The 64,730-nt window shown below is 37.7% G+C and overlaps 1 protein-coding gene across 1 annotated transcript; it reads left to right on the forward strand.

Moving 5' to 3' along the window:
• Positions 1-34,721: 34,721 nt before the first annotated feature.
• Positions 34,722-48,357, forward strand: AMBN (ameloblastin). The gene is given in 12 exon segments (XM_037831440.1): positions 34,722-34,763; positions 37,814-37,883; positions 40,180-40,229; positions 41,556-41,603; positions 42,086-42,196; positions 43,575-43,811; positions 44,765-44,794; positions 45,117-45,176; positions 45,275-45,319; positions 45,715-45,759; positions 47,801-47,981; positions 47,984-48,357. Coding segments are annotated over 12 exon segments (1,293 nt in total).
• The last annotated feature ends 16,373 nt before the right edge of the window (positions 48,358-64,730 follow it).

Genomic DNA, 64,730 nt, shown 5'->3' on the forward strand with positions numbered 1-64,730 from the left:
TATTCTTATTCTTTCTGATGTAGGGAAAATGTTCAAAAATAGATTGGGGTGATGAATACATAACTATATATGGTGGTACTGTGAACAGTTGATTGTACACCATGGATGACTGTATGGTATGTGAATATATTTCAATAAAACTGAATTTAATTTTAAACAAATTCCCATGCTCAATTTCCCACAAGGTTAACCTGATGATCAAAGTAGTTAATAAGTTAAAGTGCTTTGCAACTATAGAATTGCATTTTGTTCACTATCAATAGCCTTCAAACCAACTGAGGTTATATGTCCTCTCAGCCCCCATACCTCCTGGGATTATACATACATATCTCCATGACAGTCTTAGCACACTGCACTTTAATTATTGGTTTAGATGTCTGATTACCAGCTAGACCAGCTAGATAAGGTGTCGTCCAACTAAGGTATGCTATTCCTGGGGGTTGTTGGGGGTGAAGACTTTCCAAGAGGTGCAGGCAGATAGTTATAAAGGCTCAATTCTCAGATCTTAACTCCCTAATATGTACTCTCCAATGTCAGATCTGCCTGAAAACATTTCTCCTTTTCCCACCTTGCCTTTCCAGTCACTCTTTTCCCACATTTCTAAAGAAAGACCTGTGTCTCATCCATCCTGATCTTACTGTGGAAAATTACTTTGTCATAGAAAACTACCAGGATACAAAACAGAGAATTTGAAGTATTGCTGTTGGTGTTGAGAATGCAAATGGTCCTTTGCAATTCAGGTAATTTCTAGCTCTCAACTTTCAACAAAATTAAATGAGGACCCAATGGAATTTTCATTTAGTTAATCATTAAAAATAATTTTATGGTAGATTACTGTTCTGGTTTGAACCTGTTACGCACCCCAGAAAAGGCCATGTTCTTTTAATCCATTCCTGTGGGTGTAAACCTATTGTGGGTGGGACCTTTTGATTAGGTGGTTTCAATTGAGATATGACCCACCCAATTCAAGGTGGGTCTTAATCCTTAACTGGAGTCCTTTGTGTGGGTAAAGGACACAAAAAGAGAATTTAGACAGAGAGAAACACCAAGAGAGTTGAGAGAGAAAGCCACTGAAGCCAGAAGCTAAACCTGGGAGAGAGAAACCAGCAGATGCCAGCCATGTGCCTTCCCATGTGACAGAAGTGTCCCAGATGCCATCAGCCTTTCCTCTGAGAAGGTATCTTCCTCTTGAAGCCTTAATTTGGACATTTTTCATGACCTTAGAACTGTAAATTTGTAAACTGATAAATCCCCATTGTAAAAGCCAACCCATTTCTGGTATATTGCATTCTGGCAGCCTTAACAAACCAAAACAGTTAACAATGAAATTTTCAATATATGATCAGGAAGGAGATTTTTTAAATATATATATATATATATACACATGACATTGTTCAAAGTTGTTCTCAGAGTTTGGTCTGATCCTTGGTTCCTGAGATCCTTTTGAGGGATCAGCAAGATTTGATTTTCCTTTTTTATTCTCATTCCCTGAAGAGCATACAGTGAAGTTACAAGCAGCTCTGTATGTGATATTGCAATAGATACAGATTGCTGCAGAAGCAGATATGAGAATTTTACTGTCTTCAATTAAATCAGACATTAAAGAAATTTCAGGAATAAAACCATTCTTCTCACCCTCTGCTTCCGATTTTACACATCTGATTATTGGTAAGATTTTCCACAGACTTAATTAAACTAAGCATTCTTGTCAGCAAAATTTTTAAATAGTTCTTTTTATGCAAAAATATGTTAAGTTAGCATGCAATGGGTTTATTGTTATTATTTTAATGAATTATTAACTAAATATTTTTAATTTCCCAGTTTTTGTTTCTAGTTAATATAGATATTAGCACCTAAATAAAACAAAATTACTATCAACACAATAGAATGCTGTGAAATGCCCATGAGACAGAATTTCTGCATGTATTATTTCAAATCCATTTTTATGGTTTGAGAGTAATTTTATTGCACAATTATTACCATAAAACAACAAGCCCCAATGGCAGAATAAGATAAGCTTGTATGCAAAGGGTTCTAAAGGACCCAAGAGAAATCTTGAGCTTTATCTTCAAATTTCATGCAAATTTAACACTCTACTGTAATACATCTGTATTTTTCAATATATAAATTATGTTTTAAATTACTTACCATCAAGACTATAGTTAATGGTACAATTATAAAAATGTTCTTTTGTTAATTATAACAAATGTGCCACACTAATACAAAGTGTTAATAATAGGGTGGTATATGGGAACAATGTATTTTATGCATGTTTTTCTGTAAATCCACAACTACTCTAATTAAAAAAAAATTACTTGCCATCAAGAATATTTGATGTTGTAAGAAAACATGCCATTTCTTCCTCAGTGATATATTAGAATGCATAAAAAAGTGACTTCACAACAGATATTCTCATTGGTTATTGTACTGCTACAGATTTCTACCCTACAAACACAGTAATACTGATAAAATCTATTTCACTTGATTCCCATTAGTGAATTTTTAATTATTGTTTATGAATTAAAAGCTTTGTTTTATAGCAGTTTTAGGTTTACAGAAAAATTGCACAGAAAGTACAGAGAATTCCCATATTCCCCTATTAACATCTTATATTAGTGTGCCACATATATTGTCATGCTATGAATGAGCTGAGATTGACAGATTATTAGCAACTAAAATTCACAGTTTACATTTGAATTCATTATTTGTGTACACAATTCCATGAGTTTTGACAAATGGGTAATTCCGCGTATCTGCTTTTACTGAATTTATAATTGTGTATGCTGCAATATCAAATACATGCCTCAGAGAAGAGAACTTCTCTTTGAACAAGGCATCACTGGCAACTGAACCCTCTGCTTCCGATTTTACACATCTGATTATTGGTAAGATTTTCCACAGACTTAGCTTCTGGTTCCAAACATCATATACCTTTTTTCTCTTCTATTAACCACACATCTGTATCATTAGGCACCACAAGATATATACGGATTGTGTGTGCCAATTGCTAATCTTTTGCTTTGGTGTCCCAACACTTGACAAGATGGAACACTGGGGAGTACCAGTATTCCTGCAAGCCATTTCTAAAATGGAAGACCCAGAAACACCTTAACTATTCACAAACCACATAAATATATCCCACTACACCCAAGTTGAATGAATCCCCAATTTAACCTTTCTTGCCAAAAATGCCTGCAATCACACCAATACCATTTGATGCAAGGGAAAGGGAAGTCATGTGGAAAGAGGGATCTTAACTACTTGTGGTTAAAATATCTTACTTTTTCAAATGCTACAAAAACATGTAAACACACTGCTAGGTTCCTCCCAGGCCTCTGGCAGGATCCATGTAAATGAAGGTCCTTCCAGCTTAAACTTCATTAACTTCACAACAAAGCCATCTATTTCTCCCCACCTTTGCCCAGTTCAATACGTTGCCCTTCCTTTCCCTGTATTTTGTGCTATTTTTGCCATATTCCTATTCATGGCATCATTCGCACCAACAACGTCGTAATAGCACCAGCCTTGTTCTAGATGACAGACTGCTTGGAGTAGAAAGCAGGGGAAATAATATACACTGAGGGCGTTCTATGTGTTAAGTGTTCACATTAGTCTTCAGAGGCAGATATTATCATCCCTGTCTAACCAAAGGGGAATCCAAAAGTTGGTATAAGTAACATGTCAAAGGTCACACAGGAGCTAGCATTTGGTGGCAAGGAACTTTGAAATTAGGTTTGCATAACAAATTGTGAAGTTGACAGTAACTTTTCTAAATTATCAAAAATAAAAATCAAATGTAAGCCATAATGCTAGAGGAAAGACTAAACTACCTTTCTATTCTGTAAATAGATAATGATACTATAAAATTGTTGTCATAGAAAGAGACAATCAAAAGCTGAGAAATGTAAGAAGTAAGTATTATATAGATGTCTCAGGCAAGTAAATCATAAATAGCATTGTCTAGATTTTGGGATATAGATGCTGGTTGTCAGCATTTTAAAATTTATAATTTGTTGTGACTTCCTGACTCATTCTGAATAAACGTTCACTCTTACCTAACTTTGTGTTCTTAGTTTTGTACTCTTTTCTCGTTGTGGCCACGGGTCCATCCCGGAATCACGGGCACCTGAAAGCCCTACCTGGACACTATCTTCTGCTTCCTGCTTCCTGTGCCCTCTCGGGAGACTGTGAGGCACCTCAGGCCTGTCTGACTAAACCCCCACCCAGGACTATCTTACACTTTTCTGCTTCCATCACACGCTAATATTTCTGCTCCCTTCCCTGTAATTCCAAGGAAAAGATTATATAGACTAGGAAGAGAGGAGGGCAGCGGAGAAGAAAGATCTCAGAAGTTTTTGTCCCTGAGAAGTGTCCTGTGCTGAACGAATGAGTCAGGGTGGGGAACAACAGAATTCCAGGAGGTTAGGGGGAGCTAGAAGGGAGTCAAAGTGCGGAGACAACAGTTCAAAACCCAAAACCACTTGTTTCAAGTTTATTTTGAAACTCAAAGGCCAACCAGGTATTAGTTTCTGTCTTTCTTATTTCAGCTAGTGGATAACAAGGTCCAAAGCGGTGCCATCCAACAGAAATATAAAGTGAGCCACATATGCAATTTTAAATTCCTAGTAACCACATCAAAAAAGGTAAAAAGTAGATTAAATTAACTTTAACAATATATTTAATCCACTATATCCAAAATATTATGATTTTGACATGCAGTCAATTTAAAAATTGTTAATAATCTGTTTTACTTTTTTTGTTGTTACTCTCTGAAAGTATATGTATTTACATTTGCATCTCAATTCTGACTAGCCACACTTAAGTGCTCAACACTCCCATGTGGCTAGTAGCTATTGTACTGGAGAGCACAAGTCTAGATTTAGGGGAGGAAGAGACACCAGTTTAAAAGTAGTAACTTGGACCAAAAACACACTGGTTCTTAGTTTTAAATATTAATCCACCATGCTTGCAAATTGGTATGGTTTCATGGAAATGATGGGGCTAAAAGATAGAAAATATCGCCCTCTAGTGGTCCTGAGACAGAAAAAAAGTGTAGTGAACCAGCTAGAGCCAGGAAAAGGACAGTACCTTTAGGCAGTCAAGTTTTCCACTAAAAACAAATTGTCAAATCCAATAGCCGTAATTGATTGTACTCTGTGGATGACTGTAGGGTGTGTGAATGTAACTCAATTAAACTGTATTTTTTAAAAAAGTAAATGAACAATGGGGGAAGGAGGGGAATGGGATGTTTTGGATATTCTTTTTTATTTTAATTTTTATTTTAATTTTGTTTTTTGGAATAATGAAAATGTTCAAAGTTTGTGGTGATGAAAGCACAATTATATAAAGATACTGTGAACAACTGATTGTACACTTTGAATGATTGTATGTTACGTGATTTTATATCTCAATAAAATTGCATAAAAAAATCCAATAGCCATCAAATAGGCTATTCCCTAACCCCAATTAAGAACTCAAGGAGTCAGGAAGGACAACATTTAAGCAAAGGAAATGAGTAAGTGATGCCTGTTAATACTGTGGAAGTGACTGGGACAAAAGGAAACCAAATCTTATAACCCCTTCAACTGTTTCATTATCCCTGGGATGGGAAGGACCCAATAGGCCAGGAAAATAAGACACACTAAAAGGGCCATAAAAATGCAGGCTTGTTGTCTCAGTGAAATATTTTCAGCTATGACCAGTAGACATTTAATCTAAAATGTAATAAGCCACATTCAAGAAACTCAGTGGGACTAAGCAAACACAAGCTGAACTTTTAATTAATTTTGATTAAACGTTAAACTCGTAAAACTAAAACAGCTAACTAGTATGAAGTGGGTATACAACAGATTTTAGACCAGTACATAGGATAAACAATGGCTACAATTTTTCAATGAGGTTAACTAAGGAGAGTGAAATTAAAAGCAACAGCTAGTTTGAATTAAACTTCCTTTGGATTTACAACAGCAAGAAAACATTACCATAAGAACACATCAACAAGTTGTATACTAGGTCTCTTCTAGATATACAGGCATTTTTAGGGCCTGAAGAGTCTTCTAAATTACTTCCAGTTACCTACACAACTGAGAACAGAACAATTTAAGAACTTGTCAAAGGAAGTAAACACATACAAGATCACTTTCTGTGCACATATTCCTACTCCTCCCTCCCTGCCATTCCAGATGGATAGTCACCACTGGTTTTAGCAAACACGTTCATGTTACAAATTGCATCCTCAGTACTCTGGGTGCAACCTCTGAATGTTGATGCATATGTAAGAATTTTTACTAGAATTTTTACTGTCGCTCTTTATTCTAATACTCTGGCCTATCTCATTTATTCTCACTTCAACTGTGTCTAATCTTCTGTTAAACACATCTGTTGATCTCTTAACTTTGTTTATTGTCATTTTCAGTCCTAGAATTTCTATTTGGCTCTTTTTCAAATCTGCTATGCTGTTTTTACAGTCCCTAGTTCTCAGTCAAATTGTTCAAGCTTTGTCTTTATCTCCTTCAATATAGCCATAGTTGTTTTAAAGCATCTATAATTCTAATATATTGAGTCTGTTTCTGTTGTCTGTTTCTTCTCAGTCTTCCTCATGGAATCGCGTCACCTCTTCAACCTGATTATCTTTGATAGTATGTTCAATGTTGTTTCTAAAAAAAGTTTTGTAAGCTAATTAGGGCCAGTGAGGATTTTTATTTATTCCTGCCAAGAGCCCAGGGACACAGCAATCTGGATCATCTTAATCCAGTTTTAGTGTTTGATCTTTTTCTCAGCCACCCAGATAACAGAAACACAGGCTGCAGTCCTTGTTAGGGCTGATTTCCTTCTAGTCGACCCCTGTAAGGCCCTAATTTAAAGCAGAAGGTAGTTTTTCGGGGCTCCCACCTTTGGTGGACCCTAGCCTGACTTCTGTTCCCCTAGCTCAGCCAGCCTTTTGTAGGTGCAGTTTGTCCCCTTCCAGATCAGCAAACAGCTCTAGGGTAAAAACTGCCCCAAATGCTGGGCTCTCCTCTCTAGATTTCCTTCCTCTCCTGGATCTTAGCATAGTAATCCCTCACTATCTTATCAGTCTTTGATGGTTTTAAGTTTATTTATAAATTATCCAGGTGTCAGTTGTCTTGAACAGAGAGAGTTGTCCACATTACTTAACCTACCATTACTGGAACCAGAAGTCTGTGCTGATCTTTGCCCCTAACCCATTCACAGCATCTTTGACAGGAGGATGATCTATTGACAAGAAAAAGATTTATAGCACTCCAAAAGGTAGCTGGTCCCAATACCTGATGTCCCCTGAAATTAAGAACATGGATACCCAGCCCCTGTTGCTCCCAACTGCAGCTTAGTTGCTAATTCTGATAAAGTTGAACAGCCCCCCACATGGCACCACACACCACCACGTAACAAAAAGTGATCACTCATTAAAAATACAATATATCTGGAGTTCTCAAAAATTAATCATCAATGGTCCCCTCCTGTGATAATGAAGAAAAATTAAGAGGACTTCATTATGGAGGGTTTGTGAGTGTTGGTGTATGTGCATGTATATTGGACTCCAAAATATTACACTAGTTATTCTGCTTACTTTGAATATTTATATAAGTTCTCATTGACAAAGTAAAACAAATTCTTCACCAGAACTGCAAAAATACCCTTATTTTTGGAGCTACAGCAGCATATTAAATTATGAAACTTTTAGTTTTTCCAACAAATTTCTATGACTTTTTTTAAGCAGAAACAGAAAATTTTTTAAGTACAAAAAAAGTATAAGAAAAGTTTATCACCAATAATCCCATTATTCATATATTATACCATTAACACTTTAACAAATACTTTTCTAGTTGTGTTTTTCTGTGCTTATTATATGCATATGTTACTGCTATGTAAGACACCTTTTCCACTTAACTAAATATCATAAATATTTTCTCATGTCACTATATTTCTAGAACATAATTTTAATTGCTAAATTTTGTTCCACTTCATTGATTAATCATAATTTAGGTAACCAATTCCCTAACATACTTAAAGGAATATTGTAGAGTAAGAAAATCTTTAATGACTCTGTTACAATCAAGCTATACAAAAGGTAAAGTTGGGCTTTCCAGTCACTCTCTGCTTTTTTCCCTCCTTTTTCCCACCTGAAAACTGGAATGGATGAGATGATTTAGTGTTTTTTCCTTCATCCTTCCCCATTGCTGTGACATGATATGTTCCAAGAGTAACAGGATAATATGATTCAAAGTAAGGGAAGAGATATTAGGAATAACCTCAAATGGAAGAACAGCCAAAAGGTGGTCAGTCTTAGGCAATGTGAAAGGTCTGACTGAATGAGATCCCTCAAGGAGCCCCATCCAGTGAGGAATCAGGTGGAAGTGAAACTTGACCTGGAATTCCAGGAAAAGAAAGTATAAGACCTCCAAGAGAGGAGAGGAAAGAGTTTAAAGGAATATAGAGGCCATGGATAAGATTTAAGATTCAAGGGAAAGTTTCCTCTTTTCTGCTACAAACCCTGAGACGTGGAAGGACTATTTGTTGATTGTGAGGATCCAGTGGGAATGAGTGACTGTACTCACCTCCCAGAGGAGTCTGGGTGGGTTGAAAGACACGATTCTAACCTGAAGGACTGTTTTGGGCGTTCTTGTGAGCACCCTGTGTGTGCGCTTGATCATCTAGTGCAAGGTTGCTTAATAAGGTACTTTTTCTTCAATATCCTCTTCAACTGTAAAGGATGTAGTTTTGCGGATTGGGATAGGGAAAATCCATATTCTATAATAAGTATAGACACGTTTCTTTATCACTGCTCAAATCAAACTTTGGGCCCATAAACTTCTCCCAGTTAACTACCAATCACTTACCCCCTCCACACCCTGTCTACTCCACACACTGTAATTGTAGTTTGATTTGGTTTTCAAAGCCTCATGAGGCTAAGTGAAGCTAGCTACAGCAATGCAATCTTCAGAAACATGCATAGCGAAGCTTCCAAACAAGCAGCTACTAGATGCCTCTGCTGAAAGTTGAGTAAGTGCTTTAATGAAGTCAAATAGTGGGTATATTGTAGAGTTGGTAGCATACACATGACATATTCAAAAATGGTCATCTTCTCTCATGTTTCTCTTTTGGCACCCTCTATTTTTGTTATTGGTTCCACTATATTCTACACCAGCCAAACTCATAACCAGTATGACCCTGTACACTTTCCTCTTCTGCCCATTACATCCAATCAGATGTCAATCGTCTCCATTTCTGCTTTGCTCCCTCATGAAATTGTAGACAAGATGAAGGAAATATTCTCTTTAATAAGCACTCAGCAAACTGCCTCGCACACTGTTAAAATGCAATGAAGGCTGGGTATTATGATGATGATGATGATGATTATTATTATTACATTGTATGTCCTCTTTTCTGACATGTCAGTCCAAGAGAATTTAACTTTCCACTTTCACTTCCAGAAAGTGTAGGGAAGTTTAAGTGAGGTAGAAAAGAGAACCCGCCAATAACTAGCTCTTAAACAAATGATCTTAGACAAGTTAATCAACATCTCATAGGCTATGTTTCATAAATCTGTAAAACAGAAATGCTAATAATAATTACCTATCTCATAGGGCTGGTGAGGATAAAATGAGATAGAAATTTAAAACTGCTTTGGAAAGTGTAAAGTAATATATAAATATAAACTATTGGTTCCATCCTCTTTTTTAACTACAATGTGAAAATAAGCAGGTTGGACAAGATGATATCTGTTGATTGTCAAAAGAATGCCTATGCCAAGAAAAATTCTGTATATAGTCACTTTCATCTCATATGGAACAATGTTTTGTAGAACTTCTGACAGTGCAGCTGTGACTGTATCCAGCCAATGCTGCTTCTGTATTCTGTAATGAAATGATTATCTTTATAAAAGAAGACCTAATTACATATATATCTATATACATGCATATATATATACATACACACACACACATGTGTGTGTACTTTCTGTTAATTTCTTCTTTATCATGAGGAGGGTTAAGGCTGTGGTCATACTTTCAGGACTGACCCAATATGAAGAGGTGCAGTTAAACTTTTTATTTTGTAGCATAAGCAGTTTTTATGTTTTAACTTTTGATATGGAAATAATCTTAAACATACAGAAGAGTTGCAAAGATAGCTCAGAGAGTTTACATATGCTATAACATCTTACATAACCATAATACAATTATAAAAACTAAGAAATTAATATTAGCTCAATAATATTAATAAAACCACAGTTTTTATTCATATTTCACCAGTTTTGCTGCTATGTCCTTTTCTTGTTCCAGGACCTAATTCATAATCCCATATTTCATTACACTGCCATCGTTCTTTAGCCTCCTCTAATCCATGACAGTTCCTCCATCTCTCCTTATCTTTCATACCTTGACACTTTTGACAAGTATTGGTCAGATATTTTATAAAATATCTATGCCCAGACCCCATCTCTGAACAATTAAATAAAAAGAAATTAAATATTTTAATCAAAGAATAAAATGGATTTTATTAAATAGATTAAATTATGATTATAGGGAAACCAATGAAATTATAATATAGCTGTCAAAAGACAATGTAGGGAATGCTTAAAATATCATGTTAAATGAAAAAAAATTACACAAACTATATGTATAGCATAATCTTAATTATTGATGCATTTTTTCAACAATTTATTCAGTGCCAATATTTGCCAGGCACTATTCTAAGTACTTGGGATAAATCAGTAAACAAAACAAAAATCCCTGTTCTTGACAAACTTATGTTCTAGTTATTATGTATCTAAAAATAAGAGTAGATACACACCCAAATATGAGTCACAGAGCTGAATGTGAAATTACAGGCAATTTTTATTTTCTCCATTAAAATTTTTGGTATTTTTCATGTTTCAAAATCAGATAAAAATAAACATTTTCCCTTAATATATTATCCAGTGATGTCAAAATAGCACACTAAAAGTACTATTTTGATGAAAGACTTAAAAGGTCACTTGGCAATTTCAAATTCATGCTTCCTTTTGTTTTGACACACATAATTCTAAGATTAGAAATTTCCTCCTTCCCATTTTGTTTTCTGAACCTAATGTGAATCTTGGACTCCCTCTGCTGGGCAGACAATATCAGCAGGAAAAGACATAAAAAACGACAGAGCTCAGCAACCACCCTACACATTTGTCCCTCATACATTCAACCAGCAGACACTGACTGAATACCTAGACATGATGCTAGATGCTGGGAATACAGAATAAGACTCAATCTCTGTCCTTGCAATCACTCCAGACTTTTCTCTGGGAAATCACCAACTCCCAGGTGTTGGACCGGGGACTTGAGTAAATGGATTGGCTACCAAGAAGGGAAAATTGGCATGTATACAAGCTGGATTATGAAAATAATCTATCTAACTCTCTGTGAAAAATAAGCAACACTTTTATACAATTCCCCCTAGAAGTTACTGAAATACTCGTCCTTCAATTTTCCCCTAACTACTACAGTCAGCATAAGGCAAAGATCTAGAAACCAAGGAAGAAAAGTGACCCAAAATTATTAGAAGTCTGAGGTAAAAATTGTGGTCAATTGTCCCAAGGAAATTAAGGTATATTCTAGATTCTTTAATACCTTAGACATGGTTTAAGGAGTCATGTCTTTTAAGACTACAGAATTTCACGAAACAAAAATTCTAGCAGACACTTTATTCTTACCCATTTATTAAATGACCATCTATTTGATGTGGTGAGCTGAAATGATATTCCAAGTCTGATATCCTTAAATGAACAGACACCCCCGTGATGTTTCAAACCACAAATTCCCGTGGCAAAGAGCTATGAGTCACTTTTCCGATGGGTCAGTACAACTTGCAAACTCTGTTTTTATCCAAAGACTTTGATCCTTTTGGGCTATGAAAGTATAAAAATTACAGAAGCAGGAGGACCTACATTTTAGACCAAGTTAAGATATTAGAACTTTCCAATAGCTTCTCAAGAATTTTTTGAAAAAATTCTACAGCCCTGTATAGTGTTTTAAAGTCCCTACCAGTAGGCTCTACACAGCTGAAGACTTCTTCATACTCTTCCAAATGCACCATAATGTGTTAATTTTACAGTGCAATTTCACTTAGACTAAGCTTTCTCCATTGAGATATAGTAACAGGACTTCATAATGGAAAGGGGACATCAAGGGATATCCCTATGGAGGCATTTTTGGAATTTTTGCAGACAATTTTAGCTGCCACAATTATTGAGAGTTTTATTAACATGTACTGGGCAGGGGCCAGTGCTGGTAAATGTCCTGCAATGCATAGGGAAATGCCAAACAAGGAAGATTTGGCTCACATCTTGCCTGACTCTCAAATGTCCCACCAGATATCATGCAGGTAAATAAAACAATTTGTTTATCTAAGCCCAGAATCTAACGTTTTTGATACCTAACTTGATGTGTTTTTTGAACAATGCCAATATACACAGGATATTTTAAGCCTGTAACTTCCTTTTTTTTTTTTTATTCAGTTTTACTGAGATTTATTCACATACCCTACAATCATCCACAGTGCACAATCAGTTGTTCACATCAGTTGTTCACAGTACCATGATCGTTGTTCATTCATAACCAAAATCAAATTTTGAACATTTTCATTACTTCAAAAAAAAAGCTAAATAAATAAATAAACAAATAAATAAAAGAATAAAAATGCAAGTGGAGAACACCCAAACCATCCCATCCCTCATCCCCTCTATTATTCATTTACTTTTTGTTCCCATTTTTCTACTCATCTGTCCATACACTGGATAAAGGCAATATGAGCCACAAGGTTTTCACAATTGCACAGTCACACTCTGTAAGCTACATGGTTATACAATAATTGTCTTCAAAAATCAAGGCTACTGGGTTGCGGAGCTAAGATGGTGGCATAGAGAGGTGTGGAATTTACTTAGTCCCCCAGAACAATTAATAAACAACCAGGAACAACTAATAAATAATCTGGAACAACTGCTGGGGGACAATCATGATGGCCCACACATTGTACACCAACCTAGATTGGGTAGAAAGGCTGATATTGCAGCATAAAATCTGTGAGTAAAAACTACAGATCCGAACCAAGAGCCCCCTCTCCCCACAGCAGGCTAAGCTGCAGAACCTTGCTGAAGGAGAAAACAACAGTCCCGGAGCAGCAAATATAGCTCAGTCCAGCTCCAACTGGGATTTTAATTAACATATGTGGGCTGCTGAATACAAGCTACAAACATACACAAGCAGCAAAGTACCCTGAGGTCACTACCAGTGAAGCAGAGGTGAGGCTGACGGAGAGAAAAAAAATAATTAAAAAAAAGAAAAAAAAATACAGGGACCTTTAGAGACTGAACTTAGAGAGCTGGAAAACACCTGTGCCCTGGGAGGGGTAGCCCAGAAAACCAAGTGCTCTATCTGACAGATGGGCAAAACTGGGGAGCTGTTGACTGGCTCTGAAGGGGGCTTTCTTTCCCTTTTTCTCTCTCTGAACCTGAGTGGCTCAGTGGAGCCTCAGCCATTTTCAGCTCTCAGCACTCTGACCCAAACAGGGGTGGAGTTGACAGAGTCAGAGAGACAAAGAACAATACAAACGCAAAAGATAACTCCCTAGGGGGGTGTATCTTTCCTAAGAGGAAGGAGGTGGGGCCCAGCTCAAGGGCCTGCCCTCCCCTCAGAACTCAGACCCCAGGGGAAGACAGTCTAAACAGAAACAACCTAAGTTAATAATTCAAGGGGCCACACCTCTCTATACCAGTCAGGAGTGAAGGCTGAGGGGCACCACCTGCTGGGCAGGTTACAAAGAGCACAGCAGCTAGAGACCTCAAAGGAAAGTCTGTCAAACTCTAAGACATAACGTGAGGGAGACTTGAAATTGAATATAACCAGATTCTGAGATCTGAGCCTTTTCTGGTCTGGGAAAATCTAATTGGGGTAACCAGGGAAGCCAGAGGCCTAGACAACAGAGGACTACAAACTATACTGGGAAGGGTAGAGATATGGCCCAGTCAAAGGAACAAACTTACACCTCAATCAAGATACAGTTGAGATATTGTTTCACTTTAATGAAACAGTCAATTAAAGACTTTCAAAGAAATCTACTAAATCAACTCAAAAACCAAATCAATGAGTTCAGGGAAGATATGGCAAAAGAGATGAAGGATATAAAGAAAACACTGGGTGAATATAAGGTAGAAATTGAAAGTTTGAAAAATCTACTGGCAGAATCTATGGAAATGACAGACACAACACAAGAGATGGAGACATACAATAGCAGAGTTCAAGAGGCAGAAGAAAACACTCAGGAACTGGAAAACAAGACACCTGAAATCCTACATACAAAAGAACAGATAGGAAAAAGAATGGAAAAATATGAGAAATGGCTCAGGGAATAGAATGACAACATGAAACACATGAATATATGTGTCATGGGTGTCCAAGAAGGAGAAGAGAAGGGAAAAGGGGCAGAAGCAATAATAGAGGAAATAATCAATGAAAATTTCCCATCTCTTATGAAAGACATAAAATTACAGATCCAAGAAGCGCAGCATACCCCAAACTGAACAGATCTGAATAGGCCTATGCCAAGACACTTAATAATCAGATTATTAAATGTCAAACATAAAGAGAGAATCCTGAAAGCAGCAAGAGAAAAGCAATCCATCACATACAAAGGAAGCTTGATAAGAGTATGTGTGGATTTCTCAGCAGAAACCATGGAGGCAAGAAAGAAGTGGTATGATATATTTAAGATATTGAAAGAGAAAAACCATCAACCAAGAATCCAGTATCCAACAAAACTGTCCTTCAAATATGAGGGAGAGTTTAAAATATTCTCTGACAAACAATGAGAGAGTTTGTGAACAAAATGCCTGCTGTACAAGAAATACTAAAGGGAGCACTACAGACAGATAGGAAAAGACAGGTGTGAGAGGCTTGGAACACAATTTTGGGTGACGGTAGCACAGAAATGTAAGTACACTGAACAAAGATAACTGTGAATATGGTTGAAAGACTGGGACTGTATAACTCAGTGAAACCTAGAGTGCTCAACAATTGTGATAAAATGTACAAACATGTTTTTACATGAGGTAGAACAAATGAATGTCAAACTTGCAGTGTTAAAAATGGGGTGGTATCGGGGAAAAAATATAATCAATGCAAACTAGAGACTATAGCTAACAGAAACACTGTATTATGCTTCCTTTAATGTAACAAAGGCAATATACCAAAGCTAAATGCCTACAAGAAGCGGATAAAAGGGAAAGGTATGGGACTCTTGGCAATGGTGATGTTGTCTGACTCTTTTTTGCTGTTGTTGTTGTTGTTTTCTTTTTCTTTATTTATTTTTTTAAATTCTGTCTGACTTTTATTGTACTTTAGTTTAATTCTATCTTTCCTTTTATTGCTTTTTAGCTGTCATTTTTTTTCTTTCTCTTTTGTCTCTCTACCTTCTTTGACTCTTCCTCCTCCTTTGTGGAACAAATGGAGATGTCCTTAAATAGACAGTGGTGATGGTAGTGAATGCATAAATATGTGATTATACAGGGAACCGTAGATTGTTTACTAAGGATAGAATGTATGGTGGGTAAACAAAACCATCTTAAAAAAAAAAAAAAACAAGCAAGGGATGATGAAGAAAACTTGAGGGCACTATATTGAATGAAATAAGTCAGACACAAAAGGACAAATTTTATATGGTCTCACTGATATGACCTAATTATAATATGTAAACCCCTCGACCTGAAATATAAGTTACCAGGATATAGAACAAGGCTAAAGAATGGGGAGCGGTTGCTTATTATGAGCATAATGTTTAACTAGGTTGAACTTAAGTGTTTGGAAATGGACAGAGGTGATGGTAGCATGTTATTGTGAGAATAACTAACAGTGCTGAATGGTGTGTGAATGTGGTAGAAAGGGGAAGCTTAGAGTCATGTATGTCACCAAAAGGAAAGTTGGAGGTTAAAATATGGGAATGGATAAAACATTGAATCTTGTGGTAGACAATGTCTGTGGAAAGCCGCCTCCCGAATCGGGCCTAGCGTATGCGCTGCAGCCTGCTCTAGAGTTACCCCCGCCCATCGAGTGAGCCAAGATGGCGCCTGCATCCTGTTTCCGCATAGTGACACATGTATCCGCCACCCGCTCCTACCAATCAAAATCCTGTATACGCGATACTAGCCTAGAAGCTTATTGGTTGTTAATTGTGTATAAAAGGTCTTACCCGGACGGGGTAGGGTGAGACAGCCCACAAGGAGCCGTGCCTGACGGCCACATCGAGGCTGCTCTCCCACGAGGCGCCGTGCCCCGTGTGGGAACCAGTAACACAGAATGTTCATCTAGCTGTAGTAAAGGGCTTGCTTTCACAACTGCCGTGTGGTTCGAGTCGTGATTCATGACCAGGTTAGTTCGCGCAGTCTGCATCTCTCTCTCTCCTTCCCTGTTTCCCCTCGCCGGCCGGGAACCGGGGACCGAGCGGGGCAGCGCCGGACAAGTGGTGGCCCGTACGGGGAAGCTCCTCCTCCTGCCTCGCTCTCGACGGTCCCTCTGTGAGGAGAGCAGCGCTGCGCGTCGAGCTTACGGCGGACTTCCCGCGCCTGATCAACGCGAGAAGGTGAGTGCGTCTTATTACATGATAGTTAGGGCCCGTGGGTTTTCAGGTGACCCCGGGGGACTCGGAAGAGCTCTCCGAGTGACTGAAGTATAGTGCCGACTGCAATCATGGGGCAGTCCGGAAGTTCACCTCTCTTAGCTCCCTTAAAGAACCTTTTGAAACAACGGGGTATCTCGGTCAGGAAAAGCTCCCTTCAGCGTTTTCTTGATGATGTTGATACTTTTGCCCCTTGGTTTGCCTGCACCGGCAGCCTTAGCCTACCCTCTTGGATGAAGCTCGGTCGCGACATAGACCGAGTGCGCCAGACGGGCGTGTGTATGGACCCGATTCTAGTACCCATATGGGAGACCGTCCGTGCGGTCCTTGAACTAGAATCGGCTACCGGCCTAAGCCCGTCCTCTGTCTTGCAAGAAGCACGGTGCGCGCTCCAAGAAACCCAGTCAGTTTCGTCAGCGGACGGCTCCTGTAAGGGCAAACCGCCGGAGTCCAGTGACTCTGACTCAGAGTCAGATAGCGATACTGACGAGAAGGCGGAAGCATCCCCGCTAATTGAGTGGGAGGAGCCTCCCGCCACACCCGTGCGGCCTTCCGCCCCGCCAATGTCTACCGCTGCACCCCCAGGGACACCCCAGCTCCCAACTGACGCCTTGGGCGGTCCCACCAAAGGACCTCGCCGAGAGCTCCCTCTAGTGGCCATGCCCAGTAAATGTAATTATCCTTTGCTGCCAGACCCGGAAACCCCGATGGGTCGGTCAGGGGAGGGGCAACCTTTGCCGTACCCCCCGCCCGAGTATAAAGGCCCTGACCCGGTGCTCAGCTGGGCCAGAGGCTCTGTTTGTGTTTTTCCCCAGGAACCAGGACGTCAACCAGTGTGGGTTCCGGAAAGACTGGTGAGAACCGTGACATCACCTGAAGAAGCCAAGGAACAGCTGTCAGAAACGCCAACGAATATACAACCTGAACCATTAGACCAAGCCTCCGACCCTGCTGATGATGGCGACGACCGACAAGACGATAATAGTAGGACTGACCACCCCGCGGTTGCCCAAAAAGAGGATCGGTAACTCTGTTCTTTGCTCTCCTATAGCAATCCTTCTAATCTGCCTTTTTCTTTTTAGTGGAACTATATTTCCTCCACAAGCTTCAACGAGTCCTTCCCCCTCACCAATGACACACTGATCCTCTCTTTTGCTAACCTCTCTGTCAAGGTTGTCAACACCACAGTTGCGGCGAATGCTACTTGTGAAACTGGGCTTGCTCCTACAGTCTGCAACCGTTCCAAAGACCCGGATGCCTCGCCGCCCCGCTATCCTAGTGTATCGCCCAAGTTATGTCTGGCTCCCCGTCAAGGCAACCGACTGGGTTGGCCCTGTTTCTCAAGTTGTTTCACTTAACAATATCCCCTTCTCTAAGTCTAGGCATCCAAGAGGCATAAAAGAATGGCTATCGAATGCTGCCAGTGTAGCTTCCTCTTTGTTTGTCCCAACGATCGGGCAGGCTGTGCTACAAGCATGGACAGATCGGCAGCTCGCCATAACGATGGAAACGGTAAATGGCTTGGTCAACCTTACCCGAGACGTGCTACGCCGCCACAATCAGATGCTGAACTTAAATTTCCAGGCCATTCAGAAACTCCAAGCGGAGATAGATGAACTTGGACTGGAAATAGATGGACTCTGGAGAGTGCTTCAGCAAACATGTGACACCCGGTGGCTTACGGTTAAACTCTGTGTCACTCCTGTCAGGGCCAACGTGACCGGAAGCATTTCCAGAGTCTCTGATTGGCTGAAAAGGTCATATTTTCCTGAATTTGTTAATCTCTCCCAACAGGTGGAATCTAGTTTAGACACAATTGGGGGGATCAAGTTAAAACCCGTTAAAGTCGATCTCTCCGGGTTAGGCGAGGTTCTACAGAAACTATTGCACAGTGTTTCTTCCTGGTTCTCTTGGCCCAATTTAACTAATTGGATCCTCATTGCAGTGGGATTATTGGTGGGATTAGTCGTTGTTAAATGTTTGCTAGAACGCCTGTTTCAAGCGCAGCAGCAATTGCGTGTTACCACTATGATGGCTATGACTCCCACCTCTGTTACCCCCGATAGTGACCGATTTATTAACCATACCCCTTCCTGGTCGCCTCAGGTGGGGCGCTTTGGAGCAAAATTTGTAGCGAATCGCATGGCTGTTTCTCGGGTGTAAAAGGCGACACCAGTAGTCATAATTTTGTCTCAGGTGGGTCTCTAGGGCAGAGTCCTAGTTGTGGCCAGACTGGACCCTAGCCATTGCACAGAGACACCTAGTGACACCCCCGACTCTGGTTACTGCTGTTCCTGCCCCCGTCGTTGTTCCCCAGTTGCCAGGCAAAGCACTGCAGGGAGAGTCACGTTGTTTCCAGCTTACGGACTCTCCGGTCTCCATATGACGTGAGCATTCTGGTTGGTGCTAGAGGCTCCGCCGCTGGATGGCTGAGGCCTAGTCCAGACTCCCCAAAGCACCAAAGAGGTTGTGAACCATTTGGGTTCACGGGAGCACGCTCATCACTGGAGACACTGGGTCAAAAATAAATAAGAAAGGGGGAGATGTGGAAAGCCGCCTCCCGAATCGGGCCTAGCGTATGCGCTGCAGCCTGCTCTAGAGTTACCCCCGCCCATCGAGTGAGCCAAGATGGCGCCTGCATCCTGTTTCCGCATAGTGACGCATGTATCCGCCACCCGCTCCTACCAATCGAAATCCTGTATACGCGATACTAGCCTAGAAGCTTATTGGTTGTTAATTGTGTATAAAAGGTCTTACCCGGACGGGGTAGGGTGAGACAGCCCACAAGGAGCCGTGCCTGACGGCCACATCGAGGCTGCTCTCCCACGAGGCGCCGTGCCCCGTGTGGGAACCAGTAACACAGAATGTTCATCTAGCTGTAGTAAAGGGCTTGCTTTCACAACTGCCGTGTGGTTCGAGTCGTGATTCATGACCAGGTTAGTTCGCGCAGTCTGCATCTCTCTCTCTCCTTCCCTGTTTCCCCTCGCCGGCCGGGAACCGGGGACCGAGCGGGGCAGCGCCGGACAAATGTCTGTGATGAACTGTACAAATATTAAAAAAACTCTTTCATGAACTAGAACAAATGTATGACACTATAATTAGAAGTCAATAATAGAGGGGTCTATAGGAAAAAAAATATACCTTTTGCAAACTATGTAGTAGTATTTTAACATTCTTTCATCAGTAGTAACAAATTACTATACCAATACCATGAGTTAATAATGGAGGGGGGAGTGGCTAGGGGTACGGGAGGATTTGAGTTTTCTTTTCTGTTTTTATTTCTTTTCTGGAATAATGGGTGCACAGCTGTATGATGGTATTGTGGGCAATTGATTGCGCACATTGGATGATTGTATGGTATGTGAACAATCTCAATAAAATTGAATTTAAAAAATCAAGGTTACTGGGTTGCAGTTCAACAGTTTCAGGTATTTCCTTCTAGCTATTCCAATAAACTAAAAATTTAAAAGGGATATCTATATAATGCATAAGAATAATCTCCAGAATGACCTCTTGACTCCATTTGAAATCTCTCAACCACTGAAACTTTATCTTGTTTCATTTCTCTTCCCCCTTTTGGTCAAAAAATCTTTCTCAATCCCATGATTCTGGGATCAGGTTTATCCCCAGGAGTCATGTCCCCATTGCCAGGGCGATACACACCCCTGAGAGTCATGTCCCACATAGTGGGGAGGTCTGCAACTTCCTTTTAATCATAGGAAGATTTTACTTTGTTTTTGTTCAAACTTTTCCAAGAGTTACTCACCATCATGGAACATCATGTCCCTAAAAGAAGCCCACTTACAGCATTTGAGCCAATAACACACATTTGTGTCATCTGCATTTGTAGCTGATGCTTATAAATATCTTGCAGTGAAGATTTGAGACACCATTAACGTTAATTGAGATACAAGAAATGCAAAAATCTCACCACATTCTACTTATTAAATTTTGTGGCACAATGATAAATCTATGTTATGAAAATTGCAACTTGAAATTACTTGAAATTTACAGTTGTTCTCCAATCTAGTTTTTTCTATCTTTTTAATCTTATTTCCAGTGATCTTCCACACAACTTCTCTATTTGTCTCTTTTATTGCTATTTCTTTTTACAAAATATCTCTAATTTCTTGTGGCCAGTGTAGATACTAGAGATGGAATGTGTTTTCAAGATAATATCTGTTTTCTGAAATAATCTCATTTCCCCTCCTATACAACATAGGGAATTATTTTAACTTGCACTGACAAGTAAGACTGGCTCATTTGCAAAAATATCATACTTCCTCATTTTCTCACATAAATCTGTAATTTGTCTTGACATGTTATCCCCACTGCAATTAAGGTTATTTCCCTCTGGCTTATCAGAAATAGATAGGCCTAGTCTGTCATTACTTATCCTAACACTAGTTTTTATCCTAGTACCACTGTACCTCTCTGCTCTTTCATTTCCCTCTACTTCTTGTTCATCAGGCTTTTAGTCTTACTACTCCTAAACTCTATCTTGGTCATTGCAAGTAGTAAAGATACTTGACTACTTCATTTTGGCTATTTGTATAATAGAGCTGAAGCATTATATATTAAAATGATGCTGTTTATTATACTTTTATTTGTTCTTTAAATTACAATAAGGATATTATATTTTTATTTAATATAATTTACTTGTTAAAATTATGTATTCATTTAGGTTATGATATGAATGTAATTTCAGAAGAGGAAATACGTATTATAAAAAGTGGGCTTTGGGTCTGGTAAGAACAAAAGCTGTACACTATTTTGCCACTCCATCCACAGACACCTTGTGATGGTTAAGTTCATGTGTCAATTTGGCCAGGTGATGGTGTCCAGGTGTCTGGTCAAGCAAGCATTGGCCTAATCATTACTGCAAGGACATTTGTAGCTGGTTAATAAACCAGAAAGCTGGTTTATTAAATCATCAGTCAATTGGCTGCAGCTGTGACTGATTACATCAACAAAGAGCTTGTCTTCCACAATGAGAGAATGCAATCAGCTGGCTTTAATCCAATTTGTTGAAAACTTTTAAGTGAGACAGATAGAGGACCTTCACTTCTTCAGCTAACCAGCAAAGCGTTTCCTGAGGAGTTCATCAAACATATTCATCAAAGTTGCCAGTTCTCTGCCTGAGAAATTCATTGAACATCTTCATTGGAGTTGCCAGTTTGCTGCCTGCCCTACAGAATTTGGACTCATGTACCCACAGTTGCATGAGACACTTTAATAAAATCTTATATATATAGATATCTCTTGTTGATTCTGTTTCCCTAGAGAACCCTAACTAATACACACTTCCTCTCTCCTCTCCATCCTGCAGCCTTGTCTGCTCCTCAAGGTTCAGTCAAGGTGCTTTGCAATTGGGCTTTTACAATTGATCCCGCCTCTGAGGTCTCTTCTCTGAAATCCTTTGGCTCTATTTACTATAAATATTTAGCACTTAATTTCACACTGCCTTGAAATACCACTGCTGATCCTGAGTGTGTGTACGTATGCACACAATTGTCTCTCCAAACAGACTGTGCTTCTAGAAGGGAAAATTATATGCCATGCCTTATATCCCCTAGCACTCTACTCTTCACAATATTAAAGCTCAGTAAATTCTGGTCAAGTAAATAAACCAACTGCTAAACTTTATATGGTGACATCATTCTTGACACATCCTTCTACTATTATACTTATCACACTTTTTAATTAGTTCTTTACATCTGACTCTTTCACAGACTGTTAGATCCTTTAGAAAAGGAAACATGATTAGTAACCTTTGTGTTCTCAGCTCAGAGCAAACTGACTACAGAAATCATAGAGTAGCTGTTTACAAATGACCAGGATGATGAGGATTCTGAATTAACTGTATATTACTGCAGATTATAGATTCTAGCAATTTATGTAAATTATAACTGCAGATTATAATTGATTACAGCAATTTAATAGGAACAAATGCAATTAAAGTCACTGAGATATTGGAAATTCCAGAATAGAGGTTTCCAAATTTTACCTTCAGATTCACACTGTCACTTCTGTTCTGACTTCATGCCTAAATTTCATTTCTCTGCAGAACTTTTCTCCACAGAGAATTCTTTGAAAGAGTTCTGAAAGACAATAGAAATAAAGAAAACGATTAAGCCTTTCCTGGAGTAAGAAAGCTTGTTATCCTCTTTTGAAAATGGGAGGAATTATATTCAAGGACTAAATTTCTGTAGAGTTGGAAATAACCCTTAATGTCTAAAGGAGTTTATTCTAATTCATTTTACTATATATGTATTACCACAGATTCATAATGTGCTTTATTTTAAATACCTAATGCATTATTTTAATAATAAAATAATTCACAATCATTATAGAAATTTTGGAAATAAAGATATAAATATTCAAAATCTAAATTATTCATAATCTTAAGAAAGATTGTTGTTTTTTAGCATATTTCTTCCCAGTCTTTTTTCTATATATCAACATGTCTGTGATTTCACAAAATTAGGATCATTTAACATAAACAAGTTTTTAGTTTTTTAATTGTACCAATAGTTTTTAAAAATGCTCTACTGTAGAGTTTCCCACACTTTTTGCTCTCAGAGCATCTTTATACTCTTAAGAAACCCAAAAGGGCTTTATGGATTAAAATTAAGAAAAATTTTTAAAATATTTTATTAGCTACTTTAAACTAGAAATAAATAACTCTTCTCAGGCTAAAAAAATATTTTTATGTAAAAAATATAGATTTCTAAACAAAACAAAAATTTAATAAGAAAAGTGGCATTATTTTTACATATTTGTAAATCTCTTTAATGCCTGGCTTAGTAGAACCTAGCTGGATTCTATTGTTTTCTCGCACATCATGCAGCCTCTGGAAAACTCGGCTGTGCACTGAAGAGAGAATGAGAGTGCAAAGGGCAAATAACAACTTGGTATATTGTAAAAATAGTTTTGACCTCAGGACCCCTGAAAAGGGTCTTGGGACCCCAGGTATCCCCAGGCCATTCTTTGAGAACCCCAATCCTATAATACTGGATGTGAGTGAGAAGATGCCAGTGGGCCTCTCCCTCCAGTGCACTCTCCTCCATGCACTCCAGGAGCTCCACATTGGTCTCACCATCCGAGGCAACCCTAGAATTCCAACTTTGGCTGTGGTCACAACACAATCCTAGGGAGAGAATAATTTGCATGTGGACCACTGTACCTCAAGTCCCACGACAACAGTGGCACAGTAAACAACCAGAGATTGGGCTGGGCTGGGCAAGGACTTGGGACTGGAAGTACCAAGAAGGACCATCTAACAATTTTATAGTAAAAAATAATAAAATACTTTCATTTTGAAAAATGTTAGCAATTCTTTAGTTTAAAACAACAAAAAAATACCATCCTTAGAAGAAGGAGACTTACAGAAACAAATACTTGTGTTTCTAGCCAAACACCTCCTACTGAAGAATCCTTGTCCAATGAACCTTCAAAATTCAGACCCCATTTATAAGGCTATCACTAGTATAAGAAAGATGCAGGAGGCTGTAGCTGAGGATCTCCATGTATTCTAGGCCCAGGGGCAAGTCCATTCAATCATGAGCTACATGTGTCAAGCTAACTGAGACTTTTGCTACTTACTATCTGTATTCATAAAGAATTGTGTGATTATGATTTAGCTTTCAGTGTAGGTCTTTCTATGGGAAGATAATAATGATCATGGGTAGTTGGACAAGAGAGTGCTCTGCTGCTTGTTATAAATTAATAAAATAGTTGTCTGATTTTGACTTTTTTTTTTAATACTACCATTGTATCAAGAAATGTATACTGGACAAACCAAGAAATGTATCTGGCAGTCGTAACCCCATTCTAGAAGTTTCAAAATGCTTCCCAGGCCAAGATCCCTCCCAGAAGTTTCCTTAACCATGCCTCATACCATTTCACTCTACCTCCCTGGCCACATCTGACTGGATTAGGAATGGGTACTTTTCCAGGTCAACAGCCTATGAGGTGGACTGGCACAAAAGCTCTGTCCAAATCCAGGCTTCCTATATGGATCGGTGACTAGTTAAATCAGTTAGGTCCTCTCTCTCAGGACATTTAACTGGAAAGTTAGGAAGAGTGAGTTAGTAGCTGCTGAATCATTTAAAGCAGGAACAGAATAACTGTGTCTCTCTAAGACTGACTTCCGCTAGAGGAAAAGGCTACCGTTCCTGCTCAGTCATGGAGCTGCTGGCAGATTACCGGAGCAATTACAAGGTCTTGAATGACATCAGCTCCCATGAGGCCTGGAAATGCGTCTGTTCCTGTTTTGCTTTCATTAATTAAGAAGCATATTTCTGTGCTTAAAAGTTATAACAGTGTAAGCCACAGAATGGTCTGTGAGAGAATGGGAAGAAAATTTAGCCATACTTATTCTGCACACTATAGTGAAGGACACTTAAACTTTAAAGCAGGCAACACAACTAAAATGCTTATCCAGAAAAGGCAAGTAATATAAATGAATGAAGCCAGCCAGGTATGGGGAAAAATAAGGAGGATGCTCTCACTGCTCAAAGGAGTGGTCACTCTCCAGCTTCACCCATAATTAGCATGCAGAAGGACAGGCCCTGTTTGCCAGAACTTCAAAGTCTTAAATAATGCATGATAATGCAAGCCAAGTGCTTAATATACACTCAGCACATAATAAGAGCTCATTAATATTAGTTATTCACTGTTTTATACCATTTAAAGTCATTATTAGCCATCACATTTCTATATGACTCATGTAGAGAAATGAAAGTACTTGGCAAATTTACATTTTCTAATTCCTTAACTATTTATTACACAAATATTTTTTGGTTATGCCCTTTAAAATGCTTCTCTGGTTTGAACTGATCTCATAATTGATTCATGAAAACTCTAAAATTTAGTGTGTGCTGATTTTACTGTTGTCTTTCTGCTAATGATTCATTTCTTTGGTTTTTAGAGGAAAGACAGTCTACTCATTTGTTGGTTTTCCTGGTCTATATTTTCACTGGATAATTACCCCTATGGGCGCCTTCAGACATTGCCTATCAGACAGAAATGTAGGTTAAGCATCAACTGATTTTCTACAAGTTGGTTCAGGTCTTTAATCAGAGACTGTCAGTTCTGACCAGCTCTTCCAAAATAAATCAGTAAGTTTTTTGCCTTTGACAGACTGGTACAAACAATCAAATTCAGCTAAGAAATGAGCAAGGAGATGGTATCTTTAAAAAGCAACATGGTAACACAACATATACACATGCAGGGCACTCGTGCTTTAACTAGCAAATCCAGACTTAAGAATGGTAGAAATTTATTTATTTGGTTTAAAGAAGGAAAAGAAAAAAAAGGATATAGAGGAGTCTACTACCAAAATGAAAGTAATTGAGTCAAGTCATAGGGCTTCCTTCCATTTTAATAGCAATTATGAATTAATATCTATATGATATTAATTCATTCAAATCCAGTGTCCTACCTAGGAGGCAATATGATGTAGGGCATAGAGCATGTAAGAGTTTTGAAGTCAGACTGACTCCTGATGCACTTATCAGTATATATCTTTGGCCTTAACCTCTCTGAACTCTTTTGTAATCTCTAAAGACGGGGACACTAATATTCACTTTAGAAGGCTGAGTTGATAAAGGCTTTGTCTTTAGAAAAAGTGTCTATCCGTTGTCTATTATTTAGCAGACACTTAATGAAAGTTACTTTCTCTTTCCCATCCCATCTTCCTCCAATACAGTGTGAGGAATAGTCAAGTCTCATATATGAAGCAGTGGCTTAAATGTCCTTACACAAGATACTGAAGGGTGAAGGATCTTCCCTCTTAGGCCTTGAGTAAGCAGAAGTCTGAGAGAGATCACCCCGGCTCTGTCTGGAGCGGTTAGAGTGAGCACTAGCCTTTATTCATGTATTGATTAAGCCATTTATTTCACACATATTGAGCCCTACTATGGCTGGGCTCTGGAGATTCAGAAGGTAAGTGACAGTCCCTGACCACAGAGATTGGAGAAAACTGGGGATGAGTTTTTAGGTTTCTTTACCATGGGGTTTTCCAGAGCCGGTAATATGCTCGGGGACATAGAATGCGAAGTTTGCCAGGTACTTAACCAAAGAATCTTTTTTGCAAGGAGCATCTCAAGTAGCTAGTAGTGCTTCTCAGAGCATACTTTGGGAAGAACAGACTGATAATATAAGTGTGGGAGTTCACCACTCCAGCTGCTTCTCTGCAAGGCTTCTTCAGGGAGGCAAGGAGGGAGACGGGGTTTCTTCCCTGATGCTGCTCTGCAGCCTCTTTTTCAGCCTTACATCTGGAGAACGGTGGACTTTGGACCCAGACTTGGATTGGAAATTTGGTCCTACAGTTTAACTGCCTGCATAGCTTTGAGCAAGTTGTGAAAGTTCTTTGAGCTTCATTTCCATATGCAAACATCAGGGATCATAATAATAAATGCCTCCTGGAGGTTTTGTGAGGAATAAATGTGAAAACATAGAGAAAGCACCAGGGATAGAGTTAAAGTAGTAGACTAATAAATAGTCCTTCCCTACCCTTTTTCTTCTATGTTGGATTTTATTATAGCCTGGAAAGCACAGAACAACCAATCAGGGATAAATATATCCTGCTGGCTTGAAGAGCAAATGCTAACACTTCATCATCTGTTCTTCCTCTGTTTTTTTTTTTTTTTTTTTTTTTGCAATTTTGTACTTCTCTGCACTTCTTTGTTCCAGCCAGAAGTGCTGAGACAAGAGAAGGAGAACTATGCTGACAAGATCTTCAGCTTGCCTGAATAAGAAATCCTGGTGCCTTCTGGAAGAAGTTCTTACATTTGCAGAACAATTTGTTTAGAGTCCTTGATTTTTACATCAAACAAACATTATCTTGCTCTACCTAAAATTCAATAAAATCCTCCAAACTCTTTATCCCTGGGACTCTCATGGTTAAGACATTTCCAAAGAAACCTATTCAACTATGTTTAGCCTAATATTTTATAAATTCTGAAATGCAATGTCTCACAGTCGCAATACAAATTCCTCATATAATTCAGATCCATCCAGAAATGGCTGGCACTTATTTTTCAGTGATAAAATTTAATCTAAAAGAAGAAATCATGTGAAACATTTAAGTCTTATTATACAATATGTAACCAACAATGCTCCATTCATTTGGTTTATCAAAGAAGGAGCTATTCCACATAAGTGAATTTTCCAGAAAAACAAACTTTACACTTGACCCACTTCCTACCCCACTCATCCCAAATTACTTAGAAAGGAGTTCTAGGAAGCAGAAAAGCAAGTGGAGAAGATGTGGAGTAGGGGAAAAGGTCCATATTAAGAATGCAGACCTTGTGGAAGGCAAGACTGAAGATTAGAAAGGAGGGAGCCACACCACTATCCAAGGAAGACAGAGCTGCTAGAGGCCCACCCTTCTCACCATCTTGCCTTGGTGAGCAGACAGCTCAAGGCTTTGGGGTATGGTCTGAGTGGAAGGGGTAGAGCTGCAGATTGCCAGGCTGGAGAGGTTTGTAGAAAAAAAAAGCTTTGAAGTTAGAGGTTTCTTAGAAATTGTTTTGGCTTTTTAGTTCATAGTTATTCACTTAAAACTGAAAGATTTGAAGGAATTTGTTCTTAGAAGGCTTTGGGGTTTATTGCAAGCTTTTGGGGTTATCTGTAGACCTTTGGAATATTGTCAAGATAGGCCTCCAGAAAAAGAAAATGGGGAGTTCATTGATTGGGCCTGCTTTAGTTCCAATTTTAAAAGAAACTTGAGTAAAAAGAAACTCCACACTTTTTCTGGACTTTTAAGCCAGTTTACCAGAGTGAAAAAAGAGATCATAATTTAGGACCAAAACTCTGTGCATCTGTCAGAACATTGCCTATGCTTGCCCTAGAAACTGATGAGTATAAGGAAATCAAACACATTTCATTTTTTTTAGAAGCAAAACTATAATTTTACCGTTATGCTTCCTTGAGTAAAAGATATAAAACATAATCTAGCCTAAATTGAATGACACAATGACCATTGCAAACACCCATTTCTATGTAACAGAAGCTTCCAAAACAGTGTGAAATGTTAGATTCTATACCAAGTGTCCTCTGGCTGTCTGTTTTTTATGTTGCTTTTATTTTGTTTGTTTTTTATCTTTGTCCTTGATATCAGCTATTATTTCTGGTGACTATAAATGTTTCTAAATCTGGAAATATTCTTCTTTTGCTTCCAATGTGTTGTTTCCAATATCTTATGATATGAAAGTGATAAAAATGACATTTATTTAAATTGTAACTCAGATAAGAATAAAGAGGAACTAAGTCTCTGATGAGTCAAGTGCATGAGATTTAGCACTCTGTGCTCTATTTTGGTGAATTGAAGGGACTTTTCCTTATTTCTGAGTTCTTGAATATGTTCTAGATAGCTGCATTTAAAAGTAAATGACATCCAAATTTGTGAAGTATAAATGTACTTGATAAATATGCCATTCTTGACTTTTTTTCTTTCTCTCACATGCCACATATACTCCATCAGCAAATTCTTCCAGTTTTATCTTGAAAAATATCCAGAATCCACCACTTGCACTGCTACCATCCTGGCCCAAGCTACTATAATCTTTTTCCTGGATTATTGCTAACTCGTCTTTGTGATTCTGCCTTTGGCCTCCTTCAGTCTCTAGAACATGGCCAGAGTGGTCCAACTAAAATATTAACTCAGATCATGTCCCTTCTCTGTTCAAAGCCCTCCAATGGCATCCTGCCTCAGAGTAAAAGCCAAAGTCCTTACCATGACCTATGAGTCCTACGTAATTTCATCTCCTACAACTTTCTCTCATTCAATCCTCACCAACCACAAGGGTCTCCTTAACAGATCTTCAATACTTCTGGAACAATCTCTCTGCATACCTGCTGTTTCCTCTGCCTGGAATACACTTCTCCAGGTATCCACATGGCCTTCCCCCTCACTTCCTTCAGGTCTTTATCCAGATATCCCCTTCACATTGAGGCTTTTCATGGCCATCTTACCTAAAATTTCAATATTTAGGCCCAGCAATTTCTATCCCCTTCTCCTACGTAAATTTTTCTCCTCGGCACTTTTCACACTATAGATTTTACTTATTTACTTTGTTTATTATCTGTTTCCTCCACTAATAGGGGAGCTCCATAAGGGATTTTTGTCTGTTTTGTTCATTTTCATATCTCCAGTGCCTACTTTATAGCCATCTTTTAATAAATGCTCTTTAACTAACACAGGAGTTAAGTGACTTGTGCAGGACATGTCTCCCAACTTGCATACCAATGATCTACACCAGAGACTGCTCATGGGCAGGGGCAAAAGCCAAATACCATTTCTACCGTGAACCCGGCTCTGATGTCATCATTCAAGACCAGTGTGGATGTGAAGAGCTGACATGATTCTATATTGGCTATGATTCTTCCAAACATCCTTCTGATGTGGGTTTTCTGTGGTTATCAACTGGCAGGTAATAATCCTGGAGAGAAATAAGTTTTGGCTGAGTCAGTTTTGCCTAAAGCACTTTCTAAAGACCTACACCAGCATTTAAACATACAAAACAACAAGTTGTTTTTTTATTCAGCTGATAAGAACTACTATGTCTATTACACATATTTCTGCTGCAAACTTCCTTGTTTGTAAAGGATCAATGCCAAATTTGTTCATTAAAAGAGTTTCCAAGTATGTGACTTACAAATCCATGAATGCAAAGAAAGGTAAAGAGAGGCAGAAAATAAGCTTAAACTGACTCCAGTAAGTACATACAAAGTTTTCTATATAAGAAATTGCTTTGAAATATAAAGCCTTCTTTCATGTAAGGCATTTAATTTTACTTTTATTTAATTTACACTTTTTAAAATGTCTGTCAAACATTTGCATCAAGTATGAGAAGAGATTAATTTGTATGTTATGTAAAATGTTTTATAATATATGCTCAATGATAAAAAGAGAACACATACAAATTGTTAAGAAAATCATTTTTCCTGGGACTAATAAGCAAAACAAGAACAGTTTACAACTAATGGATATAAATTAAGAAATAAATATGTGAGGAAATTATTTAGCCTTGATAATGACCAAATAAATATAAATTAAAACGATGAAGTAGTATATCAAACCTGTAAAATTCCGAAAAAAATTTTTTTTAGTTAGACTTACAAATTCCATCAAGTTGTGGTGAAACTGGTATACACAAATTGTTGGTAATGTATAAACAGGGACAATTCAGCAAAAGTTATCTAAAGTCATAAAAATATGCGGAACCTTTAGTGAGAAATCATATTCCTGGTAAACAATATTAAGAAAATAATTCAAAATATATAAATCTTTTTATAATCCTTGCTAATTAGAATATTCATGTTGAAAAATTAGAAACAACCACATGGTCAAAAAAATAAGAATTTGGAGCATTAACTTAATAAAAATATAATCTGTAACCCTCTAGCTACATATTTATGATATAATGGTTGAGTATATAAAGTCCAATACAAAATTTTACTTACACCACAATTATAACTATGCAAAATATGAACTTGACATGAATACGTACTATAAGAGAAAACAAAAAATTTAAAAAGTTTGTAAAATAGTAAAATCCTGTATAATTTCTTTCTTTTATATTTACATCATTAACATCATCATTACTATGCTATTTTTCTGATTCTTGTTCTTAATTTAAAAATAAATACAAAGAATAAAAAATAATACTTTCTACTATTGTCTCCAGTTTACAAAGTAGCTTTACTTGTCCTATTAATAGGCAGAAATAATTTGAATTTTCCTCCTGTGCTATAGGACTATATGTTCCTATAGAAATAGGTTTTATTATCCATTTTTCATAAGAATTAGAAATCAAATATAAACATCCTAAACTAGCATGATAACGGGCTCTATAAATCGCTCTAAATGGTAACAGTCAATGGGGCCTACTGGTCAAGAACATGGTCTTTAGGGTTTGAGCCCAGCTATGTTACTTACTAACTCTGCAGGATATTAGTCCCCTTCCTAAAACAGGGTTTCACATTGCTTATCTCACAGGTGGTTTGTAGAGGCGAAATAAGGTAACAAATATAAAGCACAGCAGTTGGCACACAGTAAATGGTCAGCAAAAATAAGCTACTATAATTAGATACAGCAGACTTTGCTGTAGGATTCCATGAAACCTGTTTTATTCCTTTTATTTTTCTATCATTCAATGGAAGCTTTAAAAATTGACCTTCCCCTGCCATAGCCAAAATCTGGGCCTTTGTTTCCTTCTACTGAAGTTTAATGGATGACACTTCATCAGACTCCTTCCCTGGAATATTTAAAAGAGAGAGAATCATCCATTCATCAATCAATAACTACTGATTGAGCAGCTCATTGAATCTCATCCTTCCTTCAAGGCCCAGCTTGAATCTGGTCTCTTCATAATTGGCGGTAATGCCCCTCAGGACTTCTCTGAAATTTTTACATTCTTCTTCTATAGCAGGGATTCTCAACCTCAGCATTGTTGATATTTGGAGCTGGATAATTTTGTGTTGTATGGAAATACCTTGTGTATTGTAGGATGTTTAGCAGTATCTGTACCCACTAGTTGCTGTAACATAATCCTCCCCCTAAACTGTGACAAAAATATGCCAAGACATTTCCAAGAATTTCGGGGGGGGGGGGGGGGCAAAATTGTCCCTGATTAAGAATCATTGCTCTGTAGCATTCTTATTTTGGCAGTTAATCCATGTGGGATTATGCCTCTTCATATTACATGTGCTTTTCAATTAAATTACCATTGATTTCTTGCATGGTTCATTAACTATGTTGTGTTTCTTCCTGCTTTGGTAAATATCTGATAAATCCTTATACCCCTTTGCATCTGTTAATAATTGATTGGTCCACATCATTTGCCACTAGGTAATTGATTTATTTTGACATAATGGATAAGAGCAAGGGTTCTGGAGGCAGATGTCTGAGTTTAAATTCTGGTTCCACCACTTTCTGGCTGTGTCACTACAGGCAATTTACTTCACCTCTTTATAGTTCAGTTTTATAAAATATTTTAAATGGGGATAACAGTACCCTCTTCATAAAGTTCTTGGTAAGATTAAATAAATTCATATATGTAAAACACTCAAAATATTGCCATCCCACAGAAAGTACTCTCACAGTCAATACATCATAATAGCTAATTATATGGTTGGAAATAAATGAAACCATATTAAAAAGGTTAGAAGACCACATACAAAGTAAAATGTTAAAGACCTTGTTCTAGCTTGCTAATGCTGCTAGAATGCAAAACACCAAAGACTGATTGGCTTTTATAAAAGGGGGTTGATTTGGTTACACAGCTACAGTCTTAAGGCCATAAAGTGTCCAAGGTAACACATCAACAATCGGGTACCTTCACTGGAGGATGGCCAATGGTGTCTGGAAAACCTCTGTTAGCTGGGAAGGCACATGGCTGGCGTCTGCTCCAGAGTTCTGGTTTCAAAATGGCTTTCTCCCAGAATGTTCCTCTCTAGGCTGCAGTTCCTCAAAAATGTCACTCGTAGTTGCTCTTGGGGCATTTGTCCTCTCTAAGATTCTCTGGAGCAAGAGTCTGCTTTCAACGACCGTCTTCAAACTGCCTCTTATCTGCAGCTACTCTCTCAGCTTCTGTGCATTCTTCTAAGTGTCCCTCTTGGCTGTGACAAGCTTGCTCCTTCTGTCTGAGCTTGTATAGTGCTCCAGTAAACTAATCAAGGCCCATGCTGAATGGGCAGGGCCACACCTCCATGGAAATTATCCAAAGAAAGGTCTCAGCCACAGTTTAGTGATCACATCTCCACGGAAACATCCACTCAAAAGTCTCCAACCCAATCAACACCAATATGTTTCCTGCCTACTGCATCAAAGATAATGGCATTTTGGGGGACATAATACATTCAAACTGGCACAGACCTATAATCAGCAAGTTGTCACAATGTAGTGTATAAATGATTGCCAAATAACTGATACAAATATTCAGAATTCAGAGAAGGAATTCAGTGGAGTAGAATTATGAGAAAAAGAGCCACAAAAGATGAAAAAATTTGAGTAGGACTTTGAAAAACCAGTTATGAAGAGGTGAGGAAAGAGCCTAGGGAGAGAGAAAGACTCAAGCAAAACCCAGGAAAGAAAAAGCCATGGCATATTCTGGGGCAAAGTGAATAAACAAAACAGGCTAGGGTAAAAGATTGAAAAGGATAACATGTCAAAAGAAAGCAAAAATCAAAGTCCAGGTTTTATAGCATGGACTCTACATGCCCACAAACAATAAAAAGCATTCCTACACTTTATACACTAGTTAGTGGTAATAATTGCCTTTGGTGGCTGGAATAGGCACAGCCAAGGCCCATATTCAATTTGAAGCAGATTTCTAACATACATGTGTCTCTATTTCAACAACAATGGTAACAACTCATGTTCATTGAACATATTCTATATACCAGATAGTATGTTCCACACTTCATATTCATTGTAAAATTTAAATCACATTTAATCAGTGCTGACCATAGTAGGTTACACTTCAAAGACTAAAATACTATGACTTGGAAAGGCCGAAGAGCTTGCCCCATGTCACACAAACAGAAAGTGTCAGAGCGGAGGTTTAAGCAGCTGTGCTCCATCTCCTCACACTCTTCTCTGGCTCTTCTTTCTCTAGATGTTTCTTTATAACTTTTTCTGTGGCATGGGAACCCTCAAGTGACTCAGATCTTCTATCACTCTGAGTTTTGTTTTTGCTTTTGTTTTTGTATTTTTGCTGTACTCTGGCCATAAGGTTTTTGTTTTGTTTTGTTTCTGATTGGTGCTCTGGTTGTTCTTTATGCAGCTAGTCTTGATCAACATAACATGATTTCCTTCAGCTTCAGAAACTTCCTTAATACCCATGCTCACTACAGACACTCATTTCCAGATTTGTCTGTAATTAAAACCCTTTTCACAGATATATATAGATATAGATATAGATATATAGGTAGATATTATTTACTAAGTTTACCAGTAGTATGCAACATTTAAACCAAGGTTGAAAAACTGATTATTAGATGCAAAATGAAATGCACTTCAACTGATTACAACCATCATTATCACTATATTAATGCACGGTGCCTCACATAAAATAGAAGATAAAATTGGAAAGGTGAAAAAATGCTAAGTTGACTGCCTGGTCAAAAGGTATGAACTTGGCATTATAGCTTTAGAAATCCTTAAAAAGTGTTTGAATGGGGCAGTGAAATGCTAAAACAAGTATTTTAGGAAGATAGGTTTGGTGTTGGTATGCAGAATACTGGAGAGGAAAGAAACATCTGAAAGATGATAATCCAGGATTATGTATGAAGGACATTAGAAAAAGGAAGGTTTTTGTTTTTTTTAATGATATATTGGATATTTGGGATATGACAAGGGAGAACAAATGAATCCTGTCAAAACATTATGATTAGCATGTCATGATCATGTTCATCAACTATCAGAGACATTCTACCCCTGCATTTCCCACTTCAGCAGTCAACTGGGAAGTCAATCCCATGGATTCATCACCAGCCTCCATGCAGAGAAAACGTCTTCCATCGGGCCCCTCCTCCATCATCCTGGGACAAGGACATAACCATCAGCACCCCTACGACTACAACACACATACACTCACTCTCACGAACACACACACACATACCCACACAGTGTCTTTGTGGTCCCATGTTTCATGCAGTGTATCCCACCAAAAGGCCAATCAACCCTTTTATTGAGCACCAACTGTATGCCTGCTGCTGCATCTTCATTAACCCATTTAATCTTCAAAACAGGTCTGTGGTTCTAAGTGATTATTTTTGTGTTACAGAGGAAGAAACTAGGGCTCACAGAGATCAAAAGATTTAATCAAGCACCAGAGCTGGCATAAAGAGAGAAAGAGAGAGAGCAAGGGAGAAGCCAAAAATGATAATACTCTTCTTTTCAGTAATGTTTTTCTATTTATAAAACACATTCACATTCTTAACTTTTATTCTAAAGATAATTCTGTCATCAATCGGGAAAGGAATTTTTCTGGGACAGCTTCTAAGAAAACGTCATTGGAAGCTTGTAGGCCTACCCTTGGGTACGGACATATCTTTGCCCCAAATACCAGCTTCCTCAGTGTTCCCTGTAATTGGCAAGATCCTTAAAGAGTGTACTGATTTATCCTAAAAAACAAATCTTAAATGGTTATTCCTGCCGTAACTGAAATCACACCTTTAGGGCAGATAAATAACAAAAGCAGCTAATGCTTAATCCACATTCTTTTTTTTTTCTTTTTTTTTTTTTTTTTTGGCTTTTATAAAGGGGGTTTATCTGGTTACAAAGTTACAGTCTTAAGATTAATCCACATTCTTATCTGTTCATGAAGGAAAATTCATCCATGTTGATGTTAGACTTTTAAGTGACCCAAATACAACTTGCAAATCTGACTTGATACTATAGGCCTGGAAATGGGCCTGCCTATCTAAAGAGTGAACTGAGAGTTGCACCCATTAATTTGATTGACTCATGGAGGGAGTTCTGATTTATACCCTTCCCCTACAAAAGACACACAGGGAGGTTGACCCCAAGGGCCCTAGGGAAATTTTTCACAAAAGCTCAGCTATTTCTAATCTATTATCGCCAATGTGAAAATATCTAGGAAATACTGAGGGGGGAAAAAACACATTCATTATCCATCTAACATTTCACCGTGTCTTTCAAGCCCATTAAACTGTTCCTTTCTAGACTAGGGGTGGAGGCAGAGGAAGGGGAGAAGGGAGGCTACTTTTACCGCAAAAAAACATGAGAGTGAAAATCTTAAGAATGCTGGCCACTAGCTTTATCTCAAATTAAAACTTGCACAAAATGGATAATAGCTTGTTTTCCTCCTTTTTAACATATATTCCTGCCCAGCTCACCAAAATGATTGCCTATATCCATTATCCCTTGACTGTTTTCCCTGCAATCGAGTTCTCTGAATAAATATAGGGGCTGAGTTACAATTAAAAATAATGAGACTCTGCCAGGCAAATATCCTTGCATGCAATAAAAGGGTGTGGGCTAATGGCAGGAGCTGAGGTTTTTTCCTCCATTTTGCTTCACTGTGATTGGTGGATTGGCACTTTAAATAAAGTTTTCAAATCTTCCCTGAGTAAGAGATCCAGAGCGAGTCCCAGGCACCGTCCAGAAAAAATTTAAATCTCCTTTATTTAATATTACCTTGATTGTTATCACCAGGCCGTGAGAGCCCAGTGCACGTCAGCATTGAAGGTAAAATGTGATTTTATTATTTACATGTGCTTCCTGTAAGTTCTTTTTTCCTATCTCCAGGCACCTTTTATAAAGAGGACTTATCTTCATTTATCACCAGAAGCTGAATAATAGCTTATTGTAAGCCATAAGCATGTTCTAGAACAGACATGACTAATACTCATCTGGCTCAGAAAAAAAAAAAAAAAACTTATTAAGGACTTTTTGTTTTGAATATTTGTGATTATTAGTGACAATACCTAATTTAGAAAATTGTTAGAAGACAAGCAAATTTCTTGGCTACGCAAATCTCCATTGATGTAAGAGAAAAGAGTCTTTTGAAATCATAGAATAAATTTAAAGAGTAAAGCCATTTTGGAAACATGAGAAAAACTCCATTTTAGGATGCATTTTACACTAGAATCAAAGGAGATTAAAATATTCAATTCAGTCTTATTTGAGAAAGATGAAATTTTTGCATGGCTACCTAAATAACCCAAATATAGAATGATATAACCTATATATCTACAAATAAAGGTTTGTTATGACATGATTGTTGTTTGTATTACATAAAGCATTTCAAAATTTGCTCTGGAGGATAAACAAAGTATAAACTCCTGTGATGATACTCAGTAGAAATATTTCATTTAGTGAAGTAGATTTAAAAATTCATTATTCATTTTACTAAATGGAACACAGCATGGAGGTTGTTCTTAGATGTCATTTAAGTCATAACTCCATAAACAAAGTGCTTAGCTGATTTTTTTATTTCACTTCAGTTCAAGCAAATGATATGTTCAGCAATAAAATTCAAATCAGTTGTTTAGCAATATATATTTTTTTAACGTTTATTTTTGGGAAAGCAGATAGGCTCATTTAAAATATTATCTTTCAACTATTCCAAAACAAAAATGCATCTGATTTTAATTCTCCACCCCAATTCTGTTTTAGATCCTGCTTTTCAAAATGAAAGACTTGATACTAATGCTGTGCCTCTTGGGAATGAGTTTTGCAGTACCGGTAAGTCAGAGTATTCTAGAGTATGCCCTTGAAGAGACTCCTGATTCTTGGACACCAAACAACACTGAAGGGAAGTTGACTGGGAGTCCATGCACAGGCTCAGCTGAATTAATGCAGTGGCTCGTTCCTGATGAGTCAAAAGTCACTGTGGATCTACTTGAAGCCATTTTCCGCACAAGTGCGGAGACTTCAGCTTTACTCTCAGAGAGCAATATGTCAAACCCAAACACAAAGTTTTTCTATTCAAAAAGATATTTTAAATTGTCCAAAGACCATTTCTGAGCCTTATTCTACTCATTCAAATTTAAAAGATGTATGCAAGCCCCCACAATGCCATGGCATAATTTCATTATCAAATACTGGGTACTATTATGAAATTGATATGGGGGTAGAAAATTTCATTTTATTCATTTTTAAAAGAACAATATTAGCCAAACTGCTATGATTACAGAACTGAGCTAGGCAACTCCCTTTGAAGCTATTAATTACCAAGAAATTTACCTTAGAAGGTCAAAATTGTGTGACTGGATGCCAAAGTTTCCTAAATCAAAACATGTCATTGCAGTGGGCCTAATTGCATGTTATAGTACCGCACCTGGTCCATTCCATCAAATATTGAAATGACCTCATGCCAATACTTAAACAATCTTTTGAGCACTGAACTACTCTGGCCAATAACATGCAATTCTATTTTCACAAAGAATTTTTTGAGCTGCTATATGTTTACTGAACACCAGACATTTATCCCTCAATGTGCTAAGCTTTGAGGACACAAAGGTAAGTTAAGACATGGTCTCTGATCTTGAGGAGCTCACAGTCAGCCTCAGATGACCTTTAGAATATTTAAATTCATTGAAAGAAAAGGTTAGCTACTTGGGTGCCTTAAAGTTAAATGTTTTGGAGAAAGAGGATAAAAACTGGTTACATGGATGAAAACTTTCATTCCATGAACAAAAATAGAATTTCTGTTCCATCACTCAACATGAACTGTAAATGAAAGAAAAATTGAGACTCCACCTAGCTTACCTCTGTATGACATTAGGGGCTGCCTCAGCCAACCACTATCAGTCTAAAATCTTGATGCTCCTTGAACCTTTAATGGTCCACCCCTGAGTCAGTCATTCTGAAGAACAGGACAGTTGTTTATGATTGCCAACTGACTGCTGCCAAATCAGATGCCTGTTCCTTTTACTTCTAAATGGAAGCTGTATCCCCTGGCTATTTATATCCAAGTAAATATTGTTCTTTAGTTCATGACTTAGAGCACATGCAAAGCAAAGTATGCTTTGTCCAGTAGCTGAATCTGTCTAAAATGCATAATCTGTGTACTGGTCAATCCAGAGAAAGAGGTCTCAGCTCTTGAGGCCTCCTGAAATCCTAAACAATCTGCCCACCTCACACATACGCACAATCACTCTCTCTATCTACACAGCTAACCTTTTTCTCAATCATGGAGCTTTTGCTACACATTTATAACATCTTCATTCTATCCATTTCCAAAACTGAATAATTTTGAGAAATTTGCACCATGACTCAAATGTGGGGATTTTACTTATACGTAAGGGGGGTAGGGGGTAGGGCAAGGATAACATATGCTCAGGAGAATATCCCTGAATTTCTTACTCACAGATGAAAAAGATTCCCAATGTATTTGGTAGACACTCCAAAAATATTTGTGGATGAAATGAGGAAGGAAGGCATTACAAGTCTTGACCGCACATAGTAAGAATACTGAAAGAACCAGAAAGCTTCAAAATCTAGCTTACTCTAATTTCCACTCTTCCATTTTCCATTTCTTTTTCACTGGTATTTGTGCATATTAATAAAACTGTTTAGAAAGGAAAATAGCTTACATATGAAAACCAAGAACATGTAAGTTTGTCAAATACATGTGAAATTCAACTTCAAGTTTGTACTCTTTGTTTTTTTATGTAATGGTTTTTAAGAGTATAAGGTACCCTTGGTTTTATTTTCTATTTTTTTACCTTACTTTACTTCTTATTTGTTTTCAATCCAGCTTTTAAACTAAAATTTAACTTTTAAAGCAATATACCATCAAGACGTAGATAAAAGCTGCATGCTTCATGCGGGAGCAAAATTATTAAGTTATGCTAAATTCCCAAAAAATTTAAATTCTGCTTCATTCTACCCAGAAACTCAAGTCAATCGAGTAATATAACAACATGGTGGCTTCTCAGTTGGCCCTTATGTATTGGGGTGACTTTTTACTCCCAATGAACATTTAAAGAAGTTTTCTCACCAAAGAGAACTCAAAATGATTCTTATTTCTATTTATATGTTTCCTCAGCAACCCAGAACACCAGGCATGGCTAGTTTGAGCCTTGAGGTATGTACCATCAGGATTTTTACATATGATCTTTATATTGGTATGTACCTGATAAGGGAGAAACACGAGTTGTGTTCTCAGTTTTCCTAGTTAGAAGTCTGTGGCTATCATCCTGTGCTGTTCTAGAGAAGTTTATGACATTTATTAAAGCCTCATCTTATAATCCTACTGCAATTGTAAAGCCTGCAAATTTACACTCTCACATGGTTTAACTTGTAGAATGCCATCTATATGTGAATCAAAGTAATACTAACACCTAATAAATTGAAAAATATACTAATGTAATTACTACATTCATTAAAACACTTTAATGAATATAAATGGTTTTTATTCTAGTTCCTTCTTCATATAGAATCTTATATGATAAAATTCCAATAAAGAAAGCTTAACTGTATAAAATCTAGTTATAAGAATTTCTGTAAATAGCATTACTATTGTACTGTGATATCTGCCTCATAGCTTGTCTTATTGCAATTCTCATAAACTAATATATACTCTGTTTAGAAACCCCCAGCAAAACAGAAAATTGTGACAGATACCAATAGAAAATATTGACAGTTATAAATAGAAAAATATTCATGAGATCATGACTTTTTCACAGAAGGCCTTACAACCTTCCCCTTTAGTAAGACATCCTGAAAGCAACAAATACCTATATACTAAAGAAGGTACTAGGTGCTTATTGCACATATGGAAACTAATTTCAGTGGGGATCCCTTCACCCTCCACCCTGTAGCAGTGTCAGTCCAAAAGACACTAAACCTCTTCCCACGGAAAGTGAATTGACTTTCTGTTGAATTGAGGGCATTCTTACCTAACAATCTATCCAGATGCTTTACCATTTTTTATATTTATTTTCATTTTGAGGGCATTCATGTTTGGGATGGAATTGGGATGTTTTGGTTTGGTTTGGTGTTTTTCCAAATTCCTTCTCAGAGTGAATTTGTAAAAGGCAAGGAAAGTTAATGGAGGAATAAAGGCTCAGTAAACCAATGGCCTCACTCTCATATTGATAATTAAGTTGAGTGAAACATTTTTCCATGTTTCAGTATGACCCCCTCTTAAATGGTACTTTTTCTCTGTGTTTTATTTAATGATAAAAGTCAAGCTCACTATTTTAATTGCAATAACAACAATGGCAGAACTGCTATCTTATACATTTAACATCACTACTTTTCAGTGATGATTTGCATCTACTTTTGTTTTATTCAAATTTATTCACCCCAAACTTGTGCTGATAGTGCCATATGCTGAGAAATCAGTTTAGAATCACAACAGAAAAGGAACATGCATGGCAAATATTAACTCATTTCTTTTTCTTGCTAGAAAATAAGACGGTTGGGAAGTTTGCAGGGAATGAACATGCTTCCACAGGTAACCATATTTTCAAATATTTCTTATTGCAAGTATGAGTGGTGGTGGTGGTGGTGGTGATATTAGCAGTCAGCATTGTAATTAATAAAATTTGTTTGTGAATAGACAATATCCTAAATATGGGAAGAACAAATGAGTAATCCAGATAGCCTAGAACAAAATAAGATACTGGGAAGTACAGCAGGGGAAAATAAAACCATACTGAATTTTATTTAGCAAAAAAAAAAATTCTTTCATGTGCTACAATTTTATTATATGGCCCAGAAGATGAATACTTAAAAAACTAAATGTCATACACGTACATTGGAATATTGTAGCCTGCTCAGAATGGAATGTAAGTTCACTGAAAGAGAAGGTTTACTTAGCCATGGTAAATTAGCCAACAGCACTCTTACTTTTTTTCTGTCTCTACACTTTTTGTGGATTTTTGAGAAATGAAAAATCAAGCTTAAGCCAATATTGAAACATAAACTTGTTTTTAGTTTTCTAGATTTGGCTCTGGGAAATCTTTTAATTCTTTATGGATGCATGCTCTGCTCCCACCACATTCCTCTTTCCCATGGATGCAACAAACGGAACAAGAAACTCAACAGGTAAATTATTTACATCAGTATGTTTGAAACTTCACGCTTTTAAATCTTCCCCTACTTGCCTTCTCTAAGTTATCATATACTAGCCATGGTAGGTAATACTAATTAACATAAAATTATTCAAATACCAAATAGCCAAAGGCTTTAAATTATTTTAGTACTTTGAAAAATTTTAATGGACCACATTTTCAACCCATTTGCATATTTATTTCAAATACAAACATATGACCTCCAATATGTAAGAGACTTATGTTAAAGATATCAACAATAACAGCAGAAAATTCCCAGAATGGAAGCTGGCTATATCCTGAACAATTCTCATTTTAATCAGTATTTCCTAAATAAGGCATATTTCAAATGATGCCAAACACCCTGATTAAAATACATGAACCCTACAGAAGTCAAAAAATGTATCAGTCAGCTAATATTATTCATTTATTAGGTGCCTAATAAAGACATAAACCAAATGTACATTGAAAGTGAAAACGAAGACATTTAAGAAATGTTCCAACACTCATGAAATTTCAAAGCCCAATGGACGATACAAGAAGCCAGTATTTTACAAGGTGCTAAACTGTGACATATAAATACTAAATGCCACAGGGCTTTAGAGGTGGGCAGTGATTGACAAGGCAAAGGAGAGCCAGATTATTGTGAGGCTGGCACACACTTTGAGGAACTTGCAACTACCTAAAAACAACATGAAGCCATTCATTATAGGTAACCTCAAAAAAAAAAAGTAACAAAATATTGTTGTTTTAACAGGAACTTTGGATTCCAGGTGGCCTTCCACAACAGGTGGTTTACCCACGAGCCATATTTAGTGCGACAAAAAATTACATTAATGGTAATTTTTTCTCCACTTGATTAATTGTTTCCAAAATGAACTCCACGATGCAGGAATCTGATTGGTATTCTATTTAATAGCACTTTATTCTTTCAAAAAATATAGTAAGTACCTACCTACCATGTACCAGGAACTTGTTAGAAGCTATGGAAGGTCCTGGGTTTATAAAGACAAATAAGACAAATGATTTTCTCTCAGTTGACTGAAAACAAAGGCTTATAACAAATAATTATAATCCAGTGAGAAAAGTGGTAAAATAGAGAAACATACAGACAGCTTTAGGAGTCTAGAGGAAATGACTCACTCTACCAGGAAGTTCAGTACTGGTCCCAAACGAGGTAGATACACACTAGAGTTCTAGACACTGACAAGACTGAGTCAATCCGTGCTTCTAACACAAACGTAGCCTCAAGACACCTCCTCTAAGCCCCTTCCCCAAATCCCAATTCCCCAAGTCCTTTTGATTTAGAAATTCTAGGCGCCACAGTAGAATGAGCTGTCCCTTCCTGGCCCTCTTTTTAAATTTCTCTGCAGTATGAGTATTCTTTGCCTGTGCATCCCCCACCTCCACCATCACAACAGTCCCTGAAGCCCCAACAGCCGGGACAGAAACCTTCCCCCCAGCCCACTGTTGCAACCGGCATCCTGGACACAGCCCAGAAGGGCGGACTTCACCCTCCAGTTCACCAGGGACAGCCGCCCACGCAGCAAGGAGAGATGCCAGCGATTCAGCAGCGGGGGGCACCATGGGAAAAGCCACCAAAGCCTGAGGTAATGACTTTCTCTCAAGTCAGACCAGGATCCTCTGCTAACTTAATAAAAGAAAACCAATTTGCAGGGCATATTTAAATAGTCAAAACCATCAGGCAAAACGCACAAAAATACAAATATGTTCTTAATAAATGTGACATATCCAGGACTTGTTTGCTTTTTTTTTTTTTTTTTTTTTTTGGTTAAACATAAATATCCATTCCTGTCCTTTGCCATCAAGAACAAGGGAATGGATTCTAAAATATCCTGTGCCTGTAAAACATAGGCCTGTAAAAGCTCAGAGGAAATGGCAGGCTAGAGAAATCAGGCTTTCTATCACAGTCTCTTTCATTGTTGGAAGGACTGAGAAGAGTGAATGATAATTCAGCACAGCAAAGAGTATTTTGTTTTATTAACCCTCTGCCTGACTAGAGACAACCATGCAGAAAGTACCTTGTAAAAACTTAGAGAAAAGAGCAATGGGCAGAAAAGGAAAGTACCATTTGGCTAGTATGTTGCAGGTATTTAGCATTCCCCCTTACCATTCTGACTATACCTGATAAAGGTTGATATTATCTTTATATATATATATATAAAGGAGAAAACTGAGACTTTGAGAGGTTACAAAATTTGCTCCAGATTACACAAAAATTAAGTGACAGAGTCAGGATTCAAACCTGGTATGTTTCAATTCCAAAATTCATTTCTTCCTACTCTGCAAGTGACAACAGGCAGGCCTTGTCTCCATGCCTGTACGTTTGAGTCATCTCAGTAAAACACAACTGTAAAGTGTAAATCATAAAGTATGTGACTCTATAGTCGTACCCCCAAAACATAAAAAGAGAGAAAAGTAGGGAAACTAATTTTAGATTTTATTCTAATTCAGTTATAACCATAAAACATGATAAGAGCATGTTCAGTACACTTTGTCTATTTTGACTGGTTGGTAATTTCAGTATTTGTTTGTGATTTAGTTACCAGAACTGAATTTTTCTGGTCCACAAGTTTCATCAACCTTGTACAGTTCTCAATGATACACTTGTACAGATCTCAACCTTGTACAGATCTCAACAGATCTCAATGATACACTTTCTTAGGAAAAATACCAATACTTCAAGAAAGAAGAGTGAAAATCTAAAATTGCCCCATTTATCCAAGAATATGAAATATAATGGGTTCCTTTGTTTTCTTCGGTATTAAATACTTATTTTTCATATTAATCCATCTGAAAATGTATTTCATAGAGCTCTTAGAATTTAATTATATGGGGATTTGCCTATGTTATACCAAACATGAATTACTTATGGTTTTCTGCTACTTTTAAAGATGTTCCCAACTGCCCGTTTGATATCTCTGGGACCAATGCCACAAACTAAGCAATCTGAAGTAAGTTTTTTTTTCATACCACTTCTCTGTTTGCAATTGACTTTAAAGTTTTTCCTTTGGAAACTGCATTTTGTGACCACTATTGTACTTATATTTAGCTTTATCCAAGAATGTTTTACATGTCCTATGAAGCAAATCAGTTGGTAAGTCTATATTCTATTTTAAATGCCTTATTTAGTTAATTGTTTCCTAAGAGCTGAAATTACAAAATCCTGACCTCACACAATAGATTCCAAATAAATATTTTCTGAATGCCTACATTAGCAACTGAAAAGGCAAGGAGGCACATTTCCCATCAGGATAATTGTGACCACATACACACACACACACACACACACACACACACGCACACACACACATGCAAATGGCTACATTTATTCAATAATCACTCACCCCTCCACTTTACTCTGTCTGTGGACACAGCATTACTATTGAGGACTGAGGGAAAACTAAGTGTCTTTAACATTGTCTTGAGTAGCTAAGAAAGTAACAGAAGGCAGCTAGTTCATAATATGATGCAATGTTTCTTTTTGAACAGAATGCCCCTTCCAGATTTGACATCATGAGCTCAGAAGAAATGGTGGTGAGTAATGTCTTCAAACCTTTCTTCTTAAAATAGTGGCCAGGGGAGAAATGTCACAGATTGCTTGCTGCAAGACATTGGCCTTCAAGATAGCCGCATAGAGAGCACAAGACTCAAAGTTCCCACTCCAAAACCAAAAGCTTGATTCTGATGCAGCATCCAGAGATTTCATCATGTTTCTTGTAAAGTTATTTCTGAGTGACGGACGTTCTTGAGTATAAAGTTAAATTTGAGAGCACTGCCACAGAACCTCAGAATTCATACATTGGATAATGGATACAAGGAGATAGTCATATTTTTTCTTTAAAATAGTCTCTCATAAGCCTATTAGGTTAAGACAGTGATGCCCATTAGTTGATAACCCTTTGTCCTTCTTTGTGTTATGCTGCCCGGAAGTAAAATTTCCCCTTATATAAGGCACAGCCCGATGATTTTGCCCCATCTCTGGTATGTATGATCCTCTTCATAATAGCCATCATCACTGAACTGTAAACACCTCAAACCAAAATGATACATGTGGTTCGCACAGAATTCCTACTCCTTTTCAGACCATTTAACCCCTCAAAGCAACAAATCCAACAGTATTGCCGGTAATTCAGACCTCAAAATTAAGAAACCAAAAAAGAACAGTGAATTAACCAAGTTTAATATTTGATTATTGTAACATTCAAAATGTATAAGTCAATGAAAGAATATTATTTTTACCATTATCCATGCATTATTGCCAGTTTCAAATTTGAGGTTAGCTGACTCAGACAACTTGACATTTTCCCTCAGAAATCTCCACCTGGTACAGATGTTAAAGCACAAAACAAAACAAAAACCACACTGGATTAACAAACCATATCAACCACAGAGTCTATCAAATTAAGCTATCACTGAAAGAAAAATCACATCTCTATACTTTTCAGTGCCCACTGTATGCTGGACACATAAAAAGATACCATGGAAGCAAGAAGAGTAAGATAAGGTTTTTGTTCCCGAGGAGCTTACAGTCTAATCAATGGACAAGATACGTGCAAGGGCAGATAATGCCAAAATCATGTGATATAAGTAACAATAGAGCTAAGAGAAGAAAGAGGAAAGAGAGAAGGGACAGTTGGTCCAGACTGGTGTTCACAGTTGAATCCCTGGAACAGATGATGTGAAAGCTGAGACCTGAAGAGTGGAGAGCCAGGAGGAGTGTAAGAGGAAAGAGTATTGTATCTACATAACTGGTTGAAAATCAAAATTCAAGTAAATATTTTTTACCATCTTATAATTATAATTAATGTATTTATATTCTGCCTTATTCTCAAAAGACATTGTGATAGCTCATGAAATACACACAATAAATATAACATAAAAATTAAATGTATCAATTAAAATGTGTCAGAATTGCAAGGAAATGAGTATACAGATGTGCAAGTCAATTGCTGTAAATAACTCATGATTTTAGTTCTGAAATTTCTGGTAGCAAAGGCAAAAAAAGAAACATGTCAAGTTCTGGAATTCTAATTGTCCACAGGAATAAAATATTTCAGTTCCTCCAGAGAAATCAAGCTTTTTCTTATATGTTCTTCTTAGAAATATTCTTACATGGGGCTTCACTTGGGGTATACTGAGAAATGCCATTGACAAGATCCTCCAAAATATCCCAAAACAAACTCAGTCATGAATTTCAGATTTTGTTAATTTGTTTGTTTCATGATGGTATTACCCGTTTCAACTGCTTAGTGTTTCCTTAAAATTGAATTCAATCTGACTCCTCCCTGTAATCTTGGTTCTTTCCTGCTGCTGCCCTCCCACCATTCCAACCAGACATGGTGAAGAGTCTCCATCTTCCATTGACAGAAGTGGCCTCCCCCTACCCAGAAAAGTAAAGAATCTTCTCCATTATATTTCAAAGTTAATGAGAAATGTGCATGCACAAAGCTGTCAGCCAACTCCCTGTTCTTTAATAGTTTTTATGGTGTCTTGGTGAATCTCACTGGATATAATTGCAGGGTATGTTTATAGTTGTAAGTGATAACGGTGTTTTTGGTGAATGACTTTTTTCCAGGGAGTCAGAGGAGGCCCCATGGCCTATAGCGCCATGTTTCCAGGATTTGGAGGCATGAGGCCTGGCTTTGGAGGGATGTTCCCCAATTCAGCCATGCGTGAGGACTTTACTCTGGAATTTGACTCCCCAGATACCAGAACCAAAGGCTCTGAGAAGGGAGAAGGTGGGGCACAAGGCTCCCCATTCCAGAGGCTAACCCATCCAAGCTGGAAAACCCAGCCCTCCTTCCAGAAGTACCACCTGGTGCCCACGGAGGACTTCTTGCTTTCCCTAAGGGCAACATTTCCAGCCTGGCAAAGGGCCCTGCAGGGCAGAGCAGGGGACCCGCCCCCAGGGCCACCTCAGTAGCTGCTGAACCGCTAATGACCCCTGGATTGGCTGATGCTTTTGGAACCTATGATGCTGATGTGACCACACCACCGGGTATCCAAGAAGATGTGACCACAGATTCCACAGGGACCCCAGACACTGAGCAAACATCAATGCTGGTAATCAAGGTCCAGCAGCCCAGGGTTATGCAGCATGGGTGGCATTTCCAAGAGCCCCGAAAGCCTTGAGGTATTGGCTATTTCTATATGCACAAGCTACCCGGCATTGTCCGCATTCTGTGTCTTTATTCTAAAATACTTCTTAATCTTCTGCATCAAAGGCATTAATAGCACCAGGCATGTTTTAATAAACAAAAGTGACTAGAAAGAGTGTGGGTGCTTTTCTTGCTTTCATTCTCTTATTGAAATAAATGTGTTGCTTGTCTCTGTGATTTAGAGATATTATAAATCACATCAGAGCAAGTCTAAGGGTCTCTGCACTTGATATTGCTCCTAGGCATTAGAGAATTTCTGTTACTAACATGACACTGTTATATCCAGGCAATGTGACACTGCTTTTGAAACTTCTCTCTAAGCAAAGAAACACACATTCATAGAAATTACAAGCTATTTCATTTAAACTTTATTGAATGGGGATTGATGGAGAACTTCTGACTGGTATTACTGGGTTTGATATATTAGATTTAAAATGCTCAATTGTAGAGTATTTTATTTAAAATTCTCATTTGTATTTTGTGTAATCTCATAAAAAGCATCTGGCCTGTTTTAAATAAAGAATTTTTCTCACTAAGAACATCAGGAATTGTGCTTATTATTTATACATATTTTAAGTAAAGAAAGCATACTTATCACCCACTTTTGCTACTTTTTAACACATTTTATTCAATTCATTCATTCTTTCATTGAGTTTTCATCAAGTTCATTCTTTTATTACATTTATTGAGTATCTGCCAATGTTCCAGGCACTGTGCTAGGTATGGGGGATACAGTCCCTTCCTTCAAAGAGCTTACAATAAGGATGATTGATGAGTACAGAGACAATCACAATAATAACAAAAACAGCCACTATAGACAGCCTCTCACAACAACACTGCAAAAAAAGATACTCCCACCCCCACAGCAAATGTTACAAGTGCCACAAAGTGACCAAGCACAGGGTGCCCCTGGAACCACAGTGAAGAGGCAGGTAACACAGTCTAGTGGGCATTGGAGGGGCTGGGGGGGATAAGGAAAGTTTTCTTGGAAGTCAAAAGCGTCTTCAAAGCACAAAAGAGACTCCTGGAAGAAGAAATATAAGTCATGTAGGTGACTTGACGATTAGTTCATCACTGTGAAATATAATGTGGGAAAGAGGTACTCAGAAAATGATCCTTGCTTATCACCAAGGCTTGGTATATATCAGCCAGTGCTACACCCCAAATTATGAAGTTCCAAGCCCAGATCTGGTCACCCCTCTCACACTCTCTCCACCTTCGCCTAAGTTACCCAGCCCCAGTCTTAGACTCCACTAAACGTAGACTTCCCTCCTTATCCTCATGGAGATTCTGGGGAAGGAGCCTGGGAACAGAACCAAAGAAACTTCAGGAGGCTTAACAGGACAATGCAGCCACCACCTATTCCCTCTCTTTCTTCAGGCAAAGCTTCTGCTCACCCCCCATCCCTGAGAGCTGAAGGAGGAATGCAAGGGATAAAAATTCAGGTAGTCTCCTCTGTCGGTTTTGGCAATGGGAGAAAAAAGTGAGAAAGTCCTCCAAGGTAGTCAGCAGATACTGAAACCCACCTTAGCATTCCAGACAGTCTCCTAAAAAGCAGTATAGTGAAAGATATACAGTCAGACCTGAGTCAAACCTTCACGTCACATCTTACCAACAATGGGGCTTTAGATTTGAAACTTTATCTGGGCCTGTGCTTTCACTCCTACAATGGAGCTAAGTTCCATCTCACAAGGTTGTTGTGAGAACTAAATGAGATAAAGTATACAGACGAAATTGCTGAATCATAGAAATTTCCTTCCTTACCAACTGATCCTTCTCATGAAGAGAACTTAGCAAAACAGCAACAGTAACAAAGAATGAAATTGTTCTACTTATCTTTGGAAGTTGTGCTTTTCCATTCATACTCCGTGTGCTGTCCGATTCCCTGGTCAATGCTGTCACATCAGGAGCTAAAAGTTGGTGTCTTTCAGCCAATTGGGTGCTTGATAGCAGTAATAGCTAGATCAGTTTTGGTGAGGAGAATACCATGTTGTCAAGCCTTTAAATAATCTCTATCTCTGCCACCATAGCCACCTTGAACATAGGCCCCTAGAGCAAACACCAAAGTGGCTGGGGAAAGAGGCTAACGGGGCTGTTATATGAGAAACAAATATCTTCACACTACATTCCATTCTGAGAGGTCCAGCCAAATAGCCTGGCTTCTAGACCTCCTATCACAAATCTTCTAATTTTATTCTTTCCAAATCCCTGACCAGCTGACCAATCTGGTACTGACTCTGAGTCAGGGAAGATCTAAATCTCAGGCCATCTCTCATTCCACACAAAGTAAAAAACCAAATGTACTATTTAAAGTTATGCCCACTGAGTGGGCATGTAGTGCAGTAACAGTCCACTTCCAGCTGATGCCAAATTACCATGCAGAAATCCATGAACCAGGCCCACACATTTTCCTCTTCATTAATTAGTCCATAGATAGGATACCCATATAATTGATTCTCCAAGCTGGGACACTTTTGACAGTTGAAATGGTTGTTGTTGGACAGCAGGCATAAACTAGTACTATTTCGGGCAAACCTGGACATGTGGTTATTCTATTCATATAAAATTCCCCATGAAGCCAAATGTGTAGATTGAAGGAAGGGCATCACAGTTGTACAAAACCAAGTACATGGGAATCTTAACCACCTGCTTGTGCAATTTACATAAGCCCTCCAGACCTACTGAAGCTAGGGATCATATACACCATTTACGTTTACAGAGGAATGCTGCTGTGTATGTTCAGTTTTATGGTTCAATGCATCATACAACATCCAGTTCAAAAGGGGAACTGCAAATAGCATAAGCAGTTGGCATCTCATAGTAAGGGACATTGTCTCTTATCAGGATCCAGTAGCAAGACAGGAACAACTTTTCACAAAGAAAACTCAAAGGTTCTGTGCTATGTTTCTCCTGTTGGGGTTTACAGAAGCCTCATACAGCATCTCTGTCTACCACAGATACTTCTAATACCTTTGGATCTGCTGGATCTAATGCTCAAGAGTTCGAGAAGCTGATGCTACAGTGTGGACTCCTTTCTTGCCCTAAGCCACTCTTAAAACTGACATCCTTTCAAGTTATCCAATGTATGGTATATGGTACTGTACCAGTATGTATATATTATGTACCCCAGAAAAAGCCATGTTCTTTGACGCAATCTTGTAGGGGCAGACATGTTAGTGGGGATTAAGTTAGAATGTTTGGATTAGGTTGTTCCCATGGAAATGCACCCCACCTAACTGTGGGTGATAACTCTGATTGGATAGTTTCCATGGAGGTGTGGCCCCACCCATTCAGCATGGGCCTTGATTAGTTTACTAGAGTACAATATAAGCTCAGACAGAAGTAGAGAGCTTGCAATAGCCAAGAGAGACACTTTGAAGAATGCACAGAAAGCTGAGAGAGTAGCTGCAGATGAGAGACAGTTTGAAGATGGCCATTGAAAACAGACTCTTGCTCCAGAGAATCTAAGAGAGGACAAACACCCCAAGAGCAACTGAGAGTGACATTTTGAAGAGGAGCTGCGGCCAAGAAAGGAACATCCTGGGAGAAAGCCATTTTGAGACCAGAACTTGGAGAAAACGCCAGCCACATGCCTTCACAGCTAACAGAGGTTTTCCAGATGCCATTGGCCATCCTCCAGTGAAGGTAACCGACTGTTGATGCATTACCATGGACACTTTATGGCCTTAAGACTATAACTGTGTAACCAAATAAACCCCCTTTATAAAAGCCAATACATTTCTGGTGTTTTGCATTCTGGCAGCATTAGCAAACTAGAACAGGTACCATCAGCACACAAAGCAATCCTACAAGCATTGTGCATATGTCTTCTTACAGGCTGGTGCAAGCTGCAGCAACTTTTCTTTCATTTTAGATGTCTTGACATGCCCCAGACTACTGGACCCCTAGAAATGTTAGCAGCTCCACAAACTTTTGCAGTATTTATCTTCCACCCTCTGGCTTGTTGATTCATGCTAATCAAATCCTGTTGCATAATGTCTTCAATATAATGGATCAGGATGGTGCCTGTCAGATACAAAGATGATCAAGGACCCTTGGGACTATATTATGACAGACTGCAGGAGAGTTGGCATAGGCCTGGGGCAAAACAGTAAAAGTCTGCAATGTCCCTGCTTTTTCAACACAAACTGTTTGATTTTTCTTACTGCTTAGAAAGGAAAAAAGTTTCTGCCAAATCAAAGCTGCTTACTAGGTGTCAGAGGCTATGTTGATTTGCTCCAATAAGTTATCATAATTGGAACTACAACTGCAATTGGCATCATCACTTAAATCTGCAATAATCCACTGTCATTTCCCATGACCCATCTAGCTTTGGCATCAGCCAAATAGGTGAGTTAAATGGAGAAGTAATACAACACTTTCCCTATATCTCTCAAGTCTTTTATGGTGACAATAGCTTCTGAAACTCCCCCTAGAGGACTATTTTTTTGAGGGTTTGAGGAAGAGTACATTCCAAAGACTTCCTTCCATTTCGCCCTTGATACTTTAATAGCTCGAATTCCACTGGTATAAGAACCAATGTGGGATTAACTGGATCAATGATGTCAACATGGCAACATGAAAAAACCTCCCCAGAAATTCAGCAAATAAAAGACAAATGTCACCTACTTAGAACTCTGGAGGACAGTAGAGACTGAACTCCACAAGTGCTGAATCAAAGAAAGAGAAAAATAATCCAGTAGGAACCATCCATCCCAGATCCACCCATCCACTCCCACTCCCTCACTCAGTCTTGCACAACTGAGGGAGTTGCTCAGAGGAAGCAGCCTAGATGCCTCCCACCTCCCACCAGGGACAACAGCAGTAGAACCCCACTCATATTCAGGCACAGGGACCCAAGTCCACAGAAACCAGGGTGGAACATAAGCTGCTGAGAGGCACAGCATACAAAAGGAACCCCAGGGAAGAGGGGAAGAAGATAGAACATGGCAAAACTGAGGCTGAAAAGTACTGCACTCATCAGTCCAATTTCTGTTGACTGGACCACTTAAATGGAAAATGGACTTTTCTGGAGTGACCCACCTTCTGGATTGATCCCAACTGGCTTGCCAGGGTGAGATATCCTATCAGGGAAGAAACCAGAGGCAGAAAAGTCTCACAGAGGAAGAAAGGGGGGGGGGGGGGCAGATCGAAACTGAACTGCTATAAGACAGGAGGTTCTCAGAACTGAAAAGAGTAAGGAAAATTGGACACTGGATGAAGGAGAGAATTTAAACAAATCATAGACAGGATAGAAAATTCTGCAAAAAACAAACAGAACAGATCAAGATTCCCAGAGAAAAAAACAGAGGAAAATAATATTTCCCCTAGAGGTGAAACAGTTGCACAAGTGCAATCTTAAAAATTATACCATATATCCAGGGCAAGAATCAGATGAAGAAGAAATCTGAACACTTAAATGCAGGCTACTCTAAAGGTCCAGAATGCACCAAGTGTCAAGAAAGAGTCTTAAACACAAAGCCAATCAACAATAAAACCCCAGACAAGAGGGAAAAACTTACCTTCTGAGTTAACTCTTCAAGTTAAACATCAGCAAAAAATTACAAACCATACTAAGAAACAGAAAGATATAGCTCAGTCAAGGGAACAAATTAAAACTTCAGAGAAGACACAGAATTTGGAACAAATAATCAAAGAAGTTCAAACCAAATCTCCTAAATCAATTCAAGGACATGAAGGAAAATATGCATAAATAGATAAATTATATTAAGAAGTCAATGGGTAAGCACAAAGAAGAATTTGAAAGTATAATATGAAACATAACAGGAATTATGGGGATGAAAGGCACAATAGCAGAGATTAAAATACACTAGAAGCGTACAAAGCAGACTTGAAGAGGCAGTAGAAAGAATCAGTGAACTAGAAGATAGGACAATTGAAATCATATATTCATAAGAATAGATAGAGAAAAGAACAGAAAAAATTGAGCAGTGTCTCAAAGAAAAGAAAAGAGAAAAGGGACAGAAAGAATATTTGAGGAACTAAAGCCCCAAAATTTCCCAACTCTTATTAAAGACATAAATATACACGTCCAAGAAGCACAATGTTCTCCAAACAGTAAATCCTAATAGACACACTCCAAGATACATACTAATAAGAATATCAAATGCCTCAGATAAAGAGAGAATTCTGAAAGCAGCAAGAGAAAAGTGATTTGTCACATACAAGGGATCCTCAATAAGACTAAGTGTCAATTTCTCATCAGAAGCCATGGATGCAAGAAGTCAGTGGTAAGATATATTGAAGGTGTTGAAAGAAAAACTGCCAGCCAAAAATCCTTCATCTGCCAAAACTGTCCTTGAAAAATGAAAGCGAGTTTGAAATACTCACAGATAAAAACTGAGAGAATTCATCAACAAGAGACCTGCCCTAACGATTGATTAAAGGGAGTTACACAGGTCGAAAGGAAAAGACAGCAGAGAGTGGCTTGCATTAGGTGAAGAAACTAAGTAAGGGTAACTAAAGGGTAACTGTATGCTCAATATACAACTCTACTCTTTAATTCCTATTAGAGTCAGAATACAATTGAACAAGAAAAAGGTTTATTCCCTGATTATTGGCATGTAAAATATAAAGAGGTAATGTGGGACAAAAATAACATAAAGAGGGGAAACAGAAGATGTGGGACCCAAGAACATGTATGCTATTGAAGCTAAATTGATATCTCTTCAAATTAGTAGGTTACAGATGCAGGATGTATAACATAAACCCAGGGTAAAGATAAATACACAGAAACTGAAATGAGGAAAGTTTCAGTCAGATACATCATAAGAGATCAACTATACAGAAAAGGAGGTTGTAAGAAAGGAAGAGAGAGACAAAACAAAAATATGACATATAAAAACCAAAGGACAAAATGGCTGAAGTAAGTACTGCCTTTACAGTAATAACACTGAATGCTAATGGATTAAATTCGCCAATGAAAAGACATAGAGTGGCAGATTGGATAAAAAAGCATGATCCAACTACATGTTGTTTACAGGAGACTTATCTTAAATTCCAGTAGGTTGAAAGTGAAAGGTTGGGAAAAAGATATTCCATGCAAATAGTAAGCAAAAAATAGTTGGGATAGCTACACTAATATCAGAAAATATAGATTTTAAGTCAAAAGCTGTTATAAGAGATAAATAAGGACACTATATAGTAATAAAAGGGTAATCTACCAAGAAGAAATAACAATCATAAATATTTATGCACCTAACCATGGTGCCCCAAAATAAATGAGGCAAACATTTGCAAAACTGAAGGGGGAAATAGACGCTTGTACAATAATAGTTAGAAACTTCAATAACCACTCTTATCAAGACATATAACATCTAGACAAAAGATCAATAAGGAAACAGAGAATTTGAATAATATGATAAATGAACTAGACCTAACAGACATATCCAGAATATTGTACCCCAAAACAGCAAGATATATATTCTTCTCAGATGCACATGGATCAATCTTGTCCATGATAGATCACATGTTTGTGTCACAGAACAAATCTCAATAAATTTAAAAAGACTGAAATTATACAAAACACCTCTGACTATAATGGAATGAAACTGGAAATCAGTAATAGGCAGGGGACTAGAAAATGCACAGATTTATGGAGGTTAAACAACATACGCTTAAACAATCAGTGAGTCAAAGAAGACATTGCAAGAGAAATCAGTAAATATCTCAAGAAAAATGAAAATGAGAAGACATCATATCAAAACTTATGGGATGCAGGAAAGGCAGTGCTGAGAGGAAAATTTATGGCCCTAAACACTTACATTAAAAAAGAAGAAAGACCTAAAATCAAAGACCTAAGTACACACCTAGAGGAACTAGAAAAAGAATAGTAAACTAATCTCTAAGCAAGCAGAATGAAAGAAATAACATATATTAAAGCAGAAATAAATGAAACTGAGAACAAAAAAAATAGAATCAACAAAACTAAAAGTTGGCTGTTTGAGAAAATCAACAAAATTGACAAGACTTTAGCCAGACTGACAAAGGAAAAAGAAAGAAGATGCAAATAAATAAAATCAGAAACGAGAAGGAGAATATTACTACCAACCCCACAGAAATAAAAAAGATCCAAAGAGGAAACTATGAACAACTGTAAGCCAACAAACTAGACAACTTAGATGAAATGACTAATTTTTTAGAAACACAGGAACAATCTACACTGACCAAAGAAGAAATGAAGGACTTCAATAAACCAATCACAAGTAAAAAGATTGAAACAGTCATCAAAAAACTCCAGGACCAGATGGCTTCACAAGTGAATTTTACCAATTATTCCAAGAATTAATACTAATCTTGCTCAAACTCTTCCAAAAAAAATTGAAGAGCAGGGAATACTACCTAACTCATTCTATGAAGCCAACAACACCCTAATACCAAAGGAAGATAAAGATACTACAAGAAAGTAAAATTACAGACCAATTTCTCTAATGAATATAGAATCCTCAACAAAATACTTGCAATTCAAATTCAACTACATATTGAAAGAAATAGGGACCACAATCAAGTGGGTTTTATCCCAAGTATGCAAGGATGATTCAATGCAAGAAAATCAATTAACATAATACACCACATTAACAAATCAAAGGAGAAGAACCACGTGATCATCTCAGTTGACACAAAAAAGGCATTTGACAAAATCCAGTACCCTTTTTGATAAAAAACAATTTGAAAGATAAACATAGAAGAAACTTCCTCAACATGATAAAGGACATTTATGAAAAACCGACAGCTAACGCAATGGTTGAAGACTGAAAGCTTTCTTGCTGAGATTGGAAACAAGACAAGGGTGCCATTATCACCACTGGTTTTCAACATTGTGCTAGAAGTTCTGGCTAGAGCAATTAGACAAAAAAATTAAAAAAAAAAAAAAGGGGCATTCAAATCAGAAAGGAAGAAGTAAAACTTGCACTATTTGCAGATAATATGATCCCATACCTACAAAGTCCCAAAAAAACTACAACAAAGCTACTAAAGCTAATAAATGAGTTCAGCAAAATATCAGGATACAAGATCAACACAGAAAAATAAATAGTATTTCTATGCACTAGTAATGAACAATATGAGGAGGAAATCAGGAAACAAATTCCATCTATAATAGCAATTAAAAGAATCTAGGAAAAAATTTAACCCAGAATGTAAAGGGCCTGTATTCAGAAAATTACAAAGCATTGCTTGAAGAAATCAAAGGAGAACTAAGTAAATGGAAGGACATTCTGTGTTCATGAATTGGAAGATAAATATTGTTAAGATATCAATTCTAAACAAGCTGATTTACATATTCAATGCCATCCCCCCAAAATTCCAACAGCCTACTTTGAAGTATTGGAAAAGTCAATTATCAAATTTATTTGACAGGGTAAGTGGCCCCAAATAGCCAAAACATCTTGAAAAAGAAAAATGAAGTTGGAAGACTCTCACTTCCTAACTTTAAAGTATTTTGCAAAGCTACAGTGGTTAAAACTGCATGGCATAGGCTTAGAAACAGACATTTGACCAATGGAATTGAATTAAGGGTTAATAAATAGACGCTCACATCTATGGCCAATTTCTTTTTTGATAAGGCAGCCATGTCTACTCAAGTGGGACAGAGCCATCTCTTCAACAAATGGTATTTGGAGAATTGGATATCAATATCCAAAAGAATAAAAGAAGACCCCTATCTCACACGTTTTACAAAAATTAACTCAAAGTGGATCAAAGACCTAAACATAAAAGCCAGTGCCATAAAACTCCCAGAAGAAAATGTAGAGAAGCATCTTCAAGATCCTGTGTCAGGAAGTTTTCTTAGACCTTACACCCAAAGCACAAGCAATGAAAGAAAAAAATAGATAAATGGGAATGCCTCAGAATTGAATACTTTTGTGCTTTAAGGGGCCTTGTCAAGAGGTTGAAAAGGCAGCTGACTCAATGGAAGAAAATATTGGAAAACCACATATCCTGTAAGTGTTTCATAACCAGGCTATATAAGGTGATCCTACAACTCAGCAAATGAAAGACAAATAAGCCAATTTAAAAATGGGCAAAAGACTTGATAGACATTCCTGCAGAGGAAATACAAGTGGTTAAAAAGCACATGAAAAAAATGCTCAACATAAAACTAGGAATTAGGGAAGTGCAAATCAAAACTACAATGAGGGATCATTTCACACCTACTAGAAAGGCCACTATTAAAAAAAAACTGCAGAGTTGGAGAGGATGTGGAGAAATGGGAACATTTATGCACTGTTCTTGGGAATGTAGAACAGTACAGCCACTGTGAAAGACAGTTTGGCAGTTCCTCAGAAAGCTAAATATAGAACTGCCATATGATCCAACAATTCCACTACTCGGTATACACTCAGAAGAACTGAAGGCAGGGACACAAACAGTCATTTGCACACTGATGTTCATAGCAGCAGCATTCACAATTGCCAAAAAATGGAAACAACCCAGGTGTCCATCAACTGATGAATGGATAAACAAAATGTGGAATATACATGCGATGGAATATTATTCAGCTATAAAAAGGATTGATGTCCTGATGCACATGACAATGTAGATGAACCATGAGGACATTATGCTGAGTGAAATAAGCCAGACACAAAAGGACAAATATTGTAAGATCTCACTGATAGGAACTAATTATAATAAGTAAACTCACAGAGTTAGAATCTAGAATATAGGTTACCAGGGGATAAATGGGATTAGAGAATGGGGAGTTGATGCTTAATTTGTAAAGAATTTCTATTTAGGTTGATTGTAAAGATTTGGAAATGGATGGTGGCAATGTTAGTACATTATTATGAGTTTAATTAATAGCAATGAATTATATAGGTGAATATGATTAAAAGGGGAAACTTTAGGTAGAATAAAAATTAAAAGATAAAGCACAGGACTGTATAACAGTGACCCTATTGTAGACAATAGTCTATAGTTTAAGTACAAGAATGTTCTTTCATGAATCATAATAAATGTACACTAATATAAGGTGTTAATAATAGGGTGGTATATGGAAAAAATACACCTAATGTAAACTATGGACAATAGTTAGTACTATTTTAGTAATTTTTCATCAATTGTAACAAAGATAACCACTGTTAAAAAAAATTTGTACCATTACAAAAAAGTACTATCATCAATTTTAATAAATGTTCCACATCAACAAAAGGTGTTGGTGGTGGGGTGGTGTATGGTAATCCTCTATTTTATGCATGATTGTTCTGTAAATCCACAACTTAACTAATAAAAAAAATTTGTTAAGTTTCTTTTTCACTTTAATTTTTATTCTTATTACTTTCATGTGTTTGGTAATGAAAATGTTCAAAAATTAATTTTGGTCAAAAAGGGGATGAAGGCGATGGGTTTTCGGATGTTCCTTGTTACTTTTATTTTTATTTTTTTGAAGTAGTGAAAATGTTCAAACATTGAATGTGGTGATGAATGCACAACTCTATGATGATACTGTGAACAATTTATTGTACACTTGGGATGATTGTAAGGTTGATATGTGACCATATCTCAATGAAATTGAAAGACAAAAAATTGTTAAAGAACCTATGTGGGATTTTGCCAGTTATTATAAATTCCAGGACTGGGAAAATAACTATAAGATAGATCCATGGTCCTATTTGACACACTATTAGATGGGTTTGGACCAAGACTTCATCTCTCATCTGACTTCTATAAATCAGATCCACTATCTAATAATCCCCAGAAAGTCTGGGTAATTCCCTTCCCCCATCTCACCCCTACATAGTCACCCTAGTAAACTGCTCAGGTCCCTCTGGAGATGCTTAAGGAAGCTCTCATGGTATACACATGTGGCCACACTGCTGGGTTCTTCCTCATGGAGACCCGGTCTCCCTTCAGTTCAGGAGTGTCAAGTCTGGGAATCCCACAACATGACTTGCGGAGGCTCAGCGGACCTAGAATTTTTTGCTTTTTTATATCAAGCATTAGCTTGACAGAATGCTTATCTATTTCCTTTCTAGAGACCCACGATCAACTAACCATCACCACAGAGCACTCTGATTGCCATTCCATCCTGTGGCTTATTGTGGTCATTGCATGTTCCTTGTCTCTGAGAGAAAAGCACTGCCACCTGGTCTTTACTATTTCAGAATCCTATTATCCCACTGAGAACAGAGAACCCATTTCCAAAGCAGTACCCCCACCATCAAAGTTGGCCTACAAAGGATAAAATCAGAGTTCTTTATTCCTTAATGGCTTGGTTAAGAAAGTAATTTCTGAGCTCTTCTGGGTGAAGAAGGGTAGAGAGCAGATGTGGAGCGGTGTGATGGTTTATATATATTATGTTCCCCAGAAAAAGCTATATTCTTTAATGCAATCTTGTGGGGGCAGATGTATTAGAGTTGATTAGTTGGAACCTTTTGATTGTTTCCATGGAGATGGAACCCACCCAACTGTGAGTGACACCTTTGGTTAGGGTGTGACCTCTAATTGAATGTTTCCATGGAAGTGTAGCCCTGCCCATTCAGTGTGGGTCTTGATTAGTTCACTGAAGCCCTATAAAAGCTCAGACAGGAGGAGCTCATAGCTAGCTGCAGCTGAGAGACACATTTTGAAGATGGCCATTGGAAGGTGACACTGACATTTTGAAGAATGCCATTTTGAAACACAACCTGTGAGCCAGCAGATGTCAGCCACGTGCCTTCCCAGCTAACAGAGGTTTATAGACGCCATTGGCCATCCTTCAATGAAGGTACCCTGTTGCCTTGGACACTTCATGGCCTTAAGACTGTAACTTTGTAACCAAATAAATCCCCTTTATAAAAGCCAATCCATTTCTGGTGTTTTGCATTCCAGCAGCATTAGCAAACCGGGACAAGGGGCAAATAAAATATCCATCACACCAGAGTATCTCAAGTGTGGCACACCTACCGTGGGTGTAAAGACAATAGTTTTTATGCAGTACCTGAATTACCTTATATTTACTGTACATCAAGTGATCTTAGTTTTCCATTTCAGATGGAAAATTTACTTTTTAAAGTAAATTTTATTTTCTAAGTGTGTAAAGAAAAACTATTAAGTAAATAGCACAGATTGTAGTAGGATATGGCAATAATCACGACAGCCCTACATAAATGACTATCTACATGAATAAAGTTTGGGGAAGCACTGATTTAATTCAACCTTCTCATTTATGGGTGAGGAGACTAATGCCCAGAAAAGCAATGTCTTTTTCAAGTTCTATTTGCTACTGGAGGCTGAAGAAACCAGACCTTCAGATTTCCCATTCATACCCTCCCCTAGGGACACTCCACATCAGTCAAGCATTACCTTGAGCATCTGATGAAAGCTGTGAATCTTCTTTCCCAAAAAAAAGTAAGAAGGAAGAATGCACAAAATTTAGTCTACAGTTTCAGTGATCATTTAGACTACACGAAGTTTACCAATGGGCCTAAGTTTAAGAAGCCCTAATCTAATCATTTAAATATCTACTGGTATATGGTGTTGTACAAGTTGAAGCAAATATTTAAATCGATCCAAACTCAGGATCTGAATTGCTTAAGAATTTGAATATACTATCTTTGGGAAAATAACCCATGAACTTATTTTGTTCTGTGTTCCTATTTCATCCAAAACTACTCAGCACTAAAAGGCTGACTCCTACATACAACGTAAGCTACCAGTCAAATGATGTCAACAGACAGGCTGTGTTGCATTTTGCAAAGAGAACAGACCAGAAGTGTAGACTCGCACTTTCTTCCACAAACATTAGAGATTGGGGGAAAGAAGAAGCAGCAGCAACCACACCCCAAATAAGCCAGATATGAAAAGCAAAACTTCTCAGCTTTGAGAAATGATCATTATGAAGTTGTTTGTTATAATATCTTTTGTTGATACTTTCAGCCCTTTCCAATACTTTTGTTTTTCCCAGGATTCAGCAGCTTTCTCTGCAGACTTACCTAACAGCTAGTTTGATGATGACTTACAGACATGCACAGTAAAGGAAATGACTGTGGGCATCCAGAGTGGATGGGGATTTTCATTCTCATTTATTCACAAACTAGAAATGTGTGGGTGCTATTTAAAGACATGTTTTTGGAAAAACTAACATTAAAAGAGGTCAACCCTGGAGTTATATGTCTAGCACACTTTGAACATTATTTCAGTGTGACTGTATAAGGCTATGCTACCTAAAGGAAGGCAGATTCCCAGATGACAGAAGATAACATTTCCGTGGACTGTAATCTACTCTTATTCCTCCTTGCCATGGGAAAAAAAAAAAAATGGAAAAATGAAAGAAATCCTGTTAGAGACTCTCTCTTTCAGTATCTATCCACTGCCCAAAAATACCAAGTCAACTATTTTTAAGCCAATTTTACCCTTTTTTTAAATTGTAGAATATGACATATATACATAGAAGTGATAAATTTCCAAGTGCAATTTAACAAGTAGTTAGGGAGCAAATTTCAAAGAATATTATAGGTTACAGTTCCACAGTTTCAATTATTTCCTTATTGTGAAATATAACATTTATACAAAAAGGTAATATCTTTCAAAGTATGACTTAACAAGTAGTTATATAGGAAATTTCCAAAGTTGTTATGAGTTACAGCACCACAGTTTCAGTTATTTCCTTATTGTGAAATATAACATATATTAAAAAAGGTAGAGCTTTTAAATTACAGTTTAACAAGTAGCTATAGAACAAATTTCAAAGGATGCTATATGTCACAGTTCCTCCATTTCAATTCTTTCCTTCTAGCTATTCTAATACCCTAGAAACTAAGTGTTCCAGTTTGCTAATGCTGCCGTAATGCAAAACACCAGAAATGGATTGGCTTTTATAGAAGGGGGTTTATTTGGTTACACAGTTACAATCTTAATGCCATGAAGTATCCAAGGTAACACATCAACAATTGGGTACCTTCACTGGAGGATGGCCAATGGCATCTGGAAAACTGTTAGCTGGGAAGGCATGTGGCTGGCATCTGCTCCAAGTTCTGGTTTCAAGATGGCTTTCTCCCAGGATCAGTTGCCCTTGGGGCATTTGTCCTCTCTTAGCTTCTCCAGAGCAAGAGTCTGCTTTCATTGGCTATCTTCAAACTGTCTTTCATCTGCAGTTCCTCTCTCAGCTCCTGTGCATTCTTCAAAGTGTCCCTCTTGGCTGTAGCAAGCTTACTCCTTCTATCTAAGCTTATATAGGGCTCCAGTAAACTAATCAAGGCCCATGCTGAATGGGTGGGGACACACCTCCATGGAAATTATCTAATCAGAATCATCACCCACAGTTGGGTGGGTCGCATCTCTGTGGAAACTCTCAAAGAATTGCAATCTAATCAACAGTAATACCTCTGCCCACACAAGATTGCATCAGAGATAATGGTGTTTTGGGGGACACAATACATTCAAACTGGCACACTAAAAAAAGAAAATTATATAAAGATTCAGTATTCATAATCCTTTGTTAAATTCCACCTTTTCTGTTGCTACCCCTTCCTCTAGTTTAATCACTTTCCCCATCTTCAAAAGACATAGATTTCCCTCCTTTTCTGCAGTTTCAGAAATGTTGGAGTGAAGCCTTTATTTCTGTGAAAGATCCCTTGCTGGTTCTGAAGGTTGCTACCTCTCCCAATCTCCTGGAAAACATATTTGTTCAACAAAAATTCACTGAGCGAAAACAATGCACTAAGCATTGTTCTAGGCTTTGGTAAAAGAGCCGTAAACAAAACATCAAATCTATGACATAATGACAGGGAATGATAAGCCCCATGAAGAAAAATAAAGTAGGCTGGGAGAAGAGAGAAGGAGAAGAGGAGCTTGGGTTGTCAGGGAGCACTCTTAAGAAGTGACATTTGAATATGAGGATTTAAAAACTGAAAGGTTTATAGAGAACATCTAGTCAAATATACGCACTAAAAAAGAAAAAAAAATAGAAAGCTAAATAAACTAAATAACTTGCTCAAGGTTACAAAGTTACACAGAAAGAGAGATGGGACCAATGATTAGAAGTCAGCGTGATATCACCTTGGCTGGCAAATTTCCAGTCTGACATTCTGTGCAGTGCTCTGAAGCATCGTCTTGGTCATGGTTGTTACACATGTGGGAGAAGCCATGTAAATTAACCAACACCGTGCCTGAATTTCATTAGGAAATATTCTAATATTCTTTTAAAATATTCCTTCTTACTCTAATATTATCTAGTAATATAGCATAGTAGCTCAAATCCCAAGTCTGTCCTTCCTAGCTTGTCACCATATTGCTTAATCTCTCTGTGTGACGAGTTCCTTATCTGAGAACAAGACAAGTCAGAAGAATAATAATAGAACCCAACACTCAAAGTTAAGAGCAGTAACAAAATCAAACATGTAAAGAGCT

This window comes from Choloepus didactylus, chromosome 3 (assembly GCF_015220235.1).
Source record: "Choloepus didactylus isolate mChoDid1 chromosome 3, mChoDid1.pri, whole genome shotgun sequence".
Taxonomy (NCBI): domain Eukaryota; kingdom Metazoa; phylum Chordata; class Mammalia; order Pilosa; family Megalonychidae; genus Choloepus; species Choloepus didactylus.